Source organism: Equus caballus, chromosome 26 (genome assembly GCF_041296265.1).
Source record: "Equus caballus isolate H_3958 breed thoroughbred chromosome 26, TB-T2T, whole genome shotgun sequence".
Lineage (NCBI taxonomy): Eukaryota > Metazoa > Chordata > Mammalia > Perissodactyla > Equidae > Equus > Equus caballus.
Window position 1 is genome coordinate 27,030,211 of NC_091709.1, and position 72,089 is coordinate 27,102,299.

General features: G+C 34.9%; 1 pseudogene; it reads right to left on the reverse strand.

Annotated features, from left to right (window-relative positions):
- Positions 1–19,249: 19,249 nt before the first annotated feature.
- LOC111770746 (phosphoglycerate kinase 1-like) lies at positions 19,250–29,535 on the reverse strand (annotated as a pseudogene).
- Positions 29,536–72,089: the final 42,554 nt, after the last annotated feature.

Consider the following 72,089-nt stretch of genomic DNA (forward strand, 5'->3'; position numbering starts at 1 on the left):
AAGTTAAGCAATGATCAAGAATAGCTTCCACATACAGTAGCCACAAAAGGAAAGCATAACTTATTAAAACAGCATGACAACAGGCACACACGGTCTTGGGAATATTAAATGGTTGAAACAGCAGCATTTCTACATACAGCCCAGAGTTTAATCCAAAATAAGTGTGATTAAAATGTGTTAGATGTTGTAAAATATGCTTGATCATAGAAATAAGAACATTGAGATGGAGATGATGTCAAAAGTAGGCAAATAGCCTGATTATGTAAATATACACACACCAGGGTGAGTTTGAGAGCTATTTGGAAAGCAGAAGAGTAGTCTGATCTGATTTCCAGTTTTTGGAGGCTTAATCTGTCCATTCTGTGGACACTGATTGGAAAGGAGTCAGCGGAGAATTTGGCAGAGTAGATAGAAGTCCACTGTTGTAGGCAAGAAGCAATCTTACTTAGATTAGTTTGATAGTATTGGAAACGAGAGAATTGTTATGGATTGGAGATACAATTTCGAAGTTAGAGCAGAAAGACTTTCTGATGTGTTGAATACTGGAATATATACCATACAATGAGGGAAAGAGCTGTCAAGCCTGGTGACCAGGTTTTTGGGTGGAGCCACTGGGTTAAATGATCACCAATTGCTGAATTGCTGAATTGCTGAAATGGAAAAGAAAGGAGGAGAAGGTTTGGAGAGGTATAAGTTCAACAACCGGTTAGGATCACGGTGTTTTTGAGAGGCTTCTTGACATCCAAACTGAGATGTTAAATGTTTTTCAGATATTTGAGTCTTGAGTTCACAGAGGAGATAGGAACTAAATAAAATATGGCAGACATCATCAGATTTAAATGGCATTCAAAGACATGGGGAGAGACAAGATAATAGCGGGAGTGAACGCAGTTAGAGAAGAGCAAAGAGCAAAGAATGAGTCTTATGGTACTGCAACACTCACAGATTGGTTAAAGGACAAAGAACCAACAAAGGATATTGGAGTGGACAATTAAAGGATACTTGGTTGACCTTCGCTCAAGGCAAGCATGTTTACAAGGGTGGACATTTGTTTTCATTACTAAATCAAGGGGCAATTTTAATAAATGTATTAGTTGTTTTGTAGGTAAAATTCTTTTGAATTTCATATGAGAAAGAAATTACTTCTGTCAGGGGATCACTTTAGAGTTATCTTGAAGTTTCTGCTCTGCCTTTTCTCTTCTTTCAATTAATGTTTTTATCAAAATCATCAATTGAATGGACAAGAGGCAATGCTTGAGTCTCCCCTCAACGTTCTTTTTACTCCATTCAGTGCTGCAAATGCTGGAGCCATAATATGTGGTCTCCTGTCATTATTACCTGGAATACCCTGATTTCTACCATATCTCTGTCAGGCTTTTTATCTATTTCCTTATCTGTGACACCTGTCTGACTCTTTATCACTTCCTTTTTTGTCAGATAATTTGATGTTCTATGCCGCTTATATAAAAGTGAACCCAGTTACGAACAAAGATTAATGAAGTTCTCATTAAAGAGGAACCATTGGAGCTGAGATGTGAAGGTTGAATAGAATTTTAACATGTAAATATGTTATTATATAAATGATTTCATCCTGTCTCATGACAACAGCTTGAATTTGCATTTTTTTTTTAACTCTGGTGGAGGAAGATTAGAAAATCGTTTAAGTCAGATGGCCACATCCTAGTTTAGAGACCCAGGTGATGATAAACTCTCTCTTCTCAGTCGAGTAAATCAGACTTAAAATGTCAGAATACATTTTTCTCCTAATCAAGTGTTTCAATCCTCCCTGCTCATCACATCTACCACTGTGCAAATGAACTTCTCATCTCTTTGCTCGCATAAGTTCCCTATACACAAATAGTTTTTGTTTCTTTTTATTCATTTTTTTTAAGTCTTCTCTCATCCCTTTTCTTCTGCCTGTAATTGTCTGCACCATAATCCAAAGTGAAACTGCTCTTATTTCAACAAATATCCCATACAATGTTTTTTTTCCGATGCTGTGCCCTGAGGCTTCCATTGTGGGTCCTTCTTCTCTACTGTCTTGGAGTTTCAGTGATATTAGTTATGATATCAACTGTCTTCTTGTCCCTCAGTGCCACTTCCAGATCATCGGTCCATGATTCTCTTCACTTATAAATGTTTAAACTCCAGAGCTAGTATCTCCCACCCTTTTCACTTATCCTGGATGCCTATTCTCTTGCAGTTATAGAATATTTTTCTTTACACACTCCCTGGCAATCATCCATAGATGTTAACATCTACATTGAGAACTCTTCTGAGTCTTTGATTTTAAGATCCCTCAAAGTCTTTAAGATTGTAAAATTTTAACTTCCTTTTAGGTTAGCATGATTATCACAAAGCACACAGTTTAAGTTGTATTCCTCTTTTCCTATCATAATATTGCTACCTGTCATTGTTCTTCTTATAACTCTCACCCATACACTAAACTTACCTTTGTTTTTAAAATGGTTCCCTAATTATCAGATTCTCTGACTTTCCCAACATTCTTAGCCCACTCATACAATGCCTTCATCTCCTAAATTGAATTCATTAAAACATAAATGCCTAGTAAAAGAGTACGAAAGAGAAAAAATGCTCTATGGAAGAGGAAAGTTGTCAAAATATAGCCAAACTTGTACTTTTCCAGTGCAGGAAGCCCTGATCCAAAGAATCACTTGGGGCTTCTTTTAGCTCATTCATTCTTCTTATAGCAGGAATACTTCAAAGAAGTCAATGCAAGAGATCTTCAAGGCGTGAATCCAAAGAAAGAATGTCATACAGTTGCAAGATACTTTATCCTCTCTACATAATACACCAAAAGTGTAGGAGTATTCTGAGGATGAACTGGAGCTCCCTTGAGAGATGGGCTTCTCTAACATGATGCATGAATATCTAACATGTGCAATGTAGAATGCCAAGGGGACACTAGGTTTTGTGCTTGTGGCAGGTAATTTTCATGTAAGCTATGGTTTATTCCAAACTGCATATGTTTGCTTATATCTATGTCTAGACTACTGCTGAACAATGGAACTTCCTGTGATGATACATACATCTATCTGCACTACACTGCACATCTATCAACATCTCTTCCGCCGCATGGTAGCACCCAGGCCCATATGACTACAGAGCACACGAAATGTGCGTAGTTCAACTGAACCACTGAATTTTTTATTTTGTTTAATTTAAATTAATCTAAATATAAATTTGCATAGCCACCTGTGGCTAGTAGTTACAATATTAGGTAGCAAAGCTCTAGAGATGTGTCCTTACAATTTTTTGGCATAAACTGAGAGTTTGACGAGCACACTCAGTGTTACCAAAATGGTATTTTCTCTGCCAAAAATCTTATATGTTCACCTATATATGTAGCCTTTTATATTTCTAAGAAGTTCATGTCTCCTCTATCAACAACAAGCAAAACTCAGCAATAACAACAAAATCAAAACTTTCCTTGACTCAGCTCTTATCAGAATTCTTATTTTATGACCTAACTTTACTCGAATTTGGCTACTGACCAAGTCCCTACCTCATTGCAATCTGGATTCTACACTCATCTACATCTTGTTTCAAAAATACTTTTTAAGAGTCCGTCTGTATAGTATTTTTGGCAATCTAGATGAATGACATATTGTGTCTGCCCTTAAAAAGAAAAGATCTAAAGATGAATTTCCTTGGGATGCCATCTTTTATATTTTGAGCATGTGATGTTATCACTTTGCTTTCAATAGATCACAGAACTGTGTCAGCTTCTGAATATTGTCTTTCTGTTTGTTACATATCTTAAAGTTACTTTGTAAGATCTTATGGATCAAACATTTACTGTTATTATCACTAATACTGGTTAATTATTATTAATATTGATTATGGATAACAAAAAGAGTGATGTAGAACTTAGTGTTTTACTTCAAATTCATAATCTCATGAAGTCTTAATTATAATATGTGAAATTAATAGAGGAATTATTGTTTAATTCTTAATATGTTACAGTGTTTACAGTAGGCATCCCAAATTTTGAAATTAACCTTGCATGGAAACACTGTATTGGTTAAAGTAAGGCATTCCAGGCCAAGCAAACTGCATGGGAATTAGAAAAGTACGCATACCTGTTGGGCTAGGGTACAAGTTTATGCACATGAGAAATAAGATTGAAGTTTTAGACTGAAAAGATAATTTTGCAACTCCAAAAACAAGTTGGTAATTTTAAATTTCCTAAACTTTCTATTCTTAAAATTAATGTATCAGCTGTTCTGTGTAATATAGTCTAAGAGGCAGATTTAAATCAGAAGGCTTGGGTCTGAGTCTTGGATCTGTTTTGATAAGTTATCTTATTTCCATTTCCTCATCAGCAAAAAGTAAATTATAATAATTCCTGGCATACCTATACTGAAATCTTATTGCCAGAGTCTCATTGGTACAGTGTGAGGTACCATTGACCTCTCCTCTGTGTTGTTGTCACTGATAATATAGGTCTAAGCATCTCTAACCTGCTTGGAAAGGTAGTAAAGCTGTATATAGATGACACTGCTTCCTATAACTCCTAAAATGTTTCCAGAATATGTTTTTTGGAGAGAAGAAGTGGTCCTAAATCTGAAGAAGAATTTCTATTATTCACTGCAAGTCCACTTAATGAAACAGCTGAATGAATGGAGTTCATATGGTCTGTATGTAGAAAGCAGAGCTGTCTCTTTGTGCTTGTTGCATGAGGTCAGGAAATGGAAAATGAGGAAAAAGAGAAGATGTAGGCTTGTCCCTGCCCTTAATTCAGGATTTCCTCCCACTCTGCAGTGAAGGTGGCCTGGTGAGTGTAAGGCTTTTCATTCAGACACCCCTCCTGCCATTGGAGAAGCTGGTAATAGGAAGAACTCAAGTACAAAACTATCTGCATGCGTAAAGAGGGTGGATGTCTCATCCACTAGGGTATTGAGAGAAATATGAGTAAAAGGGGGAAGATATTGCCTAATATAGGTGAAATGATACAAAATTCTAAAAAAATGAAATTACTACAAAAAACTAATAGTTTTTACTGTGGTTTCTTGATAGCAACGTAAAGTATTGAAATAAGAAATTGTATTTACAAATTAAAAGAAATGTTAGAGAACATCCTAAAAATTAGGCAAAATTGCATGTCAGAAAAATAAATGTAAACACATGAATTGAGAACACTGTCTGGTAGGCAGAGCAGTTCAAGTAAGTACTAACTTTCCCCCTAAATACCTAGATGATGTTAATAAGTCAATCGGTGCCCTCGATCTTTTCTAGTTTGTAAAATGAAAGGATTACACTTAGTGATATCTGAATATCAATCTATTTCTAATTTAGGCTTCCAGCTGTTACAATAGCTAAAATTGTCTCCAAGTATCCTATGATACCCAATATTTGGTTCAATGGTAGACATCACATTGCCTTTTCCTCTTGCCTCTCTTTCCACAATAAGGAAATTTGTTGTTAATCACTATGAGCAGCCCTAGATAGAAAAGAAGTTATTAAAAGGAAAACTATAGAAGTAAGAAGGTGAAAATGTAGAAGCAATCCATGCCATTTATCTTAGTGACAGTGGGAAAGGAATATGATCATAAATTGTTTTTCATCTCACCACTTGCCAGCACTACCTTCTGCTACCCATTAACACTTTAGGAATGACTAGTTAATATCTAGCTGTAGTCAATTTTGGGAAATCTATATATTAACCATCTTCCTTGACACAAAAGTCTTCTATATTTAAATACAACCTGAGTACAGATATTGAAAGTGAGGGATGGAGAATTATACAAAACTGGTAAGAGAAGGTTTATAAATCCAAGTTATAAAAAAATTAAAAACCCACAGAAAAACTGTATTCTATGTAATTTTGTAAGTTATTTGTTAATTTTCCCTAAAAATTCTTTATTATAAATGGTACAAAACCATCACAGATGTGTTTGCCAGATTTGAGTTCCTGGCTATTTCCTTGTAAGTATTCTGAAACAATGTCTTTATTTATTAAATAACATGCAATCCATTCAACTTATTCAAATAGCAGATATTGAACACACACAATGTAGCAGGCATTTTGATGTTAAGCTACATCAAAAACTTAAGAATAAGCAGAAAAACAAGACTTTGTTAGTGGCTAAGAAGGAAATAGAATAACGTAAGCAAAACTTAACAATTTAGTAAACCCAGACAATAATTTTGATCATTACTAGTCCAAAAACGTCTAAATCTGTTTGAAGCTTCCATTTTATAAAATATCTTATTAATTAAATGAGAAGCATCAGTTAACTGTAGAAAATAGTTTTCGGAATGAATGGATCATGTTGCTAAACCTGTACTTGTCACTTGAGTTTGATTCTTATCGAAATGATTGGAAGCCCAACATTATAACTCTGTGAACTGAAAAATTCTTACTGTCTCTCAAAATGTTGATTTCACATTTTCATGCCGGCATTTCCTCTTCTTTTTTCCCTGATCTTTATTCCCTGTTATATCTTAAATTTTCTATCAATATTACTCTCTTTTTAATTAATCATAATTCAAAACCCAGCACCTGTTTAAATCTATTAGATCAACAGAACATCTGTTCCCTATCATACCAACTGGCCAATTTCATTTTAAAATGGAAACAACCAAATCTTATTTCTGTTCGTAAATGAAAGGGGGTGCTGATGGGCACAGTTATACGCAACTAACAGGTATTTAATCACTTCATGATACAAAAATTGTGAGTAAGGAATTGCACAGTGTCAGGTTTGGGTAGTAGGGTGGCAATTCACTTGTCGGTTATAACAGAGAGAGTCTATAATATTTCATGATAGGTGTGCGTGTAGTATCTGGCATTGTTTGGGCCAAGAACCCTTGGTCATTGAAGAGGTCTGCTACTTGAAAGATTATCCGGTAGGTCTACAAACAAAACCAGCATAAGGCACGGCCACTTTTGCTTCTGCAGCATCTGAAGATTTTTTTTAAGGTAAGTAGATTTCTCACTTCCTATACACACTCCTTACATTATTATCATATGTAAATGTTCATATTCCATAAAATACTATCTCAAATTCCTATTTAAACTATTTTAAATGCATCTCACAGAATCCCTCTCTCTACTGACTTCAATAAATGGCAACACCACCATTTGAATGAAGAAGGCTCAGTTTTTTCAGTTAAGATTTCTACTCGTTTCTGCTTTTTCTCATTTTGTATTAACTGATCATAAAAGTTTTAATGATTTTTATGGCTTTCAGGGTAAAGTTGAAACTTCTAAATTTTTGCATATGGTGAATAATGATCTGACATCTTCTTAACTCTCTAGCTCACATTCTACTATTTCCTCTCCATTTGCCACTAGATCCAAGGAAATCAGTCGAATTAAGTTTACCTGAATGTGAATGATGATTTACATTGACCCATGGCTTATTTTCTGTCATAACCTTTTCTTCTGCTTACCGTCTTGGCCTGTCATATATTCTTCATTCTTCAGAGGTACCTCATGCTTTATCTTTCTATTCCTTCTGTTCTGATTTATAGAGAATTCCTCCCTTTTTCCAGAGGATCTTTAACATACACATCTGTCCTAGGCATTATTACAACACTCTTGCTATTGTTGAAATAAGTATCATGAGCCACTCACCAGTACTTTCTCAGAACACGTCTGAAAAACAACCCACCCCAAATGAAAATCAGTTTCTGAATCAAGCCACTTAATAAATCATGTAGGTAGATACATAAATGTACGTATTATAAATGCACATGTATATATGGATCGATACACCTATTAAGGTACACATTAAACAAAGTTTTCTATCGCTGTAGTGACAAATTATCACAAAGGTAGTGAGCAGTGGCCCAAAACAACACAATTTATTATCATATAGCCCTAGACGTCAGAAGTCCTAAAATCAAGGTGCCAGCAAGGCTGAATTCCTTCTAGAAGCTGTAGGGGAGAAGCTGTTTCCCTGTCTTTTCTAGCTTCTAATGGCTGCCTGCATTCTTTGGCTCGTGGCGCCATCTTCCACTTTCAAAACTACCAGGATAGCATCTTCAGACCTCTCTCTGACTCTGACCCTTGCTTCCCTCTTATAGGGACACTGTGATTACATTGAGCCCGCCTGAATAATCCAAGAAGTCTCTTCACCTCAATATCCTTCACTTAATTACATCTACAGAGCCCCTCTACCATGTAAAGTAATATTTTCATTTGTCCTGGGCATTAAGATATGGGCATCTTTGGAGGAGCCATTATCTGGCCTGTCACATTTAATAACTTTAGAAATAAATGAATAGACATACTAGGTACCAGATAATGTACAGATATTAGTGATATATGGATCCTGATCTCTAAGATCTTTGAGCTCAGTGGAGATGAAATATACATATGAATACAGTAGTCTCCCCTTATCTGCAGTTTTGCTTTCTGCTGTTTCAGTTACCTGTGGTCAACTGTCCAAAATATTAAATGGAAAATTTCAGAAATAAACAATTCATAAGCTTTAAATTGTGCACCATTCTGAGGAGCATGATGAAATCTCTTGCTGACATGCTCCATCCCATTTGGGATATGAATCATCCTTTTGTCCAGCTTATCTGCACTATATATGCCACCCTCTGGTTAGTCACTTAGTACCCATTTGGTTATCAGATCAACTGTCCATGGTATCACTGTGCTTGCATCCTTAATTTTACCTAATAAAGGCTCCAAAGCTCAAGAATAGTGATGCTGGCAATTTGGATATGCCAAAGAAAGGCCGTAAATTGTGTCCTTTAAGTGAAAAGGTGAAAGGTCTTGACTTAAGGAAAGTAAAAAAACTGCATGCTGAGGTTGCAAAGATGTACAGTAAGGACAAAACTTCTATCCTGAAATTGCGAAGAAGGAAAAAGAAACTCGCGCTAGTTTTGCTGTCACACCTCAAACTGCAAAAGTTATGCCACCATGCATGATAAGTTCTTAGTACATGAAAAAACAGTATGTATAGGGCTCATAGTGTCTGAGGTTCTAAGCATTTACTGGGGGTCTTGGAACCTACCCCTTGCGTTTCCCCTACTGTATGTATATGAATATTTATAACAAAACACAAATGTTATCATATGAAAATCCTGAAGATAAAGTGCTGCAGGAGCCCTGAGAATGGATAGAATATTTACAAGGAAGCAAAAATGATGAATTCATAACCTTGTGCTACAGCTGAAGAATGGGTGGACTTTGGACTTGCAGAAATGCAGGAACTGCTAAGTTAGATAAGAGAATAGATAAGTACATTAATAATTTCCACTATTGCTAAGATCGTCAAACCATTATACTTCTGGTCATTTGGAAAGTATATTTCTTTTTATCTAGAGAATTCACTCTAAGTAAATTAAAAAGTGGCTAGCTTGTACATCCCTTTTCTATAAATAATGCTGTGTTAGGATTGTGGCACTATTCCACTTTTCATAGTATGCATATTTTCAATCAACCAGCTCAGCTATTGAATCAATTAAGTAAAATAGATCCTTTGGTTTGCATTTGTTAGTGTTAATATCATCTAAAGTTTAACTCTTTTGTATTACCTTCAAATGAAGGACAATTTCTTGGGTTTATTTAATACGTAGATTATAGAAATGCTGAATGGGCTGATTATTTTCAATATTGGTTAACAGTAATGCTGCAAAATTAATGTCTAAGTCTTCTGCAGATGGATTCAACTATTTTTATAGGACAAATCTATTATCAAGAAAACCCACATATATGATATATAACATATAAACTACCTACAATATACAATATATTAATTACAAAAATAAAAACCTGAATCCAATATACTATATAAATAATAAACCAACTACAGTAGGATTCTTTTGCTATAGTAGAAGCCATTTCAGTTTATTAGTCTTACTAACAAAGGAAATCATAATCATATAGTGGTCAAATTTAAGTCCTATGAATTTAATATATGCTTATCACTGTTTAACTCCATTAATTCTATAAACCATGCTTACGTTAAAATATAGGCTATGGTTTTTAACATTTAAGAAAAGAATGAACTATGGTATTAGGTCAATTGACTAAGTAGCATATTTAATCATGTAAGCTGCTGATTGATAGAATTTGTGCTACATCAGAAGCTGATCAATTTTTTTGGAAGAAAAAATGGCAAATTTTTTAAAATAAATTAAAATAATAATAGAGACTCAATGAAATCAGATCCTAACTTTGGTTTTTCTAAAACTATGGCATTGTTGGTTTCTGCTTTCTATTTGAGGAATACAGAGTTTGGATTAACTCATTTTTATAATCTCTTTTACTTCTAAATTTCTCTGTTTCAAAGTTTTAATGATTGTGCTTATATAGTAATAATTAAAACTTAAAGACATTTGAAATTGTGTTATATATAAATATTATAATATATGCTATATCGTATCATATAATATACCATAAATTTACATTTTATAGTACATCAATTGTTTTATAAATAAAATTATTTTTTCCATTACCACATAATACAAGAAAGCTTGCAAGATTTTTCGCTAAATTGAAAGATGATGCTTTGGGAGATTTATTGTTTTTAAATACCGAATTCATATTTCACAGAGTTGCCCTAGAGTGAGCAGTCATTCTCTAAGTACATGGTCAATGAAGTTTCTTCCAGAGCCAATAGAGTATGAGCAAACACAGACAATTTAACACTAATTAATGATTCCTTAAAGTGGGGCTTGAATAACTATGGCTCAATCAGACCAAATCATGTCTCTTGTCTTTTAAATAAAGTTTTATTGGAACACAATCATGCCCATTTGTTTACCAGTCGTCTAAGATCCCTTTTGCACTACAGTGACACAGTTGAGTAGTTGCGACAGAGACCATATTGCCTGCAAAGCCTTGTAGAGAAACAATTTGCCAATTCCTTCTCCGAAAATAGTGAGGAATTAAACTAACAGTTAAAACAGCAACATTGAACAACATAAAGCAAAATGCTAAAGAAACCACGAGTAACAAACGGAACTTGGAAAATGAATAATGTGTATTTTGTACAAGGGATTTTTCTGAATTGAGTAAATTGAGCAGATTCCAAATGTAGAATTACATAAATGAAAATTATTTGTATGTGTATAACATTGGTTATAAAAACAGTCTGGGTTGAGAGCTCTTTCCTATTGTCTGTGAGCTGGAGCAAGCAGTATCACCCATGAGGGCTTGATGGTTAAATACTATGGACAAAACAAGAGTGGTCAGTTATTGACAACGAATGCATCAAAATTCAACAAACCTGAGAAAAACAAAGAACAAAGTTCTTTAGAAAAAAGTTCTAAATCTGAGAATCTGACATCCGGTCTCTGAAATCAGTAAGTTGTTTAATACAGCATAATCTCCAAGTAATTTATAACTGTAAATGTCAAGAGAGGTCCATGACAACAGTCTGGGTTCTGGAGGACTTCTCATCACTTTGCGTAGAGTAGCTCAGTTCAACATGTACGTAAGGCCTTCCTTTGCTGAGCAGTGCCTCTTGCTTTAACAAATCTCATTGCTTTTTGATCAGGGGCCCTTGTAATCTAAGAGTTGCATAGGGCCCTACCCTTGATGTTCCAGCATCCACACCACTGACGTCCTTTCTTAAGTAAGGGGAAGAAATTTGAAGCTAACGCATTTCAATAAAACTTACTGTGAACCCACTCTTTGCTCCATTTGTACTATTTTAATGCTTTCTTTGCATCTAAATTAGGATCCTAATAGTGAACGATATCCTAGATAGTTACTCTTACTGGAAATCTATGTTGGTTTGGGTTTCGACTTTAACTGTGACTAATATGTCAATTTTATTTGTGAAATCCAAGCTATGACCAAGGAAACATAGACCCATTAGGGAAAAGAGAAAGGGGTTCATTTCCTTCCACAATCCAATAGCTATTGTGGCCCACTGAGCGGTGTATTCATTAAAAATTTAGTGGTACTACTACATGAGACAACACCACTTATGTCATGACTTTAGAAATATCCTAGTGCCTTGACCACCTGTAATATAAAAGGAAAAAAGAAAACCATAAGGAAAAGGAAAGGTTAAGAGGTGTAGATGGAAAATTATTTGCTTTTCAGTGAAGCTGACATATCATTTTTATGCAAATTTGTCTTCCCTCTTCCTATTCCACAAGCTATTTCTCTCACAAAAAGATTTTTAGACTAATTGTTGTTATCTGCCACTTGCTAAATCTGTTTTCTAAATTACAAATCAGCTTTCACTGCGGGTGTACTGCCAGCCACTTCTTCCACAAAAGATCTTTGTACTAATTGTTTTATCTGCTGCTTGCTAAATCTGTTTGCTAAATTATACCTTTCATTGAAATAACACCAAAACCTACTCAGGAAGCAATTAGTAGGTATTGACATGTTTTTAAAAAAAGCAGAGCTTATATGCTTTAGATTGTGTGGGAGGGCCTGAAAGATAGATGTACAAAAAAAATATATCAGTCAATGGACTACAAGGCTTTTAGGAAGATACAGTTATTTCACAAACGCATTTTCTAAGAGATTTGTCAAAAGTAGGTCTCTTGATGTCAATGTGCGTAAAACCATGTGAGTATTATGTGAGACTTTGTTGTGTACTGTTATTAAAAATAAATCTTATGGATATCTGTTCTGAATTTAAAATAGTGAAGCTCCTGCCCAGATTTTAAATTTTCATATAGTTACTTCTCCAAATTTCCATTAAGATTTGCTGAGTATATTATGATTTTGCCTCAGGAACAGAAATACTAAGAATTATTCTTGTGATGGTTAAAAAAGGAATAATAAAATGAAGCATATAAAAAACAAGCTTTTATTATGATTATAATATATTGCCATGTTGGATTTTAACCTCCATGAACTAAGATCCATTTATCACTCTTTAAAAATGATATTTATGAAGTCATTTATTCTTGATATGTTTAAAAATCTCTGGAAAACAATCTGTAGCAACAAACCAAAGAAAGTTAAGGAGATTTGGGAATACATGCCCAGTGAATTCTAATATGAGGGGAAAAGGAGCCTCTCATTGCTGACATAGGGCAGAGTTGAGATTCTCTATGAATCACTTGATTTATTCCATTTTGTAGAAATTTCTCTAGTATTTCACATAATGACATATATAAATAACGTAAGTTCTCTCAGTCCAATTGCATTTTGGTAATAGGAGAAGAATTTCTAAATTTCAGGATAAAAACAGGCATCTATGTTCTAGATTACTTTTCCCAATGGAAATTTGTTTAAAATTAATGTTACATATTTCCAACTCACATAGGCAATGATCTTAAACTTTCAAACAACACAATTTTGTCATGGATTCCCAATACATGATAAAACATTCTTTAGCACACAATTTTGTCATGGATTCCCAATACATGATAAAACATTCTTTAGCACAGAATATTATGTATCTATTTGGAAACCAATAAAAATGGGATAAAAAGTTCCCCATTCGAGCATGTCTGTTTGCAGCATGTTTAGCAACATAAATGGTAGATTCATGAGTTAATCAGTGAAAATTAATTTTAAAAGATTTTTATATATCATTTCCTGTGGATTTTGTAAGGAAGAAGAAATATATCCATTATTTTAGAAAGAACATATAATAGATCATTATTGGTGGACAGATTAAAAATGAATCCAGGCTTGAATGATACTAGCAGTATGAACACTTTATTGATGCTCAAAATAAAAACAAAAACAGAAGTAAATTAACAGTGTTTTAATTTTAATTCTGATGAAATATCTGAAAATAGCAATAAGTAAATTGAGAGAAATCAGAGTAAAAGTTTTGTTTTCATTTTTTATTGTGTTTTAGAAGCAGAATGGCCAAATACACACACACACATAAAAAAGATGTATAAATATGTATGTATATATAATTCCCCATCTAATTTGCTAGTTCTTTACTAAATACAAATAAATAATTTAATGATGAGATTCTCCACACAAATGCTAATTCAGAAAAGAATTCAATGGTTAAATTGAAATATAGTTTAAATATGAGAACTAAAATTTAAATTGCTAAATATTATTAGTAAAACGTTACAGTCCTTATTTCTTTGATTGAACGTATAGTGATGCAGCTCAGGTTTACTTAGAATTTTATTATTCTTTTGCTATTTTTATAGATATGTATTATTGAACAATTAGATCGAGTTTTAAAAATAAATTGATCACGCTAGAATTTAAGCATTCCATTCTGTAACACTTTATTCTAAATTACAAAAATAAGTTTATCTAAAATCTGTTGGTCTTTGGTGTTTATTTTTATGGGTACAAAATTTTCATTTATCTTATTAGATAGAAGTGAATTAAATTATAAGGGGTATATGATTATAAAAGTCTTCTCTTTCTCTTAGGTATATTTATAATCTATTAAATTACTCAAAAAATAGTTCCCCTTAAAAAAATCCCATTATCTTAACTTTTTACTGTGAAACATCTATTAACTTTGACCTGTTCTACCCTTTCACTAAAACTACTACCTAGAAGGGCACAGGGACCCAGCAGACAGCTCATCTAACTAATTGCATCTTATCATCCTCGTTTTTATTTTTTCATCTTTCATTCATCTCTTCCATTTGAAACTCTTTCCTCCTTTGGAATCTCTGACTGAATTTTTCACTTGATTTTTACCCTAAATTGGTAGCAACTGGATTTCAGTCTCTTTTTGCTGATATATACACTGTGTGTCACTCATCTTTTTAGATTTTATGATGAAAATTGTGTAAAAATGAAGAGTAAAGAATGAGGTAAATGTTACTTACCCTTTGGAATGGGCATAACTTTTCTTTTGTCAAGCCATAATTGTAAGGTGTTTAATCAATCTTGTCTGGAGTTGATTTGGTTTTGGGTTTTTTTGTTGCTATATTTATCACCTTTTACTGAGACTTCCAATTCTTTCAGCCTTACGCAGCTGGTACCACATGCTGAGTCTGGGACCCGGGATGTCAAAGGGATGAGAGTCTTTCTACTCCACTCTCACCTGAAGATGCATTTGTCACAGAGAATCTCTCTCTATATACTTTTGCCCCTCCTAAAATGTGCCGTACACTGCCATTGCTGTTTCTGGGTGAAGGCATTAGGGTGAAGGCATTAAGGTGAAGATAATGGTAGCTTTCTCTTCAACTTCTCCAGCTTCAGGGCTTTGGCCTCTGGGAGTGAGGTTTTCTCTGTCTTCCTTATAGCAGCCAAAGTCTGCCTTGTGTCTGAGAGGATCTTGAGAAGGAATGAGTTTTCATTCTTCACCATGTTTATACCAATCTCTCTTGAATCAGTACAGGATTCTCAGTCCAGGTACGTTTCTTGCTTTCCACTGGAGACTGCTACTGCCTCTATCTTTCCCTTAGAAGCAGGGGACAAGGGCCAGGATGGTCGTTTCCTGCCTCTTTCCCAATGAAATCTCTTGTTTGTGGGAGCAGAGTTTGTTTCTTACCCCTTCCTCCATGGGTAGATGGCTTTTGCTTCTATGTAAGGCAGTGGATATAGGCTGCAGCCCTTGGAACAGAATAGTTTCCTGCTCTTAACCAGGGTACTTATGGTGCTTGCTTTTCTATGAGAGAAGGTTCCTGAAAATGGTCAGGGCTGTGTGCCATTGCCTAAGTTAGTCAGGGCTTCATACCTTTGCTCATCTGAGGCTTCTCTCCAGCTCTCTGCCTTGCCCTTAATCTGTTTGATTACAGAATTGGAAAAACTCTCTCAAGTTACTTTGAACTTCTCTTGCATCTGGGGCTCCAAGGAATTCTAAACTGTCACACTATACCAATATTTGGCATTTAAGAATTTTCTAAATTTCAGTTGATTTCTTTCACACTTTTTTAGGATGGTTGCCTCTTTCTGCCATGCTCTTTCTTGTCTCTTCTTGGGGAGGCTTGTGACTCTGGTTCACCTGGTAACTGTGCAACCTCAGCTCTCTGATGGACTTGAGAAAAGTTAGGATTCTGCTGATTTTCCTGTTTTCTTGTTTTGGGGTAAGAGAATTGGCCTCTTGTGGCTCTCTACTCTGTAAGCAGAAGTAGAATTTGGTTGCATTCATTCAGGAAGTAATTCCTGGAAACAGTGTTGGGACAATGGAAAGTGAAGAGTGAATGAAAGAAAGGCAATAGAGACCACATCAGTGAGCAGGTGTAACTGTATAACCAGAGGCCTCTGGGAGACTGTATACCACTAGCCTCAGAGCTTTCCCACCTGAACGGTGAGGAAACTGGTGTGTTTATCCACCAACGATTACTCCATATCCCTGTAGGGAGACTGCTCCCATCACCTTACATTTGGAAGATGTTTCTGCTTTATAACTTTTCGGTCTGATTTTCCTGGAAACAATCACATATAGTTATATATAAAATGCATGTATAAACATGAAAGAGTAGCACAGAGTGGTGGCCACACTTGATTGCATTCCAAAAGATCCATAAGTTTAATATTTCATTACAAAGAAATTCTATCATTTTTCTTCTTGTGTCAATGTCAGAAAGGAATTGTAGAATGAATGAATTATGAAAGATATAAAAATCCTATTGCAAAGGTATGTTTTAAATTAAAAATGTGATTAGAAACATTTATTTAAAGTTATTTAAACACAAGTACTTTTTATTTTCAAGTTAAAAAGTAGGGATTTGAGAAACAGTGGTCAGAATGTGGTTTTAAATGCTTGTTACATTTTAACAATTTTCCAACATTTCTGGGTTTTCTACCTAAAACAAATCAATAATGTCTAAGTTTATTCTGACAAACAAATTATTTATTGGAAAGTACAGATTTACCTATCATTTATCTTTCTGAGTCCAATGATGTAAATACTTTGGTCCATTGTTTTTCTTCAAAATTCTTATAATTTTTCATGATTATAATTAATCTATATATAGATTTTAATATATTTCTGCTGGGACAGGAGTTTTTGAGAAATGCATTTAATTTTAATAAGCATGTATTAAATTTATTTTGGGTTACACATTACATATCATGGGGTTAGCCTTTATTTTAGTTTACTTTTATGAGTGTTTTATTGAATTCTAGGAATATGGATGGAGTTAGGTGGTAATTTACATATCTTTGTTAATACATTGCCTGTGTTAGTCCCCAGAATAAAAGAGAAATAAACCTCTCTGAGCCCAACAGAGTTTATAGCTCCAATTTAAGCTACTCTTTACCTGCTGCAATGAATAATCATAACTGGTAATGTGACCATTGCTAAAAATGTAATAGGAAAAGAGGGCTTTGTCTGCTGCTGATATTGTAATTTCACCTTTATGATAATCTAAGACGATGTCACATTCAAATCTCCAGGTATGAGCCTTGTTATATCCATATAGCATACTATTCTCAGCAGGTTAGATAATTTAAATGATTAAATGGGTGATTTCAATCAGAAGTTATCACAGAGGCCAATACTAGATAGAGTTTCAAAATAAGAGAGCAAATACTAACAAGAGGTAACATAAAATGATCCGAGAAAAGGAACTACTGCATTTTTCAATATAGAGCTGAAACAAAAGCCGTTTCTAGGCAGATTTTTTGAGAGGAGGGAGATGTAATTAAAAAGGCTTCAGGAGAGAATCTGACTCAAGTGCTGATATGAATGATGAAGACAGAAACGGAGTGGCTGCTGGTGTGGGGTGGTTTTGCACGTTTGTTTGCTGTTTTATTTGGGAACTCTTGTAGCATGTTCATATGCTAATGGGAATTTTCCAATGAAAATGGGCCATTGGTGATACAAGTTAGTGAGGAGTATAAATGCTGGAGTAAAGTTCTTGCAAAGGGTATAGAGCATGAGAACCAGAAAACAATTTGATGAATGGACGGCCTTTACATAGCAGCCAGAAGACCTTAATAGTTGAGAAACTTCATTTTTAAAAATAGAAAAGGTGGATGTTATTACTACAAATGCATAAGTTCATGATTTGATGTACAACGATGAACAAGATTCAGTCTGACAGCTTCTCCTTCTCCTTTCTCATTGAAGTAAGAGACATTGGGAGTAATGGATGTGTAGGAGTATTAGCATATTCAAAACATTATTTTTAAATAAAAGAAATTACACATTGTGCACTAGTTCTATGCATGATCAGAACTTTAAAATAGGCAAATATTACCCTAAGGAATATTAACTTACACCCTCTGAAATCATTTCCTCTAAGCTCTAAAACAGAGATAGTTATGTCCCACTACAGAAAGAGTTCTTTGCTCATGTAAATATAGATAAGATTTCCAGGGGTTTGTATGTTCCTTATTTTCCTTTAAAAATAAAAGCAAATATACAGCATTTGTTTCTGAGCCCTTCTGATTAATAAATGGCTGCATCTCCTTGATTATAAAAATAGGTAATTGAGACTAACAGCAGATAATTAACTTAAACACAGATTCATGGGTTGTAGGCATGAATAATCCAAAATATTTTCATAAACTCTAAAGCAGCAAGCATAGTCACATATTCATAGGAAGTGAAGGAGCTGAGATAGCATAGGCAACAATATTTTCAATTACAATATCATGTAATATGATGGCTTTTGAGTAATTATCAGAGACTGACACTGGAAGTATTCTCCTAATCAGAGAATTTTGATTAATCTAATCACTCCTCCACTGTATCTATGCAAATAATGTCCCCATTGGTGTTCTAATTTGAAACAACAGGTTTCTTTTGAAATGATTAAAAGCAAGTTACCAATGATAATGAAAACATTATGGCTAATATTAAAATTTGAAAAGCAATATGACAGAAATAATAAAGTTGATTACTAAAAGAGAAAAATGAAAGTTCATTGACAATATTTACTCAGACAAAATTGTAGTCATCACTAGCCAGAATCATGCAGGTAATAGAGAAAGACATTTTCCAATTAAATATGCTGTTCTGGTTCTGAGTCTTTTGAGTACTGATTATTTTCATCCCTTTTGTAAATAAATCATATGTTAGTACATAAATAAGTTATTTAAAGTAATTTTAAATTATAATTAAATGTACATTATTATTTAATACATTATCGACTTTGTCCCCCACCCTACCCACAACCAGAATTTATCTTGTTCCCATGCTATGATGATAAATGTAAAGCTGATCAGAATAAGTTAATTCAAAAAAGAGAATTACAGGTTATGACTACCTTTTTTTAATCTAGAAAATATAAGTATATGCACTCTAGAAAGTATAATAGTTTATACACACTAAGAAGTTCAAGTGGGATCTTGAAAACTACAAGCAAATCCAAGGGGCTAAGATGCTGTATGCCATTTAAGAGTTCCTGTGTTCCATCTCTTGGTCACTAGCTGAGTATTGATGTGGGAAGATATTAACTAAAGTCAAGAAGAGATGTAGAAAGCATCAGTTTGATAGGAGTGATGCACAGGAACCAGGAAGCAAGAAAGTAAGAATTTACCTTCTAGATTCTCTAGACTGGCACCATTCGTACTACTCACATGATTAACTTTGTCCCATTCCATTTAGTACAACAATGGCAGTGCCTCTGCCACTTGAGATGGTGATGCAGCACCAGGAAGTGCTTTTCTCCACCTTATCCATGAGTGTTCCCGTTCCTGGCAATGACTTCCCGTTCAAATACCCCCATAGGTCTATTCCATACAGTCTGCTCTCTCTAGACCACAGCATTAGCATACTTCTTGCTGCTTTCAGGACCTCTGTCTAAGTCCATCCAGCCAGCAGTTAGGCCAGAGAACATAGGAGTTTGGTGATTTTGGCATTCTCACCAAACTTGATAGCAGTTGCAAAGTCAACAGACAAAGTAATCTTCATATCATGTTCTCATTTCTGGACTTTAGCTCCCTCTTCATCTAAACATGGAAGCATAAATCTCTATGTTGTTGAGCGTCCAAAGGAGAATAAATTCACTCTACCCCCAGTAATTATGCTATTGGCTTTGTCATCATATTGACAATCAACTGGTTCCTGTCTACAGATTTAGCTATACTCCAGATGGGTAGGTAGGGTTTCTCTGGGCTCTTCAAAGCCTTGACAAAGAAATTCAGCTCCTCCTTCTTCAAGAAACCACCTACGCTCTTGATGGTTCATTCCTACCACGAGGCTGTGGTTGCATGTAAAGTGCTATAAACATTTTCTTTTTTTGAGGAAGATTAGCCCTGAGCTAACATCTGCTGCCAATTCTCCTCTTTTTGCTGAGGAAGGCTGGCCCTGAGCTAACATCCATGCCCATCTTCCTCTACTTTATGTGTGGGATGCCTGGCACAGCATGGCCTGCCAAGCAGTGCCATGTCCGCACCCGGGATCCGAACCAGCGAACCCCGGGCTGCCAAAGCGGAATGTGTGAACTTCAGCGCCGCGCCACAGGCAGGCCCCATTATAAACATCTTTGACATAGAAATCACCTAGTTTGAAAAAAGAGACCAGGAAAACTTCTATTTTGGCTGGTTTCATTTTACCCTTATTTCAGGAAGCATCTTTGCACTTTCATTATTTTTATGTGACGACGGAAGCTTTTCAGCAGGATGACAAAAAAGCACCTAAGTCAACATAGTCTTTCTCCATTTCTGGGTGCAATTAATCCTTCTGTAAGAGACAAGCTCACTCAGCAGAGTTTTGAGAGCTATAGCAACTGGTTCTAGGGAGTACACTTCAGACATAGAGGCATCATCAGCCAGAGCCAGCAGGTTAATAAGAACAGCTCACTTGGTTTACTGACCAAGAATACTTGAAATAGAAACCCTTATCCTTGTGTTGTTGATTATCATAGTTCATCACTGGACAATTGAAGTTTGCACTTATGATGACCCAACATCCCCTCTAAACTTATTAGAAAGTGACAACTAGACAACAGAGTGATCATAGGAAGCTCCAGGGTCACACAGAGTCTTCTCTGCTGGTAATGTCCAATCAAAAAAGTACATTTATAGATGATTAAAAATTTCCACGTAATCCAAATAAGCTTTTATATGCTTATAAAATGTTGTTACTTTTTTCTTTTTAATTTATGTGATCTATTTATTGGACATGTTATTTGGATATGATATGGCTCGTGAGAACAGTAGATTGTTTACAAGTAGAGAGGATGCTACATTGATCATATCTGGAGATAGGACAATTACTGAGAGAGTGACCATACATGCCAGGTGTCCAGGAAAATACTCACTTATGCCTGTTTTCCTGCCATAATAATTATTACTGCCAATTTTCACTCTCAGAAGTGTCCCAATTTAGATGATAAATGATACAGATTATCCCAGTTTATATTATGCAATTTTCCAAAATGTGACCTGGGGAACAGGAAGATGAGGTGGAGTCGACCAGAATTCTGGGATTTTATTTTTCTGAGTGTTAGATTAGTCATCCATACAGATAAAAAAATCATCTACAAAAATAGTTGAGCCTAGAGTAGAGAAACACAAAAAGCCATGTCTCTAAGTCTTTAATAAATGAGAGGAAGCATCAGAAAGATTTGTGTAGGTAGAGAGGATGACATAGATTTAAAAATTTTTTCTTAATTTGATAAAAAAATGATAGTCATGATATGGCAATAGTGAGCATGTAGGACACCAAACCCTCATTGCAATCCTGAATTGTACGAAATAGGGAAGAACAGAATACCATTTGGGAGAGTTGCAGGAAAAGGTACCTCCTTGGAAAAGAGTTAAGTTTCAGTTAAGGTGAAAAGATAAAGCAGCAGTTTAAAATGGCAGCTTATGATATTATTGCATTTGCTGGATATGGAGCAGCAGTTTCAAAGCCACAGTAAAAGAATTTGGTTGTGGAGAAAAGGTGAGGGAGAAACTAGAAATGGGGTAAGAGGATAGTAATATAGAATGTTTTGGCAATGTTAATACAGTAGAGAATGGATCTATATCTGTATGTATTTCTTTTTAAGCATTGTACCTCCATACATTACAAATAGTATTCACAGTTAGATTTAATCAGTTTAGCAAAAAGAGTTTTGTAATAAAAAAAATAGTACCAAATTTACAGACAGACAAGAAAGAAACACCCAGGATGACTTAATCCACTTGGTGTCTATAAGAGTTCATAGAGGGACCGACCCCGTGATCCAGCAGTTAAGTGTGCACGTTCCGCTTCAGTGGCCTGGGGTTCACCGGTTCAGATCCTGGGGACAGACAGGGCACGGCTTGGCACGCCATGCTGTGGTAGGCATCCCATGTATAAAGTGGAGGAAGATGGGCACGGATGTTAGCTCAGGGCTAGTCTTCCTCAGCAAAACGAGGAGGATTGGCAGCAGTTAGCTCAGGGCTAATGTCCCTCAAAAAAAGGAAAGTTCATAGAAATTAAATTTATGATTGCTTGTGTAGTTTTGGTCACTATTATAGTTTGCATACATGTAAAAGAAAACCAATTGGTAATAGGATCAAGAAAGGACTGAGTAGACAGTAAACAAGGTGGTATAAGGTAACAAACCTTTCCCACATTAAAATGAAATGATACCAAAGAAAATAGAGATGGTCCTGAAAAGTTCCCCTAGGGGAGTACTAATGGAGATCTAGTGGAATTTAAAGGGAGGAATAAAACAGAGGGCGATGATGATGATGATGATGATGATTTGAATGAGTTCATAAAGCTGCATACTGTGTCAGAGACTATTTGAAGGAATGCAGAGTGTTTCTCCCAAGTCTTCTAGCTATGTCCATAAACTTAGTAAACCATATAGTGGCATGAATTCCTCCTTTGACCTGTTTCTACTAGCTGATACCATTCCATGTAGGACATTGTGTAAGGGGCTAGACAGACACTCAGATTCCTCATGGCTTCTGTTGATTGAGCTCAGATTCAAATGTTGGAGGCACCCAACCTTTTAGATTACTCTCCCTTTTCATCTCACTGCCTGTGAAAGTAATATTATCATTTCTTCTGATGACCTAATTGCAGATCTATGCATATAACTCAGCATTCACTGATTCATGTAGCTTTCCATCTCAACATGTTAGTATCACTTCACCGACTGGAGACTGTGGAGATCTCTCTCTCTCTCTTTTTTTAGGAAGATTAGCCTTGAGCTAACATCCACTACCGATCCTCCTCTTTTTGATGAGGAAGATTGGTCTGAGCTAACATCTGTGCCCATCTTCCTCTATTTCATATGTGGGATGCCTGCCACAGCATGGCTTGATAAGCAGTGCGTATGTCCACATCCAGAATTTGAACTGGTGAACCCCGGGCCACCGGAGATGAGTGGGTGAATTTAACTGCTGCACTACCAGGTTGGCCCCGGTGGAGTTCTTTTAGATGGTACATATGTGTTACATCAAGACTGCTCTGGCTATGGCAGACTATACCTACGAACTCTGCCCATATTTCTTACTTCTATTAAGGATGGATGACATTATTCACAGTACAAATTGAAGGGATCAAAGGCTTGATGTATTTGGTCTCAATAGTCTCTTGGTGCAGGCAGGAGGGAGGTTAGATGCTTCCTTTAATTGACCAAAATCTGCCTTTATGGAAGGCTCTTATAAGTCTCCTGTAATATCAGTAATTGCTTTGAGAGAAGTGTAGAAATGTAAGACAGCCAAGGAAAAGGGTATTGGTATCAGAAGAAGTGTTTCAGAACATATGCCTGAGACACTGTTGCCTTTAGTTTAAAAGAGTGGCAGAAGTAAAATTAAAGAATCTACTTATTAAATCCTTTGGACACTAACAGGAATTCTTCCTTAACAAACAGCTGTTTTCCTTGCTGAGTCTATTCACGTGTACTTTATTGAATAAGGCAAAATCTGACAGTGTTGAGTTGAATACTGGCAAAAGAGGGAGTATGGGCAAAAGCCCAGTTTACATAGATCTGTCTTAATTCTAACTAAATTTCCTCCTTTAGGATAGAAATAAGGGGATAGAAGAGTGGCATTTATCATCTTATCTTTAAAATGTATATCATGCAAAATATTTAGCTTTCACAGGTGATTTATGGGAGAGGTGAAGTGCTAGTGGAAGACCAGTATATCAGGAGTAAATTATGTTTTCTAACTTATCACCTTAAAGAAGCACAATGTGAAAGAGAGAAGTCTATATTGTTATACTATGAACTAAGGGAAATCATGAAATGGGACTAGAAGGTAGACTATGTTATCAGTAAATCTGAATATTCTAAGTATAAATAAAAATTAATCAATCACATTTTAGTAAACCAACCCAAGTAAGTCTTAAAGCCAAAAGTAAGCAAAGGTTTAAATTATAAAGATAACCTTACTGACAAAGCTCTCTTTACTGAAGAAAGCAATATAAATTTTTTTAAAAAAATTTCAACTTGTGAAACAGCGTTAGCAAGCAAAACCCATCTTTTAACATGTAAATGCATCCATGATTCATTTCAATAGTGATATACCAGAGTAGTGACTAATTAGAATAGTTGAACTTGCTGAAATGCTACCATTCTGTATTTACAAGTTGGCACTAGAGATATATTGCAAGGTTTATTTTTCAAAAGAAGATTTGATCAAATAATTAAATTCAAATAACTCCTTTTTAATTTATATCAAAGCAATAAATACCAACCATTACATAACAAATTGAAATTTCACTGCTCAATCATGATTATAAATTTCACTTTTATTTAATTTACAAGAAATAATAGCCAAATTTGTGCCTGTTAAAAAGATCCAGAGTTCAATATGTCATGGAATATACAAAAATATTTTTTCTTCACAGTCATTATATGACTAAAAAATATTTCTACAGAAAATTTCTTTGGCTCTTATGTTTCTTCCAGTGCAACTCCCATCTTTTTCCCACTGATTGCTATTGCTTCTATCAATTGATAAGGTTTCTTCAAATGCAAACCACTTACCATTAGCCTTGGTAACAATAAATTGAAATCTTATCCCCTTCACTGTATTGGCATGTATTTTTTACACAACTGTAATTGGTGGTAGAAATTACAATACTTATCATGATTTGTCCAAATTTTATGTACGAACTTAGTGCTACTTTAAGTTGTTAAAATCATATCTTATTTTCATACAGCTTATAAACTTATCCCTGTCATGACAGTAATTTTTATTTATAAATCATTTTCCAAGCAACAGGGTACGTTTGGTATTGGTTGTTAAAACTTAAGCTACTTATAGCTTTCTTCTTGGATTAGAAATGAATGATCTTGGGGCCAGCCCGGTGGTACAGTGGTTAAGTTAGCACCTTCCACTTTGGCCGCTTTGGGGTTCCCCAGGTTGGATCCCAGGTGTGGACATGGCACTGCTTGGCAAGCCATGCTGTGGTAGGCGTCCCACATATAAAGTAGAGGAAGATGGGCACGGATGTTAGCTCAAGGCCAGTCTTCCTCAGCAAAAAGAGGAAGATTGGTGGCAGATGTTAGCTCAGAGCTAATATTCCTCAAAAAAAGAAAAAGAAGAAATGAGTGCTTTGGTAACCAATATGTAGTAAACAAGGAAAATTTAAAAGTAATTATTTAACAATAGATAAACATAATAAGAATAAAAACCCTGTCTATTACCAAACTCTGATGAAAACACAGACACATAGACCAAATATGTATGTATATCTCTGTGTAATTTTGGATTAAAAAAGTGAAACATAGTGATATAAATTGGCTACAATCTAGAAGCTGGAAGTGTTTCTACATATTGATTGAACTGACAGGGGATACTACTGACTTTTTACAAAATATTAGTCTTAAAATTAAGAGGATACATTTCCAATTTAAGGTGATGGACTGATCAAATGAACTTACCTCCCTATTGTTTCAAAATATTAGTAACATGATGATTACATATGCAGAGGAAAACATTTAAAACCAATGCAATAAGGGTGGTATCAGTTGCCCCAGGACTGATGAATTTTGGGGAAACAGGAGAAATATGGGCCCCACAATCAATAAACTAAATTGACAAAGCTTTGTTTCAGAATATGTAAAGAAGGATGATCTATGTTGCAACTTGGTGGAAGCAAAAGTTAGAGAAATCAAAATAATTGACTGAAGGACTGTTAATGAAATTTGTGTTAGCCCTAGGTTTATATTGGAAAATAACTTTATAATAACTGTACAGAGATCTAACTTGGATTGGCATATTTCTTCTGGAAAGTCAATACCAGAACTGTATTCTCCTCATTTTGGTGCATCTATTTGTCTGTGACCTAATTTGCACCATTAAATGGATCATCATGAAAATGCCCTGTGCAAAACAAGCTGAAAGTGAGCTGTATTAAGGGGAGAGAGTTAGCAGAGGAATGGAAGTGACAGCCAGGACTTCTATTAATCAATATATCTTTTCACGTATAAATAAAAATAGAGCTAAATTTTACAAGATATTTTAAGAAAATAGAAAGCAAAATAGGGAAAGGACAAAAAAGAATAAGCAAAAAAATGGCCTTAAAATATTGAGATATAACTCAAAAGCAAGAAGGTAATTTAAAAGTAAATATGTAAGCTAGCAACAAAAAAACAAAATGTGATTAACAGTAGACTTCTTTTCAGCAAGGATTCTAGAAGTTACTAGAAAACACTTTCAAAGTTCTGAGGGAAATGTATTTATGATTTTAAGACTAAAATAAATGAGAAAATATATGTATCATATAGACTACTTATAATTACTTATGTATGTACTTTAGCAAACCAAAAAAATCTAAGATAGAAGAAGGCATGAGATGAATTTAAAAAAAATAGATCTGAAGCAGGAGAGAAAAGTAAACCCAGCATGTCAACTGTGCAAAAGGTCAGCACTGTAGTCATCTGTGTTAGAGGGTTTAGCAAATACTACAATTAATAAGCTTTAGAGAAAAATTGTGATGTCATATGTTTTTCTTAAAACAGTTAAAAAGGAGAGAATTAAGATAGCCCAGTGTGTGAGGCTGGGAGGAGAAAGACTGAAAAAGAAACTCATGGTACTAAACCGATTTTGGACAAATGATGATGACATACGAGAGGGAGATTTGAAACATTCTATTTTATTAATTTCTGCTATGTTTCTTGCTTTCTTAGTTTTACTTTCTTGGTGTGGTTCAGTCATTTTTTCCTACTTTTTGACATAGTCGCTCAACTTATTAATATTGAGTCTTTCCAAACATTTTCACTAATGTTGCAAATTTCCTTCTATTTACTCCCCTGCCTCAACTCATAAGAATTATTGAATTTATATTGTTTCCAGTTCTAAATTGCTCATGATTTTTATATTACTTTCATCTTTGTCCTGTTATTTATTTATGAGTATATTTTAATATTTTATAGTTTCTGCGACAATCTAGAACCATAATTAAGTTTTCATTGATGTCAAAGAATGTGGATTCTGATACAGTTCTTTGGGTTACATTGAGCCTCCTTTTGTGGCTTAGTATATGGGTGACAATTGAAATAGACCACATATGATTATTAACAAGTGTATATACTCCAATTACTGAAGGATTTGACATATTTATCATGTTTTAATATTTTACAAGTTATTTATATCCTGACTGCTTTTACTTATTTAATATATCACTTTCAGGGGGAACTAGGTTAATCTATCACACTATAGTTTTGAATATATCAATATATCTAAAAATTTGCCAATTTGGTCCTTATATTTCAATTTTCTTTTTAAATTATATTGCACGTATGGTGCTTTGTAGAAAAGACATAACACATAGGCTAAAAAATAAAATAAAGGAAATTATAATATACTGTGAGCTTGACATAAATAAAAACAACATATCAAAAACTGTGAGATGCTGCTAAAGTTGTGCATAGAGAAAAGTCTATAGGCCTATAGTTTTCTATTAAACAAGTTTAAAATCTGAAAACAATCATCTCAGCTTCTATCTTAAAAATCTAGAAAAAAAGAGGACTAAATTTATCATAAAGTAAGGAGAAGAGACAATAAAGATAAAAGTAGAAATCAGTAAAATAGAGAGCAGATGAACAATATAGGAAATCAATGAACTCAACTTCTACTTATTTAAATAGACTAGTAATAAAACTCCAGCTAACTCATCAACACAAAACAAGAAACAATGAATTACAAAAATCATTAACGAAAGGCAGTCCATGACAATGTATTAAATGTAGTGATATTAAAATGATAATAATTAAATACTTCGAAGAACTTTATACCAATAGTTAGACAACTTTATAAAATAGACAAATTCCACAAAAAACACCAAAACCACATAAAAATTAGAAAATGTATAGGGTCATATATCTAATAAAGATATTGAACCAATAAACATTTTTCCACAGACTGCTCCAGATTCAGATGACTTCACTGGTAAACTTGGCTGAACATTTAAGGAAGAAAAAATACTAATGCAACAAAAGATCTATCAGAAAATAGGAGACAAAATACATACTGACCCATTTTTTAATATTTTTATTTTGAAATGGTTTGTCATGCAAAAATTTGCAGTAGTAGTACATAGATCACCCAAGGATTCTTCATCCAACTTCCCCAGTGATCATGTTTTACATAAGCGAAGTACATTGTAGAAAACAGGAAATTGACATAGGCATACAACTTAACTCAGAAACCATGTTTGGATGCTTGTATTTCACCAGTTTTTACATGTGCTCCTTTTGAATTTTTGAGTACGGTTTTATGAAATTTTATCACATGTATAATTCCACGTAGCCGTCAGCACAACCACAATACAAAACTGCTGCATCGTCCCCAAGGAATCCCTTTGTGTTGCACCCTAATAGTCATAGTCTTCTCCAAATCTAACTCGTGGCAAATACTGAAGTCTCCATAACTATAATTCTGTTACTTAGAGAACATTATATAAATAGAATCATATATTATGAAACCTTTTGCAATTGCCTGTGTTCACTCAGCATAATTCGCTTAAGATTTACCCAAGTATTCATATATATCAATTTTGCTTTCAACTGCAAAAATACAATTTAAAAACTCAAGAGGAAAAGCATAATCTACGTTTAATATATTTATCAAATTGCTGTTCTTTTTTCCTGATGTTCCAATTTCATTCTATTATCAACTCCTCTTTGTCTGTCAATTTTTTTAGAAACAAGTATGCTGGTGTCAAACTCTTTTACTTTTCTTTCATGTGAGAACGTCTTTATTTTACCTTCACTAGTGAAGAATATTTTTCCTGGGGATAGAAATCCAGGTTGTCAGTTATTTTCTTTCAGCACTTGAAAAATATTGTGCCACTTCCTACTGGCATTCATATCAGAATCCACTGTCGTTTAAATTGTTGATCCCCATAGGTCCTGCATTGTTTTTCTTGGATTGCTTACAAGATTTTTTTGTCTTCAGTTTCAGAATTTGATTATGATGTCCCTGGGCATGGAATTCTTTCTATTTACAATATATAGGGTTTGCTAATATTCCTGAATCTGTAAGTTTGTGTCTTTCACCAAATTTGGGACGTATTCAGCCACTGTTTCTTTTGGGGGGCTTGGGGAGGAAGATTGGCCCTGAGCTAACATCCACGCCAATCTTCCTCTATTTTGTATGTGGGATGCCACCACAGCATGGCTTGATGAGCAATGTATAGGTCCACACCTGGGATCTAAACCCACGAACTCCGGGCCACCAAATTGGAGCAGGCAAACTTAATCACTTCCCGCCGGGCTGGCCCCTCAGTCACTGTTTCTTCAAATATATTTTCTGCTCACGTTCTGCTTCTTCTCCTTCTGGATCTCTGATCTTTTCTTACTGTTCCACATGTCCGAGGATCAGTTCTTCCTTTTAAATTACTTTTCCTCTCATTCAGATTAGATAATTTCTATTAATCTAAATGCAAGTTCACTCATTCTTTTCTCTATCAACTTCATCCTGCTATTGAACCATCTAGTGAGATTTATATTTGGGTTATTGTATTTTTCCAGTCCTAAAATTTCAAATTGATTCTTCCTTGCATGTTCATTCCTTTGTTGAGATATTCTATTTTTATCAGTTGTTTCAAGAGTATTCACTACTGCTTCCTGAATAATTTATTTACTATTGCTGCTTTATAATCCTAGTCCAATAATTCCAACATCTGTGTCATCTTGCAGTTGATGTCTATTGATTGTCTCTTCTCATTCAAGCTGAGATTTCCTTGGTTCTTGCTTTGATGAGTAATTCTTTTTTTTTTTTTTTTGGCACCTGAGCTAACAACTGTTGCCAATCTTTTTATTCTTCTGCGTTATCTCCCCAAACCCCCCCAGTACATAGTTGTATATCTTAGCTGCAGGTCCTTCTAGTTGTGGGATGTGGGACGCCGCCTCAGCATGGCCTGAGGAGCAGTGCCATGTCCGCGCCCAGGATCCAAACCCTGGGCCGCCACAGCGGAGCGCACGAACTTAACCACTTGGCCACGGAGCCAGCCCCTGTGATGGGTAATTCTGCCTCAGATATTTTGTACCTCATGTTACAAGGAACTGGTTTCTTTAAATCATCTAGTTTAACAAGTAGTCATTGCATTTAGGTTTAAAATGCACATCATGGCACACTTTTGTTGGTGGTGGTGGTAAAATTTGAAATTACATCAAGTAATATTAAATACATAGGATAAATTTTTTTTAATTATGCAATTCTGGCATATGGATAATTATAAAATATTACTGAGAAAAATTACAGAATACTTAATTAAATGGAGAGATGTAGCACATTTAAAGTTTGGAAGCTCTATATTGTTATATATATAAAAATGTCGATTCTCCCAAAATTGGTAATAGATTTGTCAGAATGAAAATCAAAATTATGCAGGCTTTTTTTGTTGATATTGATAATCTGATTATAAAACTTATAAGGAAATAGAAAAGACCTATAATTACCAAAAGAATTTGAAAAGAATAACAAAAGTGTAGAACTTAGATTACCTGATCTCGGGACTTAAAGTTATCAAAAAAGTTGTCTTATGAAAACAGACATAAATTAATGGAACTCAACAGAGCCCAGTAATTGACCAGCATTTACATGAATAATTGGTTTTGTTTATTTTAAGGAAATACACAAATGACTAATATGTGTATGATGTATGTTTTTCCATTCTCTTACTTTTAATATATCCATATCTTTATAAATAAAGTGAGTTGTTCTGAAAAGTGTACAGTCAGGTCCTGCTTTTGTATTCAATCAGACAATCTATTTTTTTTTCCTGATGTGGTGGTTTAAATCTTTACATTTAATATAATAATTGATTTATTTACAGTCAAACCTTCTGTCTTGGTAGTTGTTTTTTATTTATGCCATCTGTCTTTGTTCTTTATTCCCACTTTTTCTTCCACTTTGGGATTTATTCAGCATTTTTTATAGCTCTGTATTATCTCAATTATTAGCTTATCATTCACACTTCTTTAAAAAAATAGTGGTTGTCCTAGGGATTGCAATATACATCATGAATTCATACAAAGGGTCCTCCCTTACGAATTCATCAAACACAATTTTCTCTGTTCTGTTTAATAACTCACCACAATATGTTTTACTATAATTACAGATGCCAAAAAAAAAAAGAGAGATCTTGCATGGATACTTAAATCTACTCCCAGCTTTATGCTTTTATGGCTTTAATTTTGTTCTATGATGTTTATAATTCCATCCTAAGAGTTCCTAGTATTTTAATCCTTGAGTCATTTCAATATCAGGCTTGTTAAGCACTTGCTTATAAATTGATTGTGAATTATTCCCAAATGGTTCATTTTGTTGAATGTTTACAAATAAATTTTTAACTTCTTAAGTGACTGAGTTATACTCGATTACATAGTTGAGTATTCCATACAGATAGGCACCTTGACAAAAAAATATTTTGCACATTTGTCCAAAATAGGATACACGACCTTGGGCTGTAAATCCTTCTAAAAAGAAGATTTTGGTTTATGTTCAAAATGCTGAAGAAATTAACAGTAATTTAGTATTGATTGATTTAGTATTTAATGGCCATAAAATATCAAATATATGTTCCAGGTTGGAGATCCATTAATTCATTCAGCAATCATTTATAGAAACTTCTTTTCTCTATATGCTAGGAGCCAGTTAAATACTGTTGAAAAAAGGGAAAGGTATGACTCGGCCATATATAGCTCCAAGTCAGTAGGAACAAATGTGTAATACACAAGAAAATATATAAATAATTATAAGCTTATAAATACTAGGAGATTGACTTTAAAGTGGTACTTCCTAAACATAGTTAGAGATGAGGTCAGAATTCCTAACTCCTAGTTCAATTTTCTACTTGAACTAGTTGAATCATTGAAGTATAGTGATTTTATTTTATTTTGAGATTTTACATATCAAATATAACAAAAAGAAATACTAGCAGCCTTCTGCAGGTGGATGTCATCATCATCATCATCATCATTATCATAGCTGTCATCTTGGTATGTTTGAAATCCTTTATGTTAAAGAGTACTATAGTTCAGTGACAAATGATTAAAAAAACCTAACCTTATATTGGAACAGATAGCCTTATATCACATTGGAAATCCTTTCAGAAGAAAAATAAATAAATTTCACGAATTTTCTTTAGATATTTCCATCACTGCTTGGAGGCCATCCATCTAATCTAAAAATAAATTACATGAGTTCCCTCTTTAAAGAAACTAAGAGTAGATATTTTATTTTTTCAAAACCCAGGAGCCAGCTTGCTCTGACAGAGAAAAACAAGGCAATACTTTCTGCTGCATTTTTTAACCGTGCAAACATAAGATGTCTAGAGACAACTCACAAGTTTGCAGGAAAGTTTCATTTTTAAGAAAAGTTTTATCTTGTCTTCTTAAGAGAAAATGAAGCTCCTATGTCAATCCAAACAATATAAAATGAGAGGCAGAAAAAGAACCCAGATGTGAGAAGGAATGCAAATCACCACACTAAGAAGCTGAGAAAATTACTCAGCAGGATCCAAAAATAATTAGGAACTGAGTGAGCATATTGGTAAAATATTAAAAGTACTTTGAAAACTTTTGAGTGACAATACATTTAGAAGATTTTTTTTCTCCTTGGACAGTATGATGAGACTTTTCTGAAAATAAACTACCAGTGGGGGTTGACAGCTGTTGCAATATTTATTTATTTCTTTTAAATAGAACTAAAAAATGATGTTTATATGAAGTTGAGTCCTCATACATAGAAATATTTCAAAGTGTTTGGGAGCTATCTACAATAGAATTCAGGAACAGGTAAAACCAGTAATGACACAAATATGCTTCGTTTATCTAGATTTTTAGACTTTAAAAACAAAACAGAAACAAAAGGCAAGAAAAGCAAAATAAACAATCAATGTATGAGCTCTTGTGGGCAGAGTTCTAGAAACTTGTTGTCACTTCCATTTTAATAGAAGTATGACCCTTTAAAGGATCTTTTTATTTGATGGATTATAAAAATAAGCAATATTTCTTGTGTAGGTATATTAACAACTGTAAAGGTGTCAACTATAATAAATTTTTCCAATTATAGCAGAAGACTCAATTTTCAATTTTGTTGCTGGGTTAAAATTTGGAATAATATTAGAACTTGAACTAATACTTTAAAGCATGTGCTAATATACAGTTTTCATTAATGAAAATTTCAAGCTATAAGGTAATTATTTCCCTCAATTTTGAGGAAAGACAGGAAAAACAGTATCAGGGAGTAATCAAGGGATATAGATCAATTGAATAGTGGAGAACAATGTGTCTTAGGAAAATGAAAGCAATGGTAAGTAACGCAAATCACATGTAGTTAAAAATAGTTTAGATATGCATACTGCAGAATTTGAGATGGCCCATAAATGGGCCCAACAGACAACACAGCTGAAATGGCAACTGCAATAACTGGTATTTAGAAACTGTAATGCTCTTTTGAATACTGAAGTGGAATAATTGAAATATAACAGAGCCCATATTTCTTTGTCCTCCCTTCCAAATTCTACCCTGGTTCCTCTAATTACTTCTAAATTACTGAATTGTACAGTCACCTGAAATATATACTGTGTCACCTTTTGTCCCTTTCCCCTCGGGATATACCTTTGTTATATTGCCAGGAAGGCCATCTACAGGGGCCCCAGTACTGCCTTCCTAAGTAGCGTTGCTTCATGCATACTACTGACCCCCCAAATAGCATTTTGCCGGTGATGCTTTATACTAAAACTGCTCTGCTATGGTGTGGAGAATCTTTTTCCACTGTCTTATACTCACCCAAAGTGTTTATGTGTGTTTGGTGTCAATTTGTCTGGTTAAATAAAGGGAGTGTTGGCCTGAAATATCAAATATCTCTGGGTGAGCACTTTTTCTATTTCTGTTTGTACCCACTTAATATCTAACACTTAGACAGGAACTCCTGTTGGGTGGATAGTGGACCAATTTCTCAAACTCTGTTCTGGCACCAGATGTGTGGACATTTTGGCAAGTACTTGGGCTCCTTCCTGCCAAGGAATCCCTTCTCATCTGCCATGCATCCACATATCACCACCAGCACAACCACCCGCCCCGCCCCCTGCACCCCCACCCCGCCCCCGTCCCTCCACCGTGTTTGATAATTAGCTTACAGACACAAAATGAGTGTTTCATTTTGAACTTTCATTACATTATGTTAATTTCCCTGATGCTGCCTAATAGCCATTTGTTCTTAAAACCTAAGCTAAAGAAAATAAAAATATCTCTTCCTTTTTGGTTGCCACACCTGAAAAATTGACTATAACACCTAAATTAATAAGCAGTATAATTCAACTTTATTCAATGACCAGAAATATCTAGGGAGAAAATATCAAGTTTTTACTTGCTGTGAGACCTCAAATCTATAAAAAAATAAGATATAAGATAGCATTGCAGTGTAAATCAGTATGAATATTTTGAGGCTGTTTATATACAAAATACTAAATTAACTGCTCCCTTGTGTGTAAGTATATGTGTGTGTGTATTTTATACCACTTCTTGTCTGCAGGATTCTTCAGGGCAGTCATAATATCATCAATTTTATAATCTCAAATTCCAAGAGAGCTTGTCACAAGATAGTACAAATAAAGTTTTGAAAACCAGAATTACTACCAGTATTGGTTTTAATAAATCCTCATCAATGAGTTGATAATTGTTTGGTGAGGAGTTCAGTCACTATAGCCAGTGAACCAAATTCAGCAAATCTCTGGCTATGGATTTATGTCTTCAACATACACAAGACTAGAGGAAATAGAATAATGGATCCCTGTTAGCCAGCATCTGGCTTCAGAAATTGTCAACATATTACTAATCTGGTTTTATGTATCCATCCCCATTTCAAAGCAAATTCTATATTACTATTTCATCTGTAGATTCTTTGGTGAGTAATTCTAAAAGATAGGATTATTATCAACATAAAACATATGTAACAAAATTAAAAATAATTTCTTAATATTTAATTCTTGTCCATGCTCAAATTTTTCTAATTATCTCATGAATGTATTTTTATGCTTGATTTTTGAATCAAGATCCAGACTGCCCACATAGTGCATTTGGTTGCTATATCTTTTAAATCTTTTCTAGTTCATAGGCATTCTCATTTCTTTATTTTTATGTCACTTTCGGTAAAAGAAACAAGTTATTTGTCCTATTGACTATCTCATTCTTGATTTGGCAATTTGCATCATCAGAGTGCTCACCATATTTTTATCCTCATAATTCCATAAAATAGCATTTTAGATTACAGTCAGGTCCAATTTGTTGGGAGACATAAATGTGCACGTCATTTTGTAAATTTCCTATTGCATCATTCAAGAGGTGCATACTGACTGGTCATCCTGATTTTAGTGCTGTTAGTGTGGATCAATGTTGTCAGCTTTATCTGTGGACAATTTTCCCATAAATCTTTCAAGAATTAGTTTAACAGTGATCCATGATAGTTTTCTAGATCCATTATTTCATTAACATTTGCAAAAAGGTAGCTCTCTAATTCTGTGATTCTTTCTGAATTTATTACTTGGAATTCTTTAATAAAGAACTCTCTGTCATCAGCTATTTGGTTATTTTGAAATCAAATTGTATAAGGAAGGTAGAAAAAATGCTTGATTGCTTCTTTCTCTGTATTTATCAATATCCCAAAGAATTCATTGAATTCCTAGGAGTCTCTGAAGATAACAAATTAGTTTTTGAAAGTATAATTGTGCTGTCTTGATTTTTTTCATATGTATATTTGATGTATGTCAATCCACTATAGGCATTAATTTGTGCTGCTTAAATTCTGGCAGGTAGATTTCTTAAATGGTTCTGAGATTCCCACACCTTGGTATATTTATCCTTTATAATCTCCTTCCCTTGAGTGTGGACAAGAACTATAAAAATGAGGGGCTATTGAAAAATGAAGAAGTGAAGAAAAATGAGGGCCCAGAACCTCAGGATGTGTGCTGGGAAGAGCACAATACCATGCAGCTACACTGTAAAGTACATTGTGTACAATACGATGGTGATGGAAAACAATACCATGAAGAAGTCAGAGAGATCAGTCCTTTTTCAGTTCCTAGTATTTAGAACCTTAAAAGAAATAAAATAACTATAGTCAGCACAAGTGCTTCCTGTTAAAACTTGTGAAGTAATTTCATAAATTTATTTAAAATAATGCCACGTGTTAAAAAAAATAAAAGAAGAAACATTTTCCCAGTGCTCACTGAAGACTGTCATTTTTATTTTCTTTTGGATTTAAAATTATAAATATAAGTGGCAAGAACAGTTTTTGAAAATGCTGTCATTTGAATGTGTTTTAGAGGTCATTATATATACTATATTATGAAGCATGAAAATATCTATTTGTAAGCAAATACATGCAAGAATTATATGTGTGACATTTAACTACCTCCATGTGCAATAACCCATAGCAATTATTGCATCAGGACATTTAATAACTATAGTAAAAGAATAAAGGTCCTATATGGATAACTAATTTTTAAATTAGCTATAGCATTTGTCAAAAATTACAAACATTGCTGGGCTAACAAAATGTAAACAGCAGACAATTTTTTCCCCCAATTTTCCCAATAGAAATATGCTGTCTGAATTTCTACAACTAAACCTAAAATCTATACATGGCTTAAAGTTTTGCATTGTGAGATTTTTGTTATATTTTTCCTACAATTTTACAATCATCATGGTTGCAATTTGTTTTTTAAAGGCTTATCCATAATTCTCAACTACTATTGTGTTCTATTAGCTTCATATGGTTGTTAAAATATTTTCCCTACATAGTGAGCTTTGTGACAAAGAAAAGTTGGATTACAGTATAAATGTGAAATGTGACATAGTTGTGGCTTAACTCAACATTTTAACTTTACTTATTTGTCATTAAAAAGCCAAAATTAATAGGGATAGCATGATACAGATATAAGTAAGTGAGATAAATGTTATGAATTACTGCAGCTATGGCCTATTCCAATGTCTTATATTAGATGGCATATTATTTTTATGCTACCAAATTTGATGGTTGTTTTTCAATCCACATCTCTCTTGACCTATTGATAGCATTTGAAAAACTAGGTCATTCCCTTCTCTTTAATTTTCTTCATTTAGCTTCCAAGAGAACACACTCTTTTGCTCATCCTTAACCTTCACTACCTACTCATACCCTTGTCTCCATCTCTTCTGTTGGCTTCTCCTCATCTCTGTGAACTCTAATATTGAAGTGCCACGTGCAATGACTCCCTAATTAACCTCATTTTATCTTGTAGCTTTATAAACCATTTATGTTAATTTTTGTAAAGACAATTGTCTACAAATACTTTTACCTTTTTTCAGTCTGGGCTTTCTGAGTACTGGCAAATTTGGTTTAAAGATGATTGAATAGCAAATACTCCATGTGTGGTAGGCAGAATAATGGCTTCCAAAGATGTCTATTTCCTAATCTCATTCCTTGGGAATATGTTATATTACATAGAAAAGGGGAATTAAAGATGGAATTGAGGCTGTTAATCAGCTTATCTCAAAAATCAGAGATTATCCTGTATTATATGGATGGAGTTAATATAATCTTGAGCATCCTTAAACATATAAGAGGGAGAGAGAAAAATTGTGGTCAGAGTAGCACAGCAAGAAAAAGACTCAATCAGTCATTGCTTACTTTGAAGATAAAAGGGAGCCATGAGCCAAGGGATGCAGATCAACTCTAATAGCTCAAAAGGACAAGGAAAAGGGTTCTTCCCTAGAGTTTTCAGAAATTAATGTCATCCCACTGACACCTTGATTTTAACCCAGTGAAATCTGCATTTGACATCTCACCTACAGAACTGTACGATATTTGTGCTATTTTAAGCAATTGAATATATGGTGATTTGTTACAGAAGCAAGAGGAAACTAAGGCACCTTGGAATCTAGAGATTATATGTGGCTCCAGAGAGATTTAGAGAATTATCTCTTCTGGATCTATTGTATTACATCCTAGTTTGGTTAAGCTAGAGACCTTTCCCTCCCACCCCCTGGGGGAGATATGTTTACTTTTCAGAGTAAAGTGTTTAATTTCTTCCTCTGTCTCTCTTGAGAGGAGGGGGGAAAGTTGTACCAGCTGACCTGTATAAGCTCTTAGTGTTATAATTTGGAGCTCCTCTCTTGTTGTGTAACCTTGCTACGTACAGAGGGTGACATCATACCTTCATTACATCACCCCACGGGAATTGGGGCTCAAGAAAATCACACTGAGATGCTCTATGAGTAATAAATGATCTGTTCTCTGATCCAGAAACCTCATGTTTCCTTTCAGAAGGGAGGAAGCCAGGTAGGGGAGAGGAAGAACTCATTACTGATATTGAACCTGAAGTGAGTTCTCTCACCCGTTGCACAGCAAGCCAATAGCTTTCACCGGGTGTGGTGGAAGAAAGTAGGACTTTATTATTGCACAGCACTGAAAAAGGAGAAAGGCAGCTAACGCTGAAATCCCAAACTCCTCAAAAAACTATAAGGAAGGATTTTTATTTGGGCTTTTAAGTAGGGGAGGGGGATCATATGGCCTTATTGGTCAGAGCTTTCCCATCAGCCTGTGTTTGGCCTTGAGACTACTTGCAGAGAGGAGGGAGCCTGTGACCTTGCTGGTCAGCAGCTTTCCCATCAGCCTGTGTCTCCTTGGCAGGAAAGAGGTAACAGGTCCAGGTGCTTGTCCTTGGCTGTGTCTGTCTCCATGGAGGATAGCAGATTCTGGAGCCAGGAAGCCAAGGAGTAAGCAGGGAATGAGTGTTTTGGTTTTAACTCCACATATGCTGGGTCTAATGTGGGGGAACTGATGTCAGGGTTGGTATCATTACCTTTATCTTAAAGATCCCAGTGGAAGTACTTTTGTCACATAACAAGAAAGTCAGATGCTGATAGCCCAAACTTGTACAGTAACACTTTGATGCTCTCAAGCTCCTAGGTTTTACCTATTTTCTGCTCATGATCCTTGGCATGTGGCTTTCTTTTCAGTATTCATAGTTGGTTGTTCTATCTCTAGCACCATTTTAACGTTTCAGAGAAGACTAAGAAAGAAGTATGAAGATCAACATTTTTAGGTAGATGAGTTTGATGTTTTTCATTAGGAATACAATTTTTCTGAAATACCCACCCAGAGCACAACTTCTGACATATCATGGGCTAGAATTATGTCACATAGTTATTGGCATTTGGAGGGACCCAGAGAATCAGTTCTTTGTCCTATTTTTTTAGCCTGGAAAATGTATGCTTCAAATAAAATCTGAATTATTTTGGAAAGAAAATGGACAGGAGATAGAAAACAAGGAGAACCTGTCATATACAGTAATGTGTTAGTCTAGTCCTATTTTTCCACCTTTATTCGCTGTCATTAATGTAAATAATTCCTGATTTTTCCGAGTTACTAATTCATTGGGACATCCTTTCATTGTACAGACTTATAATTATCTGTTGGCTATTTATACAAAAATTTGAGCAGGTACTTCAAACTCAATGTGCTGAAAGTTGACAATATTCCCATTCCTTTTTCCCATTCTCTTGCTGCTGTATGTGGCAACCTCACTTTGAATTTCCATGTGGATTTAATCACACCATTGTCTACTCAACTCTGGAAACAAGAAAACTTGGGAGGAAGTTAACACTATCTTTTTTTAAGGCTTAGTGGGCAATTAGAGAGCAAATTTATCAGCTTAGAGATGAAACATCTGTTGATTAATTGTTTATTTCCATTTCATCTGCTAATAGTCTTATAATCTTTTAACAGGATGAAGGTAAGCAACATTTTTATCAGTTGTTGCTCTGATCTTATATCCTTTTTGTTTAGTCTTTAGCAGTACAACCGGCCCTCCATATCCGCAGGTTCTGCATCCATGGATTCAACCAACTGGGTATCAGACATGTACAGACTTTTTTGTCTTATTACTATTCCCTAAACAATACAGTATAACAACTATTTACGGAGCACTTACATTGTATTAGGTATGATAACAAATCTAGAGAGGATTTAAAGTATACAAGAGGATATGCATATGATATATGTAAATACTAGCCCATTTTATGTAAGAAACTTGTGCATCTTCAGATTTTGTTGTCTGCAGGGGTCCTGGAGCCAATCCTCCATGGATACCTAGGGACAAATATATTGCTTCTAGAGTCAATTTTCTAGATATCATGTCTGTCCTCTATATGATGTACTACAGAGATTCTCATTAACTGTTATAATAATGTCTTATCTACTTAGCATAAACAATAAGACATTCCAGTTTTTCTCCAGCTTATGTTTTCAGTCTCATCTATTTCCATCCTTCTCCCAACCACCACCATATTGCACACAATGTTCTTTACACTCTAGCAATGTACTACTTGTGTTCTTCCCAGCGCACATTCTGACGTTCTGGGATTCCATTTTTCTACCAATGTGCTTCTCTTTAGCTGGGTTTTCTTTCATAAAGGTCATCTTTCCTTTAGACCTTCTGTGAAACCTCAATCAGATGTAACTTTTTTCTTTTTAGCACCAGCACAAGCATTTGGTAATCAATCCTATTGGTTATTTCTATAGGTATCTTCTCTTTCACAGGCTAGTAATTCCTTAATCAAAGCAAATCAGATTCAAATTTTCTTCATTTTTGCTTCAAAAGTGCCTAAGTACCTGGACTGGCAAAGAATAGATGCTGCATAAAATACAGATTTATGTGAAGTCATAACGGAAATATGGATGAAGAGTAATCAGAGTTCAGAGGACAGACATTTCTAGTTAATAGAGATCAAGAATATGTTATCGTTATTTTCTTCCCTTGTGGTATTAGTCATGTTTCAATAGACAAAAGTATATTCTAACTAATTAAGCAAGTTAACTATAGGCAAAGGATTTTGAAACTATGGTATGAGTCTAGAGAGAAAAACAAATCCAGCTTGGAAAAAGCTAAGATGAGTGAAAGGTGTTCATGTGAGGAAAGATTATAGCTTCACACACACACACACAAACACGCACATACACTCCCAATAGACTGTTTAACTTAGATTTAATAGCAATTTAGGGCTTTTGTACAGCTAATAATAAATAATAATTATTTCTTCAGTTAGAAAATATGGATGCATATGGCTAAGGAGACAGCAGAATTTTTATCCGGAAAACCACATATTTCCTTACTTGAAATATTTATCATAGAGTACTCTTCTTATACTATACTCCTTATTTTATCAGGAATATTTTATATTTTAAATGTTATTTCTGGGAAAATGTGCTGCTTAAGAAGAATGTTGGGTAGAAACAACCAAGGTCATGTGTGTGACCTCAGCCTTTTATTTTACTTTGCTTTCCTGTGCCATGGTGATTAATAGCTATAAAAATGAATAGTATTATTACTTTTGATAATGAAATCAACGCAGTTTGATAAGAATATGGAAATGCATGACATTTTGTGACAGACATTTTGTCTAGCAGGCTTTATTCTTTCCTCTTTCAATGAGTGTATTGCATTATTTGCATATTTAGTGTAAAGATAATAGGTTTTCTCTATGGCAAAACTCTTTTGGTAATTTATCCATAATTGAATTGGGCTCTTAGTTGGTATCTTGTGTGTATGTGAGTTTATGTACTTTAGCATCTTTGTATTATATTGCATGGATTACTGCTTTAAAAAATTGTGCACCAAGGAGATAAATGTCAAGCTCAAGAAGTTCAGATTCATAATTAAACCACCTGCCTTCCTCTTCATACATGACACATAACAAATGGCCCTTTTATTTTTAAGTAACACAGAGTTATCCTATTAAATTTGACTAGCTTTTTCTTAGCTCTGATATTACTTACCTGATTAGTATTCTTTAGTCTTTAAAAAATGCTTAACAGAAATGTGTACCATGATATACTCATTTTTGGAGGGAGTGAAAATGTTAAAGTATATGATAGTTTTCAGTTTGTTGGGAGATGCTGTATATTAACAGTGATCAGATCCTTCAATCAAATTGCCACATTGTCTTTTAGGAATGATTTGAGAGTGGGGAAATAATTATAAGTTGACACATACGAATAATTTAGACAAGCCTTTCAGAAGCTACTCCATGTGTTTTATTTATATAAAGCGTGCACACCTCTCCAGTTTCAAAGTGAGTTTCATTGAATGACTGAAATGATGCTACCCTCGTATATCTTAATTACCTTGGATTCTGGAATATGAGAAATATAGCATTATTTCCTATGTGCTAGAAGGTTAAATCTTATAAAGAATTGCACAAGTTATTTTTATAAAAATAGTATGTCCTCATCAAACCTAGTTGGGAACAACTTATTCTTATAGTCACTGGGTACATTAAACCTATGAATTTATCAGTTTTGTCCAAGATATGAAATTGGTAAATGAATACATGAAATGTATATTTGTCTGTATTTTGTCTTCCTTGTATATGAATTTGAGGAACTAATTCTCCATTCCTCCATGTAATTAGGGTGAAGCTATCAATCCCAGGATCCTGCCTTCATGCTATAAAGATGCAGATGAGACCCAAGCTGGCCTATATGTGTACATCGCATCTCCTTGGATACAGTGATTGTCCTGGGGGTGGCTAAGTAATTCAAGCAGGGACAGGATTCTTTTTCTCATGGAGAGTGCTAAAGATGTTGGATGCCTGAAGTGACAAAGGGCAGTTTCCCAGTGTGGAGCAAACTGCTTGAGAAAGAGGCTAGTATAGAAAAAAGCAGAGCTGATGGAGAGAAAGGTATAAGGAAATATGTTTGTGAGAATGTGTATGCAGTTATGAGTGTGCATGTGTGTATAAATCTATATAAAAGTTTGGCTCAAGGCAAACACTTGATGAAACTGTTTGATTTGAATTTTATTTTCAATTAAGCCCCTTTAATTTCCCTTCATGAGCCAAATTTTTTTGTTTTGTTTTATTTATCTATTTATTTATTTATTTATTTATTTGCTGGGAAAGATTTACCCTGAGCTAACATCTGGTGCCAATTTTCCTCTCTCTCTCTCTTTCTGACTTTTTTTTCCTCCCCAAAGCCCTAGTACATAGTTGTATATTCTAGTTGAAGATCCTTCTAGGTCTTCTATGTGAGCCACCACCACAGCATGGCTACTGACAAATGAGTGGTGTGGTTCTGCACCCAGGAATAGAACCTGTGCCACCAAAGTGGAGTGCGCTGAACTTTAACCACTATGCCACCAGGGCTGGCTCTATATTTTTTGTTTGCTTTTTAATTTTTCACAGAAGTTTGTTTGAGTTAATATATATTACTAATTGGGAATCATAGTTCCAATTCAATAAAATGTTTTAAAGAGTATCTGAAAATTAAATGGATATAACAGCAAGTATTTTTTATATGAAGTGGAACTATACTACAACAATACTGATTTAGTTTGTCTCCTAAATGTCCCTGGAAGAAAGAACATTTTTGCCTTAGAATATATATTTACATGCTTCTTCCTTCTAATAAGTCACTTTAGAATTGCCAATTTTGCTTTAAATATCATATTATATATACAAGCACACACTTAATATAAAGGTATATATATAAACACATAATATATAAAGAGATATACATCTTTATCTATATATTTATAATATAGTTATATAAAATATCTCTATATATGCAATCTATCTATAAATAGATCTCATACAAAGATATATTATGTAATATGCATATTAATATATACATAAATCTTTACTTGACCAAGCCCTAGTCAGGTTCTTCTGAATCCTCTTCCCAAATAAGCCTCATTTTTGGGCTTCCACGTTAGTCTCTGCATTGTCCAATTTTAGCAAGAATCCTGCTGTCAGTTTAGCCAGAATCCTCTGTCTTTGATATCTGATCACTCTCTCTATCTTATTAGTTTCCTCATTCCCCACCATCTCCCAGGTGATGTCTGATCACCCTGACCTGTGTTCATCAAAAATCCAGTTAGGTCAGTTAGGCTAGAATCCTCTCTTACCCCTGATGTTTCCTCTGAGTAATTTTCCATCCACCGATCCCTCTCTCCCATTCCTCAGATATATAATCGCCATTTTTCCTTCTTGTATTTGTAGTAAAGCCCAATCTCTCTCCCTTACATACTGCAAAACTTCATTGCAGTGGTCCCTACACCCGTGGCAATAGACTCCTTGATAGAGTCCACCTTATCATTTCCTAACATGTCAGAATGAATATTTTATTTTCTTTAATAATATACACAAATACACGTACAAACACATACAACATATATTATCAAGAAGCATGTTGTTACAAATGTATTGTGTTATTATGTACTGGAAACAAAAAATTAAGGATGAGTGCCAAATAAACTCATGAGAGAGAGAGAAGCAGACAGATATCTAAACTTTAAAATATAATACTCTTTGTTACCCTATTACTCTGGAGAGAAAGACATATCAGAGTGTTCTTGATAAAAAAACATAACACCTGATCTGAAAGGGAAAACATGAGTTCAGGTTCACGTGGCTAAAATCAAGGCAATGGATTGTGGGGAGCATTCCAAGCATAAAATACAATTGCAAATGTAGAGATGTAAGACAAAAATGGAGGATTCAGCAAGAGTGGATCAAAAAGATGAGGTTTACAGAGTGAAGAGTCCAAATTATGAAGTATTTTACAGGTTATATTGAAGATGTTTGAAGTAATTGGGACAATGCTGAAATATTTTTTAACAAATATGCTGTGATAAGTTTTGTGATGTAATAACAATATACTGATGATTTTATTGAGAATTACCAACTTTGGTTAAGATTAAAGAAAAGAAAATCAGTTTTAAATTGGTAGCGGTGATAAGGGTGAGAAAATTGCTTTCTGTTTTAGAAGATAAATTGATAGAACATGGCATCCACTTTTTAAAAAATGATCAGTCAGTCTGAAATCTAAATTTTCTGTAGTTATTCAGACAGCAGTGTCATTTATTAAAACAAGAAATACAGAGAAGAAAGAAGGTTGATGAGGCAGAAAACAAAGAATTGGTGTTTAGGTATGTTAATCTGGGGTTTGAAAGCCATCAAGACACTCACGATAGCTGGAGCAATAAGGAATGGAGGTCTTTAATGGACAAGTATGCAATCAACAGACTGACTTCCCAAGGAATTGGAATGGAAGCCACCAAGAGAAATGATCAGCAATCTTGGAGGAGAACCAGGAAACAGAGCACTGGAATCCAAGGCAGCTCCTTAAAGAGGGAAAAAATATCATGATGCAGTTCAGGATACACTACTCCAAAATATGGTACCTTGGCATATTGAATATTTTAAGCTGAAGGAGTTTGAGAAAACAGCAGAAGAAGCAAGGTCACCTTGATACATCCTCTCCTGAAACAGATATAAAACCCTCGTGTGAAAAGGACCCTCCCTACACCTGCAAGAAAAGAGCATCCTCATCTCTGAAGACATAAGAACACCAAGAAGAATCCTAACAAACAGGCCTTGCTAAGTTTCCCTGAGTTTACCATACTTACCTCATAGTCTCTGACCTGTCACATTCCTTCACGACTGTCCACTGTTCATCAAACCTAGCATAAAAATACTTAGACATAACTCTTTCTTCAAGTCTTCATTTCCTTTTAAAGTTTCCATATCACTTAACACTTATATTAAATAATAAACTTTTGTGCTCTTCTCCTGTTAATCTGTCCTTGTCAGTTTAATTATCTGACCTAGCCAAGGACCCTAAAAGGGTTGAGGAAAACTTTTACCTCCCCTACAATCAACATTGCTCAATATTGCAGAATAAGCACTCGAGTGTTTTGTCAACAAATAGTATACCAATTAGGTAATGAGTCATCTTAGTAATAGCATTTTTTGAAAAGTTGTGAAGAAGAGGCTATTTTGTAGTAGTGTGAGGCAGGAAATGGAAATGGTTCCATACAGCAAATTTTCAAGTTGAAGTTCTATCAAGAAAGTTGCCAATGGAGCTATTATGCACCTGTTGTGCAGGCTAAGGTGAGAAGGAAATACATCCTTCTTGTGCTCCTGTAGAATTGTGGAGAGAATGATCCAAAAAAAAAAAAAAAAACCAGAATGGTTCAATGGACTAACGTTCTCAATGAGAATGAAGAGACAGTTTGTGCTTAAAGATGCTCTAAAAATATTTTGATTCGTACACATTTGGGTATTTTAAAGAAGCATTTTCTATCAAAAAGCTGTGACAGCCTTTGTTGTGACAGTGTTTATGTAAATAGTGTATAATATAAAGCAATTAAATATAGGAAAGTTTTTACACAAAAGCCAGCTTCACTTATTTCCAGGAAAAATAAATCTATTTTTGGCAAAGATTATCACTGGATTTTACACTGACTTGAGAAAAATGTGCAGAATAACTGCAATTGTCAGTGATCTTATTTTTTCCATCTTAAAAGTAAAGTCATCACAATCGGCAATAAATCAAAGTCTAAAGACCTAAGTGGTTGGTTGATGTCCTCTGAGTTTGTAGTCATGGCACAAGGAAGGCAGATCAATGGCTTATTTTTTTCTGTAAAGTTCAAGCAGATAAATTTAAACTTCTGCAAAATGCCACTTAAAAAGCAGATGAAATGAGAACTTATGTATATAGATATATAGATATATATATATCTATATATATATTTCCCCGGACAGTGAGAGGAATGAAACAATTTCTCCTTAAATTTCAAACTACGTTCATTAAACATAAAGATACAGATATAACAGTCAGAAGTCAGTCAGAAGTACTACAGGATTTTCTGGCCACAAACTTTTTTTTGCTCCCTGCCCCCACTGAGCAGGAAGAGATGGTTTTGTTGTCTCGCTTAGGTGAGAAAGTTAGATGTTTTTTACCTAAGAATGTTATTGTGTTATTAGAGTCCCCTAGCTGTTTGTGACTCCTATCGGTGGCCTTCTGCTATGTGTTTTCTCTTACACTCATTTATTCCTTCATATGGAAATTAATTTTTGAGTATCTAATACAAACCACATTTTTTTTAGACACTAAGAGGCCTCAGTTTTTGATCGACAGTCATGTGTTGCTTAACGACAGGGGTATATTCTGAGGAATGCGTCACTAGGCGATTTTATCGTTGTGTGAACACCACAAAGTGTACTTACAGAAACCTAGATGGTATAGCCTACTACTCAGCTAGGCTATATGGTTCTAATCTTACAGAACCGCAGTCATATGTGCAGTCCATCATTGACCAACACATCATTATGCAGCGCATGACTATATATATATAACAAACCGCTGTCCTCATTAAAGACATACTTAAGTAATAATATAGTAGATATAATAAGCAATGTTATGATACCAATAATAAAAGTAATATGATAGTGATATTCCTTATTTATCAACTTATATTAGTAACTGCTTTTTCTAGATTCCATTAACATACGTTATGTATTGTTATTAAAACGTAGTTCTGTAGCCTGGGCCAGTGCTGAGTGATTATAACATCGTAAATATGGGAATATTTTGAAAAAAAATAAATTTTGTAGGTGAATATATTTTTAGCTGCTATTCACTTTTTTAAAGACTCAATTGCGCTTAAATATATTTTCCTTATTCAATTTATTTGAGGGCATTTTAAGTCTAGGTGTTTGCTTAGCCTCCTATTTAATTGCCTACTTGTTTTTTCCACCTGAAAGACTTTTCCTCAAGTTCTTTGCCAAGACGCAATGTATTTTCTACTTCTAGTTAGCTTTTGATTATCTCCTGGGATTACTGCGTTATAGATTACCTGTAACAAACCTTGCTTTCCAGGACTTAGTGACGTTGCTATCTTCTCCACACAATGAAGTCATTTCCTGACATTCAGCCTCTTTCTCCAGCTAGAAAAGTATGTTTTAAAAGTCAAACTATTTTCCGACTGCATTTACACATTCTACATAACAGCCAGTCATCATATTTTAGGAAGTTTCTTAATGTAAAAATTCTATCAGGTAATATATTCATCTATCCAAGAAAGTAGATAACACAAATGAAAATGTTTAATTGCCATATTCAACCCCAAGTCATTATAAACCAGAAGGATGACAATCACTGAGGAATACAAGATCATAGAAGAGAAGATATGCAAATAGTTTTCTGCATGTTGGTATGTGTGAAGGATGTGAGGGGATTGTAAGGGTATTTATGGGTCGAGCCACTTTTTTTTTCCTTTTTCTCCCCAAAGCTCCCCCGGCACATAGTTGTATATTCTAGTTGTGAGCGCCTCTGGTTGTGGGTCTAGTCACTTTGATTCTTCATTCAAAGCATCTTTTCCACCAACTATCTAAGTTTTAAAATTAATTTTAAAAGAAAAAATATTTCATTCCATAATTATATATGCCATTTTCAAACAAATGACTGATACCCAGAAATATTCATCTTCAATATTAGGCAAACTCTAAGTACCTAAAGCTGACACTTTTAAGAGGGAAATAAGACACACATTATCTCTCTGTTCTTTACTAACCCACTTTCCCAAGTCTTCATAGGCCTGTGGGTACAAATGAGTACACAGCAACATTTATAGCCACAGCTGCTAGCTTAAGACTAACCTTGTCTTCATCACTGTGAACGTGGCATGCTTTTGACACCACCCATAGCCTCTGGTTTTATATCCTAGCATCTCTGGCGTCTCTCTTATAAACAAATTGTACAAAGTTGTTTCAGAGGGCCTATAAAATTGTATAATGATTATACCTTTACCTCTTTTCTTTCATGCACTACCTTTTGTCAGAGAAATCTTACTCATTCCAAATGTTCACACTGGTATTCCCAAAGTAGTAAGACCCAGAAGATGCCAAACAGTGCTATACGGCAGTGAGTTATCATTGATCTGGGGCTACACGGAAACACATGCAGACACAGGGAAGGTGGTGGCCCTCTTCCATCAACTCGGTTAGAATCCTAAGGTCCAGAAGAACAGCATCTATAGCTTATGTTTGGGTAGATAGATGCCCTGCCAAAAATAATAATATATATATAATTATTAATACTATGTATAATAATAATATGTACAATTATACACATACAGGTGTGTGTATATATGTATACGTATATAAACATAGTGTATATATATTATATATGCACATAAGTATATGTGTAAACATATATATATAAACAGTGCTAGTACTCAGTGTTAAGAACATCATTGTGGTAGACATTGTATTTTAAATAGTGTGGAGAAATCCCCTAGGGTTGGCAGAACATTTTTAATAGCAGTGCTTTCACAAGAAGTTGAATAGAGGGAAAAGTTTTAGGCAAGTGAAGAGAAGTTTTTTGAGGATGACAAATTGATTAGGTGAAGGCATTTCCTAGTGCCACAGTGGATGATATCCTGAATTAGAGTAAATCAGTCCCTAGACTTTATGTTTTCTCCCTCTCTCTCTTTTAAATTTCCTTACATCCTTTACTCTCCACAAACATATTCTTCATCTCCACTAAGACACTAAATTTCTCAACTCCTCTATGCCCATCAATTTCCTTCATGGGAGTAGTCATTTCCTATAAAGATTAGACCATGGCAAAACACTTTTGTCAACATTTCAATGTGTTCAATATTCTACATTCTGTGACACACCACTGTCCATTCTGAAACAATTTCTTAACGGATCCAGACAAACTCAATTATTATGAATTATTTCCAGGTTTTAGGGCCTCTGTGGTTCAAAGTTCTACATTGAGCTTGTGGCTCGTCCAGCATCACATTTCATTTTTCATGAGGGGTAGCATGTGTTTCCAGCTGAATAGTTTTGTCAGCATATTTTCTGCCTATAGAATTTTGGAAATCTGCCTTTTTCTTTCCTCTTGCCATCTCTCTATCTCTTTCAGTCCAAGCTGGCAGCTCTGATGGTATGAAGTGTTAAAAATGTGTGGATCTCCCATGTATGTCACAGGAATTTACTCCATAAAACAAGAGTCGTCTCTAGATGTCTTTCCTAGATAATCAACTTCAACTTTTGGCTTCCTGAGATATCTGAGGAGATCCATGAGTCACGTGCCACATCTCTTCAAACAGACTTCAGCATACCTGAATACTGTGACTTTTTATTCCTTCTGAGGCAATAACAGGAGGTAGCCACACTCTTAGCTTTCTCTCCAGAAAACTCTTTTCTAAAAGTAGATCTTCTAGTTTTAGTGCATTTTGCAATCTGGATGGGCAGAGAATTTCCCAAAACATCAAGTCCTGGTTCTCTTTTGCTTAACATTTCTTCCCTCAGTGTATCTTTTTCCTTTCTCATTTTACTATAAGCAGCTAGAAGAAAATAGGCTACATCTTCAACGTTTGCTTGAAATTTTCCTCTGTTAAATCTCTAAGTTTGTCCTTTAAAAATTCTACTTTCCATTTAACTGTAGATTGTAGTAGAAATCTGACTTTGGGGCTAGAAAGATAATAGAAAAATTTAAAGTTTCTCAGCCACCACTTAAAAAGCAATTCTTTTGAAATGAATCCCCTCAACATTAAAGCAAATGTTGCAAAATAACACTCTCAAATCATGTAAGATTTTTTTATTATTCTCTATTGCTTTGGGATGGTATAGTAGTTATAATATTGATTCCATTCTCCTAGATAATTCTCTAAACTTTTCATGAATTTGCTCATTATTGATTGCTTTTTGAACTTTTTATCAGACTGTGGATATTTAAGCATTTCTTTACAGTGTTTCTACTCATGTCCTAAATCTAAATGGAGATGTCAATCAGTAGCTGAACAAAATAGAAGAAAATTATGTGATTTGTGCTTGTAATTCAAATATGACAAAATTAACATAGTTATCTTAAGTTTTCATAAATGTTTAACGAGAGTAAGGAGATAGAGAATGACAGAGACCTATTTTTATATGGTAGTTAGGGAAGATCTTTTTTCTCATGAATGTTTGTGGAAGAACATTCCATTAAATAAGAAGAAAAAATGAGAAAGCCAGAATAACATTAGTATGACTGTGTTACATCATGTGGTATGATTGTAGAAATAGGATGGTTAGAGGGTCGAGAATGCAATAGTGGAGGGAAGCAGTAGAGGATGAAGCAGGGAGAGACTGGGTCTTGAAGGGCGTTCTAAATTATGACAAGGATTTTAAATTACAGTAAATGGGTAGACACAGGGATATTGAGAGTGACAAAAATTGATGTATGCCTTAAAAAGGTAACTCGTTGCCATGTACAGAATGTGGAGAAAGAAGAGTAGAATCATAAAGACAAATTTGAGGCTGCTGCAATAGAATTTATTGGACTGACTTAGTATATTGATGGATGAGAAGGTATACACATCTTTCCCCCAAATAAGTCACTTTACTTGAAAGAGCCAAATTATATTTTTTCAAAAAAAGAAAGAAACATGCTTTCTCCTGAATGAATGACATTCCTAGTTGAATATACACAGACTGAAAAAAATTGGGCATAGTGTTTTAAAATGAATAATTATGGATGAAGGATTCAAGAAGTATGGACATCTTACTAATGTGAAAAATGAAGGATTTACTAAGTTGATTGCACTGCTGGCTCTAAGCATTTGCCCTTTCCTCTGTCTACACCCTTTGGTGTGTAACCTTAAGTGCACTCTACACTGGGAAGTGTCTTCTGAACCATCTCTGGACTTGGATCACTCAAGTTTCTCACTTTGAAATGTTAACAGAGACAAGGAAGAGCACTTGAGTATTTCTACTCCTGCTCTTGCCCTTTGTTATCTACATCCAGAGGACATGCCCAGGCTAGTTCCAGGTGAAGTATGAGAAATATATCGACCACACTCATGAGGCTCCAGTTGTCTTAGCCAAAACTATCATAGATAATAAATATCCTTCCAACACTTAAACAGCAGAGTCTCATTGCTAACATAAGCTCCTTAGATTCCTGAGCTAAATAAATGTTTATTGCTCTATGCCACTGAAGTTACATGATTGTTTGTATGAGACATTAAAGTTGCAATACATAATCAAGAAAGATGAAAAGGAAACAGTGATGTGAGTATGTAAAATAATTTTATGTAGGGAAGTTCTTTGAATGTGTAATTGCAGGCCCTCCAGGACCGGTTCAACTGACCCCATCTCTCATCAACAGAGTGATTAAGAATTGTCTTTTAGAAAAACTGCAAAGTCAAGTAGCCAGGGCATGCACAAAAGAAGAAATTATGTCCTGAAATTGTTACTGAAACAAGTGACTTGCCAGAACTTCCCTCCTAGCAAGTCAAATCAGACTCTACACCAGAAGTACTTGTCTCACAAAGTAAAGTATATTTGCAGCAAATAGGAGACTATGAGGAATCATTTCCAAAGTCATGGCATCCCCAAAACGAGGGAAACAAGGACATTATTTCAGATGGGGAATAGATTTATTCAAAAAGGAGAAGTGGGTATTAGCTTGCATGGGGTCACCTGGAAAAAATTCTTCCACATACACTGTAGGTTACAGTAATAAGGCCTTAGCTCCTCCTGGAGAGATCTTAGAATTCAAATAAGGCAAAGGTCATAGGTGTAGCTCTTGTGCTGAGGCTTGGTCTGGTTCAGGGTGGTTGGTGATTGCATCTCTTTAACATAACAAAAGGGAAAACAGAATTTAGAACAATAGTTAAATGCTTCCAAACCTACCCTTGAGTTCCTCAGGGCAACCAGTCAGTGACAAAATGACCTTGGAACCAAAGAAGCTCCTCCCTATGGAACCCAAGGACCAGGACAGGCCCAGAACTTGAACGTTAGACTCCTACCAGAAGCTAAGGGTCTCTCATTCGGGAAGACGCAGTACTAAAATTCCTTCCCCACCTCATCAAAAATGTTTAGAACCCCATCATAAAGGTTTATAACCCTGTCATAAATGTTTATAATTTTACCAGAAGTACTTGAAGCCCACCAATCTCAAAACCTGTCCCACCAGTGTTTCTGTGTGCTAACCTGTTCTCCATAACCTCTTAAACTTTGCCCCAAATCCTGAATCTGGGAGATAGATCCCAGGTTGCATGATTGTGTGAGGTTGCACATGTCCCTCTCTCCCTGCAGATCGATCCTGCAGAATAAAAGCTGACTTCTCCCCCACAAAGGTTGATGCCATAATTAATTGGCTTTTTTATGCACATTGGGCAGAGAACCCCAATTTTGTGCAGTAACAATTGGTGAGCAAAAGGGATTAAGGTCCTTTGACTGCCCACCCAAGGCTCTGGAACCCCTGGGGAGTGTGGGGTCTTTCATTGACACTCAGTGGCTGCCTAAACAGTTTCATCTAGAGGCTTGACTGATCAGATTCCTGTTTCCTCACGGTGTTGCTCCGGGTCCCAAGGTGTTTTTCTTTTTTCCTTTGGAAGAAGAAATAGCTTCTGGATCAAGATGTCTCTGAGTTCTGGGTACTTTGTGCTCCTTTTGAGATTTTGAACTGAGAAACAAGGACATCTTTAAAGAGTCAAGGCTCCACCTTTCCACCTAGAGACTCTAGGAGCTGTAAATGTTTACAGAGAACTGTAGAATCTTCCTAAGTTTGCGTTGTGTCCTGAGGGCTTGGCTTGATAATCATCTGGTTGGAGGTTCCCAAAACTACAGTGGTACAAAAAATGTGGTTGCACTCCATTTTGCAGTCAGAGATGGTTGGACAGAAATGCAGGTTTCACTCTCGTTTGTGCCTAAGGGTCCTACCAAACTGCTGTCAGGCTCAGTGGAATTACATCGGCCTTTTGAAGAAAGCCTTGCCTGGGTCTTCATTGTAAGGGTCTTGATTTCAGGGATACTCCAAATTTTTGAGATCTGGCTCTAGCTGAAGCATAAATACAGTTTTGACCAGTCATATAGAAATTCTGAAACAATGGGAAACACTAATTGGATCCCCACCTGTAGCCCCCTAAACTTCATTTTCACAAACTGGGTGACTTCTGCCTATGAGCCCATGAAACAGGAAAATGTGAGATTCTTTTAAACACCAAGTGGCCGCAATCAGAGTGCTCTTGAAATGACTAGTCTTAGGAACTTAATAAAATTTGGAGTCTCAGTTCCTCTCTTGGTATTAAAGACACTAATGAAAGCTCCACACACCCCCTACCTCAGGGTAAATTGGTCTAGAGTTCAATTGTGCACTCTGAAAGAGGGCCTTTACTAAACACCTTGTGCAGACTTTTAAAGGTGTGATACATTGTCCTGAAGTTTTAGAACATAAAAATATTTTGATTAACCTCTTAAGTTAAAACTCTTCCTGATATAAAGAAGCAATTGGAAAAATGTATCTGAAAGGGTGGGTCAACCTCTCTAATCTTTGTAAGACTGGAAATGCAGCTCTAAAGGCAGTTCAGGTTCCACCCATTTCCCTTGTCTCAAAGAGCCTGCAAACCCTCCAGGGACATCTAACTCATCCCTAATTCATAGGACTTAAGGAAAAAATGGGAAAAGGAAATAAAAATAGCCATAGGAGTGCCCTCTCCAAAATTCTAACTGCTTGAATGTCTTCTCCAAAAATATCAGTAAAAAAGGCTTAAAACAAAATTTGGATCTATAACCAGGGACATTTGTATTACTGTACCTGATAGATGGCAGTAATTTTTTTAAAAAATTAGCTCTGGAGACTCCATATATGTGTGTCTATATGCGTGCTATATATGTGTGATATTTTTACCTCTGGATGGTATAGTTTCTAAAGAGCTCTATTCAATTGGTTTAAAGTAAGCACTTACATAAATTATTTCTAAATATAACTAACCCAAGTGTCTTTCAAGTTAATGTGATATAAATTCATCTTTGGTAACTAAAAGCTTATTTAAGATTGTTGGTTTAATTAAAATGGGCATGTCTTTAGAATTAACAGCATTGGATATGATACACACATGTAGCCTTAATTCTACATTTATTGGGCATATAAGCTGATGTTATCTCTATTAGAAAACTGGTTAACAAAAATAATAACTTAAAATGATGGCTAATTTTGTCTAATGTTTCATGAAGTTTCGGAGGCAATCTAAATAATTATTGGGAATCAATGAACTCAATAGATGGGAAAAAGATAAAAGTGTTAGGTGAACTTTTTAAAATAATTGTGTGTTGTGGTATGTATATTTAAGATAACTTCCAAAATCTCTCTGGTAACTTGAAATTTTGAAGTTGGGCTAGGTAAAACTGAATTATAAAAAACCTCAGTGAATGTATGGGTCATTTTTCAAATAAGATATACTGAAACATCATCCCTAAACATGTCTAAGTTTATCTAATTTAGCTTCTTATTACAAAGAAACTAAAATATATTGGGTCTATTAGTAAACATGTCTTGTATATTTATTAAGAGATTATACTTTGAAGTCTCATGTTTCTAGAAATTGTAAAAAAAATACTTATAAATTTTCCAAGTCACATAATGCTAATGTAAAATGTTTCATATGTGCTTAGTTTTTAGTTTTCACTGAGGTCAGTAAGGGTTAAAAATTCTACTAAAAGTTAATAAGGAAAACATCTTTGTATTCAAGAAAAGTAAGATGTATGCTTTTAGTAAATAGGTATAAAGAATGGAAGTATTTTTGATTGTTAAGAAAGATAAATTTGTCTTAAAGTGCTAGAAGGGAAGAAAGAAGTCATGGGACAAATTCTGGATGTAAAAAGAAAGTTATAGAAGGTTTGTAGAACAGGAGCCCTAAATCTTTTGATGTTTTTGGTGAGCTTCCCCCCAAATTCAAATCCTAAATGAAATCTTCCTTTTGACCTGAAGGAGAAAAATCTTTCTTTGAGAATTTACAGAGGACCCTCTGGGACTACTCAAAGAAATTCATTTTCTCTCTTCCTATAAAGAAGAAGATATTAAACTAATTGAGCTTCTTTGGTATGTTAAATTATGTGGGAAATATTGTCAAATAAGTGATGATAAACCTTACTTGGTGTTATTATGTGGGTAAATGTTATTGATATAAATGTTTTAAAAATTGTGTAACATTCCTAAAATTCTGAACTGTCTTTGTTATCAGCCATAATTCTAATTATTATCTTGAAGTTTTGAATGTCACAGAAATATCCAACTCATTTGTCAATTGCCCTTTTTGAGTCTTATGTTATTCACAGGTACTTGTTTTACTCTGATGCTTTTGCAAATATGTTTCATCTTCAGAGAGATTCATGGAAAGGACTCTGACACTTACTCTAGAATACAGGTTTCTGATAAACTTTCAGATAATAAAACTGATCTGCATAAGTAATTACAGAACACTAATGCTGAAACTGATGACTTCATGAAACTGCTAATGGAAAATTAAGATCAACAATTGATTACCCAGAACTGAATGAATTGATGAGGATAATTATAATTTTTATGACTTGTTTGAAATATTGCTGATTTTTAACGTTTTATTTTTCCAGATTTCAAAAACACCTTTTGTTCCCTCCCTAACTATGACTTACAGCAATTTGGTAAATTATACTTTTATAAACAGAATTGAAACATTTATCTTTTCTCCCGACCTAATCCCTCCAGAATTTGCAAAATCTGAATAAGTGAATATTGTTTTCATGACAATACAGTTTTTTGCATAAGTCCAATATGAATCTGTTCTCCTTATAATAAGATACAATTAGAAACATTGGCTCTATCACCAAGGATTTGACTGGAACGTTATATTTGAGAGAAATATGCATAATCAGATGTGACAAGACAGCTTTTGAGGAACAAATATTGGACTTTATGAAATAAAGTCACTGGAAATATCAGCCTGGTACTTTGTTCACAGGGTTCCCATCAATCTTACCAGGTGAGTAAAGAAGATCTCTTCTCTGGCAGGTGCCAGGAATCTCAGAATATTTTGGGGACATCGAGAAGAGAAAAATCCACCCAAATATGTAGGTATTGAAGGCAAAGTCTGATGACAAGCCCTTGGCTTGGCTTTCCTGGCCTCAAGAGACCTTTAAAGTTCAATCTGAGATTCTGTATCAAAAGTTACAGCAAAGCAGATTTAAAGAAGCCTACATAACCAATTGCTATTCTTGCTGTGTTTATGTAAATAAATGGGCCAAGTTTATTGAAACTAAACTTATTTTACAAATCAATGAGTCTTAGTCGGCTATCTTTGATAAAACTGAGGGTGATTTTAGACAGAAAAATTATGTTTCAATAGAAACTATAGTATACATTTGTGGATATTAGGTTCTACCTCCAATAATTATCATTGATGTTTTTATTTTCTATATGTAAACTACACTGGATCCTGAATTCTTCTAGTCTCATGAAAGATCTGGATAAAAATCTCCAAACTAATGTTTTCAATTTTTTTCCTCATTTTTATTTGGATTCATTGAGAACTGAACCTTTCCCTGAAGCCCTGCAAACTGGAGCTGGACAACTTGATATAAAGTTAAGAGCGATTCATGTCAGTTGCTGTGTAAGCCACTCAAAAAGATACCTGAACACCCAATGACATCATCAGAGATATTTCAAACTACAAAATGATGCTTCAACTCTGGCATCTACAAATATTTTTGATGAGCTGCTGCCTAGGCTCAGAAACTGGTCTATAATTTGCTCCCACCATTATTAACTTTGTTTGTCATTTTGCTTATCTAGAAATGACTTATCTTAATAACTCAGGGAAGGTTGAGCCCCAACCTTCAGGAAATATGTGAACAGGTGTCCTGGCTTCACTGATATAACCAAGGAACAGAGCCTATTCAGGGTCAGTCACGGGATCAAGATTACCCTCCCATACCTCACCTGGTTCCTTCTCCTCTTGGGAGCCCTGATAATCATCCTACTCCCATTACTTTTTGGTTCCTGTCTTTTTAAGCTTCTTGTCAAGTTTGTATCTTCTAGGCTCCAATGATTCCACATAAAACTGATGGTTATGCAAGGATTCCAGCCAATTCCAGCAGCCAACGCACCTGGTCTTCCTTCTCATTCCTACCAGACCTTGGAACAAGCTGAAAAATTCTTTAGTCCTCCTGAATACAGAGTCCCCTTCTCAATGATCCTTGTCAGCAGGAAGTAGCTTCAGAAGAAGAGACCTTTGTCTGTGATCACTAAGATTAAGGAAGATGAAATCTCTCAGGGAGGAATGAGTTAAGAACCAGCCTAACAAGACAGGGTAGTCTGCAAGGCCCCTGGCCTAACAAGGTAAAGCCCCTAACCAATTGGCAAGCTAAGAGAATCAGATAGAGACCGTGAAGATCCACATTCCCAGCCTCAGGACTTTTCCAGGCTTATGTATGTGACCTAGCACCCAGGAGTTGTCTAAAGTCGACCCTAGCCCCATTACTAGGGGTGGAGAGCTGCTGTGCTAGTGATACACGTGTCGCATGTTTTGGCATGTTGAACAACAGCACAAGCACAAGATAAAATCCCCCCTCTACATGCCATGACAAGGCCTTCCTCCACAGCCGTTGCTGATAAAAAGCCCCACAATCCCACTCCCTAACAAGCCAGTAACCTTCGCCTTTCATTTCTGTGCTGGTTCCCTTGTGCCTCCCTTGTTCACAAGCTAATAAACTTTTACTTTCTATTCCAATTTGTTGTCTCTCTTGATTTCTGTCCTGGAGGACAACAAGAACTCAATGTGCTGGTTACAAAAGGACACTAATCCATTTTGAGAATCGGAATCTTAGCATGTGAAAGTCTTAGTTATAAAAATATCTTAACCCTCATAGACTTATGGATTCAAATAGCAAAGAGGATTAATTTCCAATTTCTCCCTTGGGTCCTTAGAGGAGTCAGTCTCACAAAATGGGGAAGTCTAGGAGATACAAAGGTGTCAGGAAATAGCAGGATAGAGAGTCTCAGAGCTTGTTCACTCCCCACCCGACAGACATCCTACTCTTCTCTGCCTTCTATAACACTCACTATCGCTTTGTTTTGCTCTCATAGAGCAAAGAAACTCTTGTGTGCCCCAAAGAGGAGCACAGTTCATAGTACTGGTTTAGTGAGTTTCCTGAAAGTCTATGTGCAAGTTGTTAAAAAAAATTTTCCCACAAAAAATTTACTGATCTAAATAGGCTTTTATTCAACAATTCATTAATCAGGCAGCATCCAATTTATCAGATAGAAAGAAGCTTTGAAGAGCTGTAGAGGTGAAAGGTTTTATAGACCAAAGGGAGAAGGAATAAGGAAGCTATAGTAGGCACTTACCGATTGCTTAAAGCAGAACTACTTCCGTTATACGGGGCAAAGGGGAACTCTAGTGCTGGGTTAGGTAACTTATGCTGAGCAGGGAAGGGCTGATTGGTTGACCTAGACTTTCCTTTTCTGGGAGAGCCTAGCCTAGAAAATGAGTTCTAAGGTTTGGTTTGCTGACATGGGGCTTAGCATGAGAGACTCCATTTTGGACTTAACCTGATTACTTTAACAAGGTTCACTTGGGCCTGAGAATAGGATGTAATCAGGAGATACTGTGCCAACAGAGATACATTAGCACTTCAGCAATAGATGTCATAAGAAAAGAGACTGAAGTCTAAAGACACAGCACAGAGCAAATACCGTGAACCAAGTTATAACCTTGGATAAAGGAATCATTTAGAAATTCTGGAAGACTAAATATATAACCAAAAGAGAGACTGAATAAATCTATAAGTTACTGAGTTAAATCAGAAGTAATCATTAGGGGCTGGTCCAGTGGTACAGTGGTTAAGTTTGCACGTTCTGCCTTGGTGGCCCAGGGTTCAGTGGTTTGGATCCCTGGTGCAGACATGGCACTGCTTGGCAAGACATGCTGTGATAGGTGTCCCACTTATAAAGTAGAGGAAGGTGGGCACGCTAACACCCGTTAGCGTTAGTCTTCCTCAGCAAAAAAGAGGAGGATTTGCAGTGGATGTTAGCTCAGGGCTAATCTTGCTCAAAAAAAAAAAAGTGATCATTATTTTAACTGGACCTAACTACTAAATATAATGCTTATTTTGCTGGATACAGAGTGTGAAAGGGAAATTATGAGGAAGTTGAATTTTACGCAGGGAAAAAAATTGCATAGTTTTACATATCTGAGTTAATGTTGTAAAACTGAATCCAATGCCAAGAAAAATGATATACTGTATCTCTTTAATGATATCTATTATCCTCATTACGATGAATGACTTTTATATTAATATGTCTGTGTAGATGTGAGGATTGGAGAGAAACTGAAGAAAAGCAACGCAAATCGAGAAAATAATAGAACATTTTCTAATAATACAATGTATATTTTGGTACAGTATACCTCTCTACCTATTTTTTTAATGAACAAACAAAAATCATCAAGTTAATTCAAATGAGCATCTATCTCCTTCTTGTTACCTGGTTATGAAAGCCTGAAATGTCAAAAGTGGTAATTATATGAGAAGCAATATGACATTATAACGTTAGAATCATTTAAAATGTATAAAAGTCAATAAAAATTAAGCTTTGGTTTCTCTAAGTACAAAATGTCTTCTTTAGTGATACTGCTCCGTAGAACATGGCAGAAGCACTATTCTCTCAGTTTTTAAATAAGAACAATCTACAACAGGGCTGCAGCTGCCTCACAGAAGCCTTTAATCAATTGTATTTCTGCTCTCCCAAACTCTCATTTTATGTAACTGTGAACAATATTGCCAACAAAGCAGCTCCAAGAAAACATTACAAACGACTCAACAATGAGGGTTCCTGACCTTTATATCTTCCACTAAGGGGAATATGAAGATTGAGGATGATTTGAATGAGTCAAATAGCCAGATTCATTAAATACAAAGCATGAAAAAATCAGAGGAAATTGGAGCACACAGACATATCTCTCGAAACTTCATAAAAACAAATACATCAACTTTTTGTACAGTTACCTAGAAAATAGATTGATTCAAGCGTACTATAATTTGAAATAGTCTAGGACTTGTTTATTTGACATGTATTTACTGACTACATTTTATGTGCCAAGTATTATTCTATACTCCAAGGATACAGAAGTTAATTACAAAAAACAAAGACAGACAAGGGCCGGCTTCGGCAGCAGGGTGTTTACACATTTGGATCCCAGGTGCAGACCTAACACCACTCTCCAAGCCATGCTGTGGTGGCATCCCACAAAAAAGAGAGAAGAAAGATTGGCACAGATGTTAGCTCAGCAACAATCTTCCTCAAGCAAAAAAGAGGAAGATTGGCAACAGATGTTAGCTCAGGGCCAATCTCCACCCCCAACACCAAAAGACAAACAAAATTCTGTCCTTTTGGAAATTATATATAGTGAGTATTTTCTTTTTTTGCTTTTTCCTCTGCTTTATTTATTCAACAAATAGGTATTGGTAACCAACAATGGGGCAATGGCATGCTACCCACTTTTCCACCTTCATGGAGTTGAAAGTTTTATGTATTTGCATGATTCTACAGTTGCAAAAACATAAGTAAATTGACTTTGCCTTTCCAAAAACATTATTATCTAAGTTTTGAATTCAGGTCTGTAAAATGAGAGATAAATGTAGCTAATAGATCTAGAGTCCTTAATTGTGAAAGTAGCACGGTGTTGCTAGGTTGAAATAGTATGGGTCTGCACTCTATAACAATCCTCTGATATGTGCATCGTTTGTACATTCTCTTTGAACTAATGATACCTTTTGAATCTGTTATTGAATATAATATCATTTGGTGTTTGTAGTTTTAAGGGACACATTAATGAGTAAAATAACTCAGATCCCTGCTTTAGGGACAGTGAACCTACTGTTGCTACTGAGATCCCCCCTGGCCCAACTACCCACTTAAATGTATCCCCCTGGGAAGACATGATTGATAAGGCGCAAGAAGGCCACTTAGCGGGTGAATCCTTGATCCTGAGGCAGTTAGAAGAAGCAATCTTGGTTCCCATTTCCACCATTCTATGCGTGTATAGGTGCACAACTTCGACTTAGAGTCTGCAAAATCATTTCAGCTATCGTCACTGCAAAAATTGCTCTTCCTCTGACAGCTAAGATACGTTTAGTTTTCTGCAAGTTTGCAGAGACTCTTCCGTGGAATATAAAGTGGGATTGTCAGAGGAAGAAGAAACCATGCTTTTCCATCAATCAGATTCAGTAGAAAATGAAGTCTACTATAAAATTGTGCTTCTGTCACTCAAGGTCAAGAGATAGTTAAGTAACATCACTCAATGGTTCTGAAGCTGGTCTTCTGTTCTCTATCCCTGTTCCAGAATCTAGGAGATTGCTTCTTCCTTTTAATACCTTTTACCTAGAGGGGTGGTAATAAGTGACTGTGTAAAGGGAGATTTTGTTACTTAAGAGAAAAAATAAATTTTCATGGCTGAGCGTTTCTGCTCCTAGCATTGCCTCCAGTTTTCACTACCTTGACCGCTCGATTTCACTATGCACTTTCCTCCACTCTGCTCTGTGCTCTGGGATCCCGACTTTTATATTCTGCTAACTTCGCTTGCCGTCTACTTTGCTTTAACAGAGCTATGAGAGTGACTATTAGGATATTGGTGGAAGAGGGAATGGCTGTTGAACATTCAGTACCTGCTACCTTCCTGATGGGCTGGGGTAAACACAATCTGGATTCCTCTATGGAAGCCATAGTACCTTTTAGGAATTTATCTCCTACAACTATAAATTTCTCTACTCAAGCTCCCTGAGGGAGGACTATCCCTATCTGAGACTGAAGAGCTGTCTGAAATATTAGTGTTTGGAAGCTACAGATCCAAGGAAGCAGAAAAGTAGGAGGGATGTGATTGTTCCTCCTCAGTCTCTTTCTGCTTGGGCAAAGAAGGGCCTTGGTGCCTCAGGCAGAGAGCACTTCTCAGCAATTGGTGATTCTCTTGCACTGTGGGAAGATGTTCCACCACAAGGTTCCACTTCAAGAGATGCACACAAGAAAGAGTTGTAGGGAAACAAGAAACCATTTTGAAAAACAGAGTAACAGGAGCCTAGAAACACTGGTTAATGATTTCACTTATCATTTTCATCATCATTATATTTTAGCATAGGAGCCTAATGCAAACTTATTTTTAATGCTTATTTGCTCTTCACAAAATTTTGCTGATTTTTGACATATTTTAATTTACATATGCATTTTATGACATAATTTATATTTTTAGTAAAACAGGAGTAAAAGAAAGTGTATAAGGGGTGAGAATAATAATAATTTTGGATTATTTTAATAATCTGCCACCATACTCAGATGTATTTCAAATATTGTACTAAGGAGCCAGGACTAAGGAGAGGATGGTTATTCCAGTTGCCCATAAAGCTAAGGGATGGAAAGAAACTGAATACGGTAGAAAGAGGCAGCAGTGATGGTAGGATTGAGGCGAATTACTTATGCAGCAGTTTTAGTAAATGGATGTTTTGATTCATTTGTTCTTATCCCACAGAAAAACTAGCTAGTATATATGTTTTGAAAAACTAGATATCTGAGTTTCAGGACCTGTCCCAGATATCTTTAAAGATCTGATAATAATTACTTCAATAGAGGTTTATACAAGGAGAGATTCATTATGTTAAAGTCCATCTATGATAAAATACATACTTAATATGAATATTTAATAAAAATATGTTGAATTTTGATACAGAGGCATTTTTATAAAAAGAAAGCTTGTTCATATACTGGGATGTATTAAAGTGGTTAGAAATTATTTACTTTGAAAAGTTAGTAAGTTCTTAAGAAAAAAGTTGATTTTTTTAAAGTTATAATTATGGATGCTGCCTCTATTATATCTTTAAAATTATCAAAGAATTGGAACTAAATGCATTTCATAGGAAATATATCTATATATTTAATTTCTCATTTGACAATATAGCTCACCATTAAGGGGGTATGATTTTTTTGGACAGTCTATAATAGAGCTATGGATATGGCCTTTACTGATAATACTGGACACTAACACCTTCTTTCTCTGCAATCTTGGGCACAACCCTGACATGACTGCATGATTCTAACATGAATGATTTTATGATTTAATAAATACTCCTCTTCCCATACACGTTTTTGCAAACAGGTGCAAAGATATACACTTTGTGTTATTGTGTTTTGAAGACTTTTGTGGATTAACAAAGGAATTGGAATATGAACTTTCTTTTCCCTATAAATAGTTCAAAGGGCATTATCTTTTGAGAAAACATACCATTATTTCTCTGGGAATAAAAAAAATATGCTTTGGAACGCATATGGTTATGGGAAAGTGCTGTCTTCCCATGTATGAGTTACTGAAGTTTCCATGGGCACAGTAATTATTCAGTCTTTAAGTCCTCAGATGTATACATTTTATCTCACTTATTCCTTAAAATCTCTTGGTTTAAACAAAACATGGAAAGAAATGTCTTATCGAATGCCATTCTCTGAGTTACATTACAATGATATACACAGAAGAAAGCAGTTTGCTTACTAAGCCATGAAAAATGTTTCTCAGCAAGAAATACAAATGTTCTCCTTGACTGAGTTTTAATGAAGATGGATATATGCGTCTGCAAATGCATACAGAGAAAGGCAGAGAGGAGAAGGCAGAAGATAGAATGCATGCGAATGCGTTTGTGAGCAAGGAGAACCTGCAGGCTTTCTTTGTCTGAGAAGATTGTTTCCCAGGAGTTTGAATGTAAGTGAGGAGCTTGGCTGTAGGCAACTTTTTCTACAGCTTTAATTTCCTTTCTTGTCTTCTTTTCAGCCTGGTATAAAGCTACTCAAATCAAGCCCTTCTTTTTCTGATTTCCTGATCTAATTATAACAGCCTTTCCTCAGCAATCAACATCAATGTTACATTCGATGAAATTGCCTTGTATTTTAAAGAGTTTTCTTTGCCAACCATATTCACTTTCTCCTTTTCACTTAGGCAAATACAGCTGCTATTTAGAGTCCTTACAGACCATGTACATCCCCCTGACCGCGACTGGATGGGTTTAGATTGAGTTTCTTCAACACGGCAATCGCGCCTGCTCCTCTGTACGTTGAAATTTGAATCCTTGCTTTCAGACTATTGCACAAGCCTGCCAACCAAACATAAGATGGACTCTATAGAGTGCTAGTTCATTACACACGCACGTGCGTGCATTCTTGCCTGTGCATATATTTCACCACCTTAGATCATAATGGAATTATCTGTTTAGTTCAAAATCTGTCCCAAAATAAGACCACCAAAATCATTAATAATCTTAACATTGGTGAATAAAATAAGACAATTTAATACTTATAGCTGACGTCTTTAACTCTTAGCATTTTCTGATTTTTTTTTTCTTGGCAATCTAATTTCTTCCCCACAGTTCACTGAGGCTGTAAACTATAAGTGGAATGGAAGGGCAGGGCAATCAAAATATGGAATATTGAAAAGGTTGAAGTAGTAAAGTACCTTTCCCAGGATACGGAAGACATTAAGATTTTGATATTTTATATTAGTGCAGAGATTACATTGGGAAAGGAAAATGGCACAACAAAAAGTCGTTATGTTTAAACGACTAGTTTGTCAAGTTTCTATAGTAGAAAATTGATCTCTTTCTTTTAGTCTCAAATCTTAATTAACATCTTTTGTCATAATTTTAAGTTAAATTTAATCTATTTAAGCTCACCTAAAATTTACATATATACATATATATGTTTGTATACGTGTATGTGTGTGTGTGTATATATATATATATACACACAGATATTAAGATTTGGTAGTTTTTGTGTTAGGATTATGTATACTTAGCATTATATATTTCTAACTTTAATACAATGCCTAACGATATGTGCTATAACATACATACAGTAGATGACCAGTAAAATGTTATTTATATTGAAATAAGCCTCTGATGTCTTTGGGAGTTCTATCATGAAGGCTAGAATTCTAACTAGTTTACTACTAAGAGTTCAAAAAGCTTTTTAGCCACAGTGACATTCCTTCCTGCATATTCATTTTGAAGTTTTATGTCACTTATTCTCTCCTTTAGTTGTTTTTTCTTACCCTAAGATTCAGCTCATAACAACAAAGGGTAGTCAACTCTCTCAAGGGTTCTCAATATGAAGAGTTTTGTTGAACGTGGCAGTCTGAACACAGGGACTTGTCTAACTTATCATTTCCCAAGATAACACTTAATGCAATTTCAGGGCAAACTTATGGCAAGATGCAACCCAGGTACACATTCATTCTTTTGAAAGCATTATTTAAACATCTACTCTCTGTCAGGGTATTATTCCAGCAGTTCTCAGTGTGGACCCTGAGAGGTGAGAAGAAATTCATAATAATTCTAAGATGGTAGCTGCCTTTTTCATTTCCAGTCTCTCAAGAGAGTATGGTGAAGTCTTCCAGCAGTGACAGGATATATGATATCACAAAAGACTGAATATACCCAGATATGAAAATCCAGCTGTCTTGAAATAAATCAAAACATTAAAGAAATGTGCAAAAAAAGAAATAAAGTTCTTTTCCCCATTAAACATTTTTACTCTGAAAAATGTAATTTTTAAAATAGGTTATTTTTGTTAACATGGTTACTATAGTTATTTAAAGTGAATAAGATAGAATAACTAGGTTTAAATATTTCTAAATTTTAATTCCCAATTTGGTCCATTTTGAAAGATATGTATATATAAAAGATGTTTGTGGTCCTTAGTAATATTTAAGGGTATAAAGGGGCCCTGATGATGGAAGGTTTCTGAGGTACTGTTCTAAATTCTAAAATCTAGACTGTTAATCAGTTTTCCCCACCATATTCCCAAGAATTCATATGGCAGTAGTATAGCCTACATGAAGATAAGTTGTAGCTAGCATATGGTTATCAATAAATATCAATAAAAACTGATGTCTTGTTGCCTTGGTTCTTTCATTTCCAATGTTTCCTTTGAGTTGCAAAAGAAAGACCCCAGATTATAGTTTTTAGTTTTCCTTATTTTCTTCTACTTAACTGTTATGTGGTCATATTCATATAAAAACTTAGCTCCGGATGGAAGACTTTACATCCAGCTTTATATGACTGTACAATCACTCAATTTTACAAACCTTCCCCATCTAGCGTGCCCAGCTGTGTGATTGAGGATGATTCAATGTGCACTTCTAAGACCCTTAAAACAAATCGAATTATGTGCATTCTCACTTCTTTTGAAGCTTTTTCTTTAATATCTACTGCTTCACAAGACAACTCAGAACCGCACTGTCCTGGAAGAATTACATCACTCTAGGTTTCCCATTTTTTTCACTTGTGTTTTCTGGCTCTAAACCTGTGAGTTGTACATGTTTCTTTACACAGAGATTTTCTCATTAAGCATTGAGGATAATACTTTCCCACAGACTTTGAAGCCATACTGCATGGATTAGAAGCCCAGGTCTGCCATGTATTATATTTACAGTCTTGGGAAAATTATTAACATCTGTAGATCTCTATTTGTTCATCAATAAAATGGAAAAATAATAGTACCTATCTTATGAGATTATGATTATAATGATGTGGGTTAAAACATGAAATGTTTTCATAAGCCTGCTGGCACATAGAAAATCTTGAATAAATTTTTATTGTTATGATTTTCTTATTTTATTGTTAAACTTCAACTCTTGATGACATTTGTTTCTTCCCCTGCTTCGTCTGACTGTATCTGACATAATCTTTGTGTGTAATATACACATTACTTTTCTCTCTGCAAACTCACACAAGTTACTTGAGAAACAAAAGCAGGCTAAATTCAATTTTTATTGGATTTTTTAAATTAAAAGTATAACTTGAATATACTTTTTAAATTTTCAGATAGTTGTGCTCGTCAAGCCAATGTGCAAGTGATATTGTGGTACTTAATTTTTTTCCAGTTTTATTGAGATATAATTGACACGTACCATTCTATTGGTTTTAGGTGTTCAACATGTGATTTGACATAGGATTATACATGATGATTTCTTTCACTTATGCAATTCCTTTTTGAAATATCACATCCTCAGAGAGTTTATTAACTACCCTGCCTATATCTCATAGCTACCCTCCCATTCTCTGCCCCTTCCATAGCAATTTCAAATCCTGAAAAGCTGTATTTCTTGATTTGTTAGTTGTTTATTATCCATCTTTACTAGAAAGTAAGCTCAGTGAAATAAAGGACATCTTTCTGTTCTCTGATGTATATATTTCCAGCTTCTAGAATTATTTCTGGTACCTATTAGAATTCATATACTTAGAAGTAGTATTTTACAAAACCTCTCAGAAGCACTTAATCTCTTTTCAAATTATACTTTAAGATATGATTTCAATTAGTATATTAAGTGAACTTTGAAAGAGTACACAGATAAATGAAAGCAAGGAATATAAATACATCCACGTATAAATATATATATTTTAAATTTGGTGTCGTCCATCTGATTGATATCAGCATATGTCTATTTCAAAGTTCCTGGGTATTTAAATGTCTTCCTCATTAAATGCAATGAGGTTCTGAAAATTATGAGTTGATCATATTTTAAAATATTTGAGAAAAATCAAGAAAGTTGTCCCATTCATTCTTTAAAAAAAAAATCAAAATGAATTTGCTCTATCTAACTATATATGAGTGCTAGTGATTAAGGATCAGTTATTTTTCCACCTTGAAAACTGAAATAGAAGTTTGAAATAGATTTCATCATTCAATAATTTATTTAGCCTCCTTATAATAAGCGTGTCACTGGTAAGCATGCTAGTTTTTATTTATCTAACCTCACTACAATTGTAAAACTCTAAAATATAAAAATATTACCCAACTCTGGTGGTCTAGGGTTAAGATTTGGTGCTGCAGACCAGATTCATTTCCTAGTCAGGGAACCACCACACTTATCTGTTGGTTGTCATGCTGTGATGGCTGCATGTTGCTGTGATGCTGAAAGCTTTGCTGCCAGTATTTCAAATACCAGCATGGTCACCCATGGTGGACAGGTTTCAGTGGAGCTTCTAGACTAAGATAGACTAGGGAAAAAAACCTGGCCACTCAGGAAATTTAGTCATGAAAACCCTATATGTAGCAGCAGAGCATTATCTGATATAGCAGCCAGAAGGTGAGAGGATGACATAAAAAGATTGGGCAGTGTTCCACTCTGCTGTACACAAGGTCACTAGGAATTGGAATCGACTCCATGGCACTAACAACAAATAGGCATATTGCCTACTAGTCTATGTGAGTGAATTTAATTTAATTTTTATTTGATATGGTATCAGGTAAAAAATGTGAATAAGCTTCTATAATTTCGGGTATGTTCATACCATCCAATTTAATTCATAAGCTAAATGAAATATTTGAAACTAACTTTAAGTGAATAAGAGTGGGGGTCATTATGTACAGGAGCAGTCACTTCCCAAAACAGCTGAAACTGTGATATGGTACAAATCCTAGGTTGCAAATAAGCAGGAGAAATGCCATAAACTTGAAGGTACCTAGAGAAAAGAAATCAAGCAATAGTTACAAATATGAGATCTATAGCAACAGTGCCAGTTGTTCTACTATATTGGTCTGAGTCTTCTTCAACGATAATAGAAATTTTATCTAGGAACAGCTAAAATGTAGCTAGAGGCTACATTTCCCAGACTTCCTTGCAATTTAATGAGGACATGTGAGGGTCCACCCAATGGGACTTGGAGGAAATATTGTGTGCAACTTAAGAATCGTGCCCTTAATGGGAAAGATCATGCCCTCATTTTTCCCTTTACTGCTTCTTTCTCTCTCAAAAAAAGTTGTGGTGGCAGTAGCTAGAATATTCCTCTTAGACCACAAGTTGGCAACTGTGGGTTAATGAAGCAGAACACAAGGAAAGGAGAGTCTTGGTCACTGGATGTTCTCATCAAGCATGCTGTTCTACTAAATCTCAGTAGCCAATCTCTGGATATTAGAAAACAGAAAAATAAAATTGTATCTTTTTATGTTCATGATCTTTCGTAGATTCTTTGTTATAGTATCTTGAAGTATGTCCCAAGTAATACACATTTCAAACTAAAAGTTTTAAAGATAGATCATCCTAATTATAAGTAATTTTTCTTCTTATGTGGGTAATTCAATGAAATGTAAGTAATAGCAGAATATTATTTCATATGTGTGTACGTAAAACATAATCTCAGACTTTGATGTTTGTGTACAAGAAGTTTATTAAAGAATGATCAAGTAACAATGTTTTTAGGGACTAGGGAAAGTAGCTGTGGACAAAATGAGAAGTTGACAAAATTAGAAAACTTCAGCTCTCTTTCAGAACAGGAAAACAACTATAACTTAAAAGATAAAGGGAAGGAAAGCATCAAAATAACTATAAATACTTCAATTAGTCACAAAATCACAACACAAAACAGAATAATTTGTGACAATAATAACTCAGAAGGAGAAGACTAAAGGGATGGAATCTGCCTAGGCCAATGGAGATAAGAGGCTTTCAGAAAATTGAGTATCTCATCTACAAGATCTTTTATATAAGCCCCAAGGTAACCACCACAAAAAATCAGAAAAGAGCCACAATTCATTAAAAAAAGAGAAAACTGTGAAAACCTCTGCAGAAAGCCACCAGAATGAAATGGCAGTCAGAAATACAAAGGAAGAGAACCAACAGAAACATAGAACAACCAGAAAACAAGTGATAAAATGGCAATATTAAGCCCTCATTTATCAATAATCACTCTAAAAGTAAATGGATTGAATTCTCCAATTAAAAGAGACAGAGTGGGTGGCTGGATTTAAAAACAATATCCAACAATATGATGCCTCCAGGACACAATTCCCAGCTCTAAAGACAAACATACGCTTAGAGTAGGGGAGTGGAATATGATACTCCAAGCAAATGGCAAACAAAAGACAGCAAGTGTTGCCATACTTATATCAGACAAAGCAGACTTCAACATAAAAAAGACAATGAGAGACAATGAGGGGCAGCATATAATGATAAAAGAGACTTTCCATCAAGAGCACATAACTTATGAATGTATATGCTCCTAACACAGGAGCACCAAGGTATATAAAACAACAATTAACAGATATAAAGGGAGAAATTAACAGCAACATAATAATAGTAGGGGACCTCAACACCCCACTCACATCAATGGGCAGGTCATCTAGACAGAAAATCAACAAAGAAATAGTGGAATTAAATGAAACATTTGATCAGACAGACTTAATAGGCATTCCATCCAAAACCAGCAGAATACACATTCTTCTCAAGTGCACATGGGACAGGCTCAAACATAGACCATATTTTGGAAAAGAAGTCAGCCTCAATAAATTTAGAAGACTGAAATCATATCAAGCATCTTTTCTGACCACAATGCTATGAAACTAAAAATCAGTGACAAGAAAAAAGCTGGGAAAGTCACAAGTATGTGGGGACTAAGCAACATGCTACTGACAAATCATGGAGCAGTGAAGAAATCAAAGGAGAAATTAAAAAATACCTGCAGACAAGTGAAAATAAAAAAACAACTTACCAACTTTTATAGGCTAGAGAACAGGAGCCCTAAGAGCAAAATTCATAGCAATACAGGCCCACCTCAACAAACAAGAAAAATCTCAAATAAGTAATCTTAAACTACACCTAACAGAATTTGAAAAAGAAGAACAAACAAAGCCCAAAAATCAGCAGAAGGGGAAAATAATAAAACTTAGAGCAAAAATAAAAGAAATAGAGACTAAAACAACAGCAGAGAGACTCAAACTAAGAGCTGGCACTTTGAGAAGATAAATAAAATTCAGAAACCCTTAGCCAGATTCACTAAGAAAAAAAAGAGGGAAGGTACAAATAGATAAAATTAGAAATGAAAGAGGAGAAATTACAACAGATACCACAGAAATACAAAGGACTATAAGAGAATGCTATGAAAAATTATATGCCCACAAATTGGAAAACCTAGAAGAAATGGATAAATTCTAAGAGTCATACTAAGAACCTCCTAAAATTGAATCAAGAAGAAATAGAGAATCTGCATAGACCAATCACAAGTAAAGAGATTGAAACAGTCATCAAAAACCTCCCAAAAAACAAAAGTCCAGGACCAGATGGCTTCTCTGGAGAATTTTACCAAAGATTCAAAAATTTAGTACTTATCTTTCTCAAACTATTCCAAAAAATTGACAAACATGGAACACTTCCATCTCATTTGATGTGACCAAAATTATCCTGATACCAAACTCAGACAAGGACAATACAAAGAAGGAAAATTACGGGCCAATATCACTGATGAACATA